This window comes from Scylla paramamosain, unplaced genomic scaffold (assembly GCF_035594125.1).
Source record: "Scylla paramamosain isolate STU-SP2022 unplaced genomic scaffold, ASM3559412v1 Contig19, whole genome shotgun sequence".
Taxonomy (NCBI): domain Eukaryota; kingdom Metazoa; phylum Arthropoda; class Malacostraca; order Decapoda; family Portunidae; genus Scylla; species Scylla paramamosain.
The window spans coordinates 600,801-672,889 of NW_026973684.1; the positions used below are offsets into that span (position 1 = coordinate 600,801).

Genomic DNA, 72,089 nt, shown 5'->3' on the forward strand with positions numbered 1-72,089 from the left:
GAGTGTTGTGCACCTGTGTGCTGCCTGGACACACACACACACACACACACACACACACACACACACACACACACACACACACACACACACACTACTTATATGTTTATTAATTTCTTTATTCACTGTTCCATAATAGTATTGATAAAGATAACTCCTCCTCCTCCTCCTCCTCCTCCTCCTCCTCTTACTCCTCCTCTTCCTGTTCTTCTTCGTCCCCCTCCTCCTCATCTTCCTCTTATTCCTCGTCTTTTTGTTCTTCTTCCTCCTCCTCTTCATCTTCCTCTTCCTCCTCCTTTTCTCGCCTTCCTTCTAGCTCTCCTTTTCCTCGTCTTTTTGTTCTTCTTCCTCCTCCTCTTCATCTTTCTCTTCCTCCTCCTTTTCTCGCCTTCCTTCTAGCTCTCCTTTTCCTCGTCTTTTTGTTCTTCTTCCTCCTCCTCTTCATCTTCCTCTTCCTCCTCCTTTTCTCGCCTTCCTTCTAGCTCTCCTTTTTCTCTTCGTTCTCTTATTCCTCCTCCTCCTCCTCCTCCTCCTCTTCTTCCTACTACATCCTTATCAGCCTTACATCTGTAGTATGTGAACTGATGAAAACAGTAAATTGCAACAATGTAGTGAACTATCTACATATAAATGATTTAATCAATGACTCACAGCATGGCTTCCGAAACAGACGTTCTTGTCTAACTAATCTTCTTGATTTCTTTAATGATATTTTTACCATTTACGACGAAACAAAGGCAGTAGATTTAGTGTATCTAGATTTTCAAGAAGCTTTTGACAAAGTTCCGGCTACTAGCTAAATTGAAGTCACATGGTATAAATGGAAAACTTCTCAATTGGCTGTCTCAGACTGGCTGTCTGAGAGAAAGCAGCGCGTTGTTTTAAATGGTACATTTTCAAACTGGCGAGAAGTTTTAAGTGGTGTACCACAGGGATCTGTGCTCGGCCCTGTTCTTTTCCTTATTTACGTTAATGATATCGATGAGGACCTCACCTGTAAAGTATCTAAGTTCGCTGATGATACAAAAAATAATGAATAAAGTAGTCACGTCAGAGGATAAGCAGCACTGAACTGTGGTTCAGTGCTGCTTTCTTTTGTTTGTTACTCATCCTGCCATAGTTGGCTGTCGAGCCTTGAGGGAGGTTGTCAAGGTAGTCAATGTGGGACTGGCCTGGCGGCGTGGCGGGGGCGTTCAGCGCGCCGCGCTTCAACACGAAGGTCAAGACGTCCTTGCCTGCGTTCTCCATCAGGAAGATGAGCTTCGCGCGACGGACGCAAACTTTCGGAGCGGCGGCCATGGTGGAGGGCTTGGGACACAGTTCTTCTCGCCAGCAGCCTGCAAAGAAATTTCCCAAGTGAGGAGCAGGGCAGGAGAGACGTGGTTTGCAAGGCTCAGTGCGGGAGGGAGGGAGTTGAGCCTTGAAGTGGCCGGCCTGAGCACCGGGATGTGGGGACAAGACAAAGAGGTGGATGGGAGTAAGAGACACTATGGCACACGGCATGGCACGTGTGTTGTGGCCAAACCATTTGACAAGACAACACGAGGCAAGACTTGACTGTGTGTGTGTGTGTGTGTGTGTGTGTGTGTGTGTGTGTGTGTGTGTGTGTGTGTGTGTGCAAGTAAGTAAGTAATTAAGTAAGTAATCAAGTAAGCAAACCTGTATAAAGTATTTCAAGGTGTACATACAATACACAGTCACGTGAGCCGAGGCTCTCTGACGGTGTATTGTACAGTAGAGCAGAGGGCAGGAGTGCAAACAAATTATAATGTACAACAACATAATGAACTGTACTGTACAGCGGCAGTACCGCGCTGCTACAGAGAAGATAAACACTAATACAAGTGTCTCACACTAACTTAATAATAATAAAATAATGATGATAATAACAATAACAACAAGAGTAGTGATAACAATAATACTAATAACTACACCAACAACAGCAGCAACAACAACAACAACAACAACAACAACAACAACAACAGCAACAATAATAATAATAATAATAATAATAATACCAATAAGAATATTAGTAACAAATAATAGTAACTAGCATTAATAAACATAATTATTAACTAATACTGGTAACTAGGGCAACAACAACAATAAATACCAACAACAACAACAACAACAACATCATCAACATAATAATAATAATAATAATAATAATAATAATAATAATAAAAGTAATAATGATAACAGCAACAAATGCGATGACTGCAATAAATAGCATCAAAATCACAGCTTTTGTTGATGAAGTGGTTACTTTTTAACCTGTTGTTTGTTTGAACATTTTATCAGTTGTAAGAAAAACTTTGTCTATCAAGAGGCAAACTGTTCACAACAATTTTGGTCCAACTTGTCACACTGTTTGTGAATAATATTGTTGTCAGTATCGCACAAATAAGGTTAACGTTGTTACTTCTCGTGTGAGAAACATTTTCTGCCAATTTGAATATTGCATTATGTCCAAGATTTTGATGTATTAATAACAATGTGAAGTACTTATGAATGAAGGGAAGCCTGCAAATACTGAAGGCTGAGGAAGCTTTGGATGCAGACTCTTTACGGAAAATGTACAGCGAAGAATTTTATTTTGCCGTCTTGTTGCTTTTGTTAAAAAGACGGCCATGTAGATGCCCATGTAGGAAGGCAGTGCATGAGATGTGGGCAGCGTGAAGTACACTGCGTGTCACCCACTGCTTCACTTGTTACATTACCCACAATTCTTTTTGAAATGCCAGCTGTTTGAGAGACATTTAAACATATGTGTGTGTGTGTGTGTGTGTGTGTGTGTGTGTGTGTGTGTGTGTGTGTGTGTGTGTTTGTGCGTGCGTGCGTGCGTGCGTGCGTGGACCGTATGCATTTTTGGCAATGATTTCTTTGGCGGAAAAGATGCCCACCAGTACACAGTGGAGTGGTCTCCCCTTGTTTCACAGGACGTGGACTCCAGCTTGAAAAGACTCCTCGATAAAGTTCATGACATGTTCAGTATTTGCCTCCCTATTAAGTATATAGATGTTTCACACAAAAGGCTCCAAAACCCACACATTTCTCAAACAGTAATCAACTCGACAAGACCCAAAAATCAGTTGTACAGAGAGCTTCCTAAACCGTAAGCTCCGCCCTCTGTTCCGGTGAGGATATAGACAGGCGGACAGATGTGGATGCAGACAGAGACAGATAGGTAGACAGGTAGATAGACAGATTGTGTCCAGTTTTTGTGGTATATAGTCTTGCCTCGTTAGTGCCTCATTTTCTACTTTCTGAGTGTGTGCAGTAGAAAACACAGTGAAAACAATTACAAGGAAAGAAAAGAGTAAGTGTACTCACCTCAAGAGTGCAGGTGTGTACACTCCGGGAGACGGGAGGAAGGAAGGCGCGAGGCGGGAGGTGCCTGTGGGGAGAGACACACTGTGCTTCATGCTCTTACATTTATACTCCACAAGCACAAGTCTGTATCTGTGTACATCTATCTATCTGTATCTATCTGTATAAACAGAGACAGAGAGAGAGAGAGAGAGAGAGAGAGAGAGAGAGAGAGAGAGAGAGAGAGAGAGAGAGAGAGAGAGAGAGTCATCCAAAAATGTACTCACTGTTTGACTCGCTATAATTCTTTTTTTTTTTTTTTCAGAAACAGTTGGCCAAAATAATAATGGCAGAAGTAAGACTAAGCTTTGAAGAAAGAACATGTCATAAAGTGTTACTGGAGGCACGAAAATGTCAAAGAAGTGCAAAGACAATTCACAAGACACTTTGACAGGGATCCACCAAGGTGACGCGCCATTGTTCGCATCACAGCTAAGTTTGTACCAGATGGAACTGTTCACGACCTTCATAAGCATGCGTGTGTAGTAGTAGTAGTAGTAGTAGTGGTGGTAGTGGTAGAGGTAGTATTCATGATTTCTCACTACTACTACTACTACTACTACAACTACTACTACTACTACTACTACTACTACTACTACTACTACTACTACTACTACTACTACTACTACTGTTGCTATTACTACTATGTGAATATTAATATTAATGCCTTAAGAATTGTTGCAAAAACAGTTGCAGTAGTAGCATTTATATTTGTAATAGTAGTAGTAATAGTAGTAATAATAGTAGTAGTAGTAATTGTTGTTATATGGTTATTATGATTGCTATCAATAATATCACACACACACAATAGTAGTAGTAGTAGCAGTAATAGTAGTAGTAAGAGTAGAAGCAATAGTAATTTTAATAATTTAGTATAATTTAATTATTTAATTAATTTTATTTATTTATTTATTTATTTTATTTTATTTATTTTATTTATTTTTTTGGTGGATATGAGTGTGTTCGTTGGTTGAACAAGTCCCTGTATATTAAATAGACTTTTGTGTGTCGCTCAAGTACCGAACGGCCTCGAAACACTGAGCCAAAGGGATGCCGCTCAGCCTGCAGCCAGTGTGGCGGCGTATCTTGTGTGGTGCGCGTGTGTATCGCATTGTGTTCCTCCTCATAGACTTAGTGGTGGTCAAGATAACCAGGATTGGCCAAGCCCTCCCTGAAGTGTGCTACCAGTAGTGTACCAGGTGTGTTGAGTAGCCGCCAGGTGTACAGCCACACGTGTGTTGTGTACAAGTGCATGTTGTGTACAGAAAGATCTCCCCCCTGTTTTATAAGACCCATAATGCCGCTGGCCGGGAAACTACACTTGCCACCATCTCAGACAGGACGCCATCTTGTTGTGTAAGTCCGAGACGCCTCCTATCACCCCAATCTCTCCCTCCCCACCACCCGCCAGCCACTCCTTCCCACTTCCGCCAGCAGCAGCTACTGGCCGCCCACCAGCCAGCAGCCCCTTCACGGCCACTACCTGCCAGCACGCCTTCCTGCCCTTACCCCCTCCCACTCCTTCCTCCCCTCCCTTCAACCCACTCCTTCCTAACCGGCATTCGCCACCCACTCCTGCCAGGCCCCTACCAGCAACCCACTCCTTCCAGCTCCCCGCCTGCCATCCTCCCCTTCCCGCCCCCCACCCACCATCCACTCCTTCTGGTCCCCACCCGCCTCACGCTCCTTTCCCCTTTCCGCCGCCCACACAGGAGCTGCTCTCCTCGCTCCCTCCCCCCACTCATGACGTCACGGACGGCGGTGACAGTGACTGGCTGGTGTGAACCGCACCTCACACTCGCTCTACCTAAATGCTACTACTACTACTACTACTACTACTACAATTACCAGTGCCACTACAATTACTTCTGTTACTACTGCTGCTACTACTACTAATACTACTAATACTAATACTCGTTCTACTTCTACTTCTACTACTAATACTAATATTAGTTCTACTACTACTACTACTACTACTACTACTACTACTACTATTTCGATAACTGTTACTACTACTACTTCTACTAGTACTACTACGACTATTATTATTATTGTTACGACTACTCATACTACTATTTTGACTTACTACTACTACTACTACTACTACTACTACTACTACTACTACTACTGCTACTACTACTACTACAACTACTACTTCCTTGCAAGCCTCCCTGTCCGCTTTACCGTCATTCCTTGATTCATATTTTTTAGTATTTTTATTTTTATTTATTATTATTATTATTATTATTATTATTATTATTATTATTATTATTATTATTATTATTATTATCATTATTATTATTAGTGTGTGTGTGTGTGTGTGTGTGTGTAGGATTACAGATAAAAATACTATTCATGGATACCGTAATTTATTCACAGAAATAAATAAAAAATCTTACAGTGCACTCTCTCTCTCTCTCTCTCTCTCTCTCTCTCTCTCTCTCTCTCTCTCTCTCTCTCTCTCTCTCTCTCTCTTGTGAGTCAGTCAGCTGTTTTCAAGGTCGCTGGGCCTCGCTGCCCTCCTGCCTGGCTTGTATGATGCCACGTTGCATTTTACAGGAGTACTTTTAATCACCGCAGTAATGTTGTCGTGCAATGCTTGTCAGTAAATTACGTGCTTTTTAATGCCACTTGTCTTGTTATAACACACACACACACACACACACACAGTTGTTTCCCTGCTCTCTCTCTCTCTCTCTCTCTCTCTCTCTCTCTCTCTCTCTCTCTCTCTCTCTCTCTCTCTCTCTCTCTCTCTCTCTCTCTCTCTCTCCATCCTCCACCCGTGTATCCTCCTCCTAATAGTAGTAAATCTATTATTATTATTTTTATTATTATTATTATTATTAGTAGTAGTAGTAGGAGGAGGAGGAGGAGGAGGAGGAGGAGGAGGAGGAGGAGGAGGAGGAGCAGCAGCAGCACCAGTAGCAGTAGCAGAAATAGTAGTAACTGTGGTAGAAATAATAGTAGTAGTAGTAGTAGCAGTAGTAATAGCAGTAGTAATAGTAGTTGTTGTCGTGACCTCCTCCTCCTCCTCCTCTACCTGCCCCTTGCTTCCTGTCATCTCCCTCTCCGCCACGCTCGCAGCAACGTCACGCCACCCGCTAAGGCTGCTTGCCGTCACCCACTGTTGTCTGTTTCCCTCCTTCAAAATTGTGTGTGTGTGGCTGCCGACATGAGTGTGCATTGTCACCAACACCATCACTGTTACTTACCGCAACACTCTTTCCTCTTTCACTACAAAGGAAAAACAAACTCACACAAAGGACACTCTTTTCTGCCGCCATGGCCTGCTACTACTACTACTAATACTGCTACTACTAATACTATTACGATTATTACTGCTACTTCTACTACTACTACGATTATCACTGCTACTACTACTACTAATACTATTACGAGTATTACTGCTACTTCTACTACTACTACGATTATCACTGCTACTACTACTACTACTACTAATACTATTACGAGTATTGCTGCTACTTCTACTACGATTATCACTGCTACTACTACTATTACTGCTATAACTACTACTACTACTACTACTACTACTACTACTACTAACTACTACTACTACGATTATGACTACTACTAATACTAGTAGTACTTCAACTGCTGTTACTGTTAATACTACTGCGACTACTGCTACTACTACTACTACTACTACTACTACTACTACTACGATTGTGACTGCTTCTACTACTACTACTACTAATACTAGTACTACTACTACTACTGCTGCTACTACTGTTAATACTACTGCGACTACTGCTACTACTACTACTACTATTTCTACTGCTACTACTACTACTACTACCACCACGACCACCACCACCACCACCACTACCACCACCACCACTACCACCACCACCACCACCACCACCACCACCACCACCACCACCATTACTGCTACTACTTCTATTACTACTACTCATAATAATAATAATAATAATAATAATAATAATAATAATAATAATAATAATAATAATACGAATACTTCTACTACTGCTACTACTGTCAATACTACTGCGACTATTGGGACTACTTCTGCTATTACTACTACTATTACTACTACTACCACTACTACTACTGCTGCTGCTACTAGTACTGCTACTACTAGCACCACTACCATTACTACTACTACTACTACTACTACTACTTTTTATGAAGGAAGGACGCTGGCCAAGGGCAACAAAAGTCGAATAAAAAAAAAGCCCATTGAAATGCCAGTCCCATAAAAGGGTCTAAAGTGGTAGCCAAAAATTGAAGGATAAGTGTCTTGAATCGTCCTTCTTGAAGGAATTCAAGTCATAGGAAGGTGGAAATACAGAAGCAGGCAGGGAGTTCCAGAGTTTACCAGAGAAAGGGATGAATGATTGAGAATACTGGTTAACTCTTGCATTAGAGAGGTGGACAGAATAGGGGTGAGAAAAAGAAGAAAGTCTTGTGCAGCGAGGCCGCGGGAGGAGAGGAGGCATGCAGTTAGCAAGATCAGAAGAGCAGTTAGCATGAAAATAGCGGTAGAAGACAGCTAGATATGCAACATTGCAGCGGTGAGAGAGAAACTGAAGACAGTCAGTTAGAGGAGAGGAGTTGATGAGACGAAAAGCTTTTGATTCCACCCTGTCTAGAAGAGACTAGTACTACTACCACCACCATTACTACAGCTGCTACTACTACTACTACTACTACTACTACTACTACTACTACTACTACTACCACCGTTGCTACTACTACTACTACTACTGCTACTACTACTAATACCACCACTAGAACTATCACTACTACCACCATTACTACTACTACTACTGCTATTATCACCACCATTGCTACTACTACTACTACTACTACTACTACTACTACTACCACCTCCATTATTACTTCTGGTACTACTACTACTACAACCACCACTACTACTACTACTACTACTACTACTACTACTACTACTACTACTACTACTACTAGTACTACTACTACTACAACTGCTACTACTACTCGTACCACCACCACTACTACCACTACCACTACTATCCCTAGCACCAGTGCCTGTATAATAGTCATCAGGTGTCACGGTGTGATGAGAGGAAGCCTTAAAAAGGAAAAACAAGTGTCTGTGTGGCAGCTTCGGCCTGACACACTGAGGCAGAGTCAGACACGTGCACAGTGTGAATACAGTGTGTGTAAGGCAACGCCAATAAACACTTCCTTGCCTCTTCACACACACACACACACACACACACACACACACACACACACACACACACATATTGTCATAAAATATATTTTTATAGAAATATTTTTTGTTCATGGATTTACTGGAAGAGTATTGCGATGAGAACGTGTAGGAGAACCAGATGTCCACACACGCAGAGAGAGAGAGAGAGAGAGAGAGAGAGAGAGAGAGAGAGAGAGAGAGAGAGAGAGAGAGAGAGAGAGAGAGAGAGAGAGAGAGAGAGAGAGAGAGAGAGAGAGAATGCAAACCATCACTAATATAGTATTTAGGTTAATTCAGTATCTCTTTAGTTAACGTTCAAATACCACATTATCTGTAATTCATTGATTTGCAAGATGGCCGCCACTCACTCCTTATCGAGCACCAATATTGTGAGTAGCGACAAGTGGGAAATGGGACGCCATTTTGTTCCCAGGCAAACGCCGCGCGCCCCCTCGCTGCCAGCCGTGCCTGCTCTCATGTCTCTCTCTCATGTTGAAGACACCTATTGTACAGTAAATACTGGCCCATACTTTCTCTCTCTCTCTCTCTCTCTCTCTCTCTCTCTCTCTCTCTCTCTCTCTCTCTCTCTCACACACACACACAAACATAAATGAGAAAGAGAGAGTGGGGAAGCAGAAAGAAGTGAGAGCGGAGGAGGAGTAAGACGAGAAGGATAAGGAAAAGGAGGAGGAAGAGGAGAAAGAGGAGGAGAAGGAAAAAGGGGAGGAGGAGGAGTAGGACGAGGAGAAGGAAAAGGAGGAAGAGGAGGAGGAGGAGGAAGAGGAAGAAGAAGAGGAAGAGTAAGACGAGGAGAAAGAAAAAGAGGAAGAGAAGTAGGACGAGGAGAAGGAAAAGGAAGATAAAGAGGAGGAGAAAGATGAGTATGAAGAGAGGCAAAGAAGGAAGAGGAGGAAGAGGAGGAGTAGAGGAAAAAAAATAGTAGGAAGAAGAAAGAGAGAGAGAGAGAGAGAGAGAGAGAGAGAGAGAGAGAGAGAGAGAGAGAGAGAGAGTGGAAAGTTGATAGATTCATGGTTCCTCTGGTCTCTCTCTCTCTCTCTCTCTCTCTCTCTCTCTCTCTCTCTGTTATTGCTTTAGCACTACTACTACTACTACTACTACTACTACTACTACTACTACTACTACTACTATTATTACTGTTACTACTACTACTACTACTACTACTATTATCGAATAAATAGATTAATGCATAATACATGCAATAGTAACAATCAAAACAAACAAAAGGGCCAAATGACATGAATAAATAAATAAATAAATAAATAAATAAACAATAAAACACAAAGAGAACAGACAACCGCCATCACCATCATCACCACCACAAGCACCACCACCATCACGACCCAAGCACCAATACCTGTCTCACTGCTCACCTTAATATAAGTATTTTCTCCCCCACACACACAACCAACTTGCCTCAAACCAATATTCTCAATCACTAAACACAACCACCACCACCACCACCACCACTGCCCTCGTTCGGAAGTATGTGCGTGTTCGGCTTCTTGACTTTGGCTTCGTCTTCGTCTGTTTATAAGAAGCGAGGCCGGAGTGTATGGAGAAGGATGAAGGAAGGGGAAGGATGGGGCAGGGAGGTTAGGAAGCGTGGGACACAAAAGGATACTGAGGATATTGGGGGGTGGGTAGGGGGATGAAGGATATTAGGAAGGCAATGTTATTTTGGCAAGGAGGAGAAGGAGGAGGAAGAGGAAGGAGGAGATAAAAATGTAAAAGGGATGAGGAGTAAACGGGTTAAAGGAGAGGAGATATGAAGGAAGAAGTGATGGAGGAATATGCTGAAGGAAAGGTTGAAAGAAGGAAGGAAGGAAGGAAGGAGGAAGCAAAGTTATTGATTTTTTTCTTTGTCCTCTTTGCTTGACATTCTTTTTTCTCTCTCAGCGATCTATTTTCTTTAAGAACTCTCTTAAATATTTACTACACACCGACACACTTGAGAGAGAGAGAGAGAGAGAGAGAGAGAGAGAGAGAGAGAGAGAGAGAGAGAGAGAGAGAGAGAGAGAAGGGCACTCCAACACCCATCATTACTTCTCTACTCGTACTTACTCTTCTTTCTTCTATAGCGCTTTCCTCCTTCTCCTCCTCATCTCCTTCTCTCGCGCCTTCTTCTATTTTTCTTTCTCCTCCTCTGGCTTTTCCTTTTACTTCTCTTCCTTTTCTTCCTCTTCGTATAACCTTACCACCACAACCGCCGTCGCCACCACTACCGCCGCCGCCCAGCTGATGGTCCTGTCCCGAGCTAAGGACGGTCACCAATGATTACTCGTTTCTGGGACAATCTTGAACCGCGTGTTTGCTCGCTTCATCAGGTTACTGTCCCCCTAACGAGACTGTCCCCCCAGACCAGACCAGCCTTTCGTCTTACCAGCTCCTCTCCTCTAACTGAATGTCTTCAGCCTCTCTCTCTTCCCCGCAATGTCGCATCTCCTGCTATCTTCTATCGCTATTTTCTCGTCAACTGTTCTTCTGATCTTGCTAACTGCATGCCTTCCATCCTCCCGCGCCCTCGTTGCACACGACTTTCTACTTTTGCTCACCCCTATTCTGTCCACCTCTCTAATGCAAAAGTTAACCAGTATTTTCAATCTTTCATCCCTTTTTCTGGTAAACTCTGGAACTCCCTGCCTGCTTCTGTATTTCCCCCTTCCTATAAATTGAATTCTTTCGAGAGCGAGGTCTCAAGACACTTCTCTCATTTGTGTTAAACTTTTTTGGCTCTTTCTTTTCATAGGTATATATTTTGTTGCCTTTGACCAGTGCCCCTCTTGCATAAAAAGTCCCCTTCTCTATTACCTCCCTGGAAACTGACTTCGATTCTCTCCATCTCCATCCCTTCCCCACGAGCCCCACCACCCCCACTCTCTCTCTCTCTCTCTCTCTCTCTCTCTCTCTCTCTCTCTCTCACCAGGACGGTCCCAGGAGAGCAGAGTAGGTCATGTTTTGTTACAATCAGTGGTATTTACTTCCTTCCTCTGATGCTGATGGGGAACAAAAGTGTCCCTCGATGTATTTTTCCCGTGGTGTCTAATTGGCGATGGGGAAACAAATCAGTAGGGAAGGGAAAAAAAAAACTAAGGAAAAGTTGAACTGATTAATTGACGGAGGGAAGAAAAGAGGGATGAAAAAGGTTTAGGAGGAAAGAAAATGGGTAAGGAAGGAATACTTAGGACAATGAGGGCAGATGATGGAGATGAGAGAAGCTTGTGTGAGGGATCAGAGAAGGAGGAAATGGGAGGGAATGGAGGAAAGAAGGATGGGACAGGGAAGAAAGGACGTAAGAAAAGAAGGGAATGAAGAAAAAAGGGGAAGATAGGAAGAAAAGGGTATAGAAAAGGAAAATAGTATAGACAGGAGGGAAAATACAAGAAAATAATAATGAAGAGAGGAAATGGAGAAAAGATGAATGGAAGAGGGAGAAAAGGTGCAGAGAAGAGAGAAAATGGAGAAAAGAAGGAAAAGACAGGAAAAAAGTGCAGAAGAAAGGAAGGGGACGGAGGAAAGAACTGGGACAAGGAGGAATGGGAAGGAAAAAAGGAAAGAGGAATGGGGCAAGGAGGAAAGAGTTTAGGAAGGGAAGGGAAGGAAAGAAAGAGAAGGAGAGAAGGATGGGATGGGAAAAAAGGTTTGAGAAGAGTTTCAAAGACAGATAAAAGAAAAATTTTAAAACTTATTAAACAATGCATATGTAAATTTAAGTTTCTCTCTCTCTCTCTCTCTCTCTCTCTCTCTCTCTCTCTCTCTCTCTCTCTCTCTCTCTCTCTCTCTCTCTCTCTCTCTCTCTCTCTCTTGGTGCAAATTAAATGCCGTTTAATGAAATCGCCAATGATTGCTTATCTTTAGACCATTACTCTCATTTTATGCTCGAGTAAAAAAAAAAAAAAAAAAAAGAAAAGAAAAGAAAAAAGCTTAATTAGAAAAGTTTGGTGCTCATAACAGACGCTTAAGGCTTGTTCATCTTTACACCAAGTTATCTTTGGCAAATCTGTTTTTCATGGCTTTAATTAAACTTTTTTATTTTATTTTATTTCCTGGGGGTGCGTGTGAATGACTTAAACACACACACACACACACACACACACACACACACACACACACACACACACACACACACACTTTATAGACAAAATGACGAATCACACACTGCAAAATACACGAGTAACAAAATTTATACAAATGAATAATAAAGAAAGTAACACATAGAACTGAAACACATATCTGTCTGTCAATTGTCTAAATAAAACTACAATGTCATTTTTTTTTTAGGTAGAGAAATAGGAGACCTGAAAGGAAGAAAAAAAGAAAAAAAAATAATAATAATTATAAGAAGAAGAAAACTCAATTCTTTCCTGTATGATTGAACTTTCCAAGAACGACAAACGGAAAACACTCATTTAACACTCAACGTGAACCTTAAGTGTCGGTCTGTGTGTCTATCTGTGCGTGCGTGTATGTGTGTGTGTGTGTGCGTGTGTCTGTGTGTGTGTGTGTGTGTGTGTGTGTGTGTGTGTGTGTGTGTGTGCGTGTGTGTCTGTTTGAAAGGCGACAATCATCCATCATTTCCACGCTTCAGACAAACGGATGACTTGACAAGCCTTTCTGATTGGGAGAGCGAGGGCCAGAGTCAGGGAGGCGAGGAAATATAATGACAGACGACCAAGAGGAGGAGGAGGAGGAAGAGGAGGAGGAGGAGGAGGAGGAGGAGGAACGGAAAAAAAAACTATCAGTTTTCTCAGATTTTTCAGTGACGTTTTACAACTTCAACTCCTCCTCCTCCTCGTGGTCCTCCTCCTCCTCCTCCTCCTCTTCCTCGTAACTACCCGCCATTTTAACCACTAAGAGAGAGAAAGAAAAAAATACTTCAACACAAAGCCTTTCACTGATCTATTCTCTTCCTCGTCCTCTTTCTCCTCCTCCCCCTCCTCCTTCTCCACCTCCTCCTCCTCTTTCTCCTCCTCCTCCTGTTCCTCGCGTTGTTTGAAGAGCCGTGCAGACGGACACTCAATAAGATAAGAAAAGGATGTCTTGGACTTTTTCTTCCCGAGTCTTTTTCTAAACCCTCCTCTGTGTGTCCTTCTCTCTGTCTCTCTTTCTCTCTCTCTGTCTATCTGTCCGGCTGGTTGGTTATATTGCTGGAGAAGGAGGAGGAGAAGGAGGAGGAAAAGGACGAATACAAAGGAATACAAAGAAAGTCCAAACAGCAACAGAGCTCCTTACTAAACTGTTTCGGTAACTATTCTACGCTATTAGTGGGAGAGACAGGATAATACAGACGCTCCTCCCCACCACTCTCATCACTCTAACCAATACTGCCCAGAAAAAAAAAATGTTGTATAGGAAAACCACATGAATTTGAGAGGAAAGTAATGAAGAATTAAGTCTAAGAGGAGGAGGAGGAAGAGGAGGTAGAAGAGGAAGAAGAGAGAGGGAGAGAGAGAGAGATAAAAAGCTACTCCAATTTCACTTGTTAATCGTTAAGACTGTAAAGATATGTAACAGGAGGAAATGAGAGGCAAGGGGGGAGGGAGGAAGGTAACAAGAGATAAATTAGAAGAAAGGAAGAGTAAAAAAAGAAAGACAGGTAGGAAAAGAGGATGAGAGGCAAAGAAGAGAAGGAAGAGTAAGTAAAGAGACAGGTTAGCAGAGAGAGAGGAGGATAATATGAGAGAGAAGTAGAGATAGGCAAGGAAAGGGAGTAAGAACAGAAAGGAAGAACGGAAAACAGAACAGGAGAGATAAGCAAGGAAAGGAAGATAAAGAAGAGGAAGGAAGATAATAAAGGCGAAATTAGAGGTAGGCAAAGAAAGGAAAGAAAGGAAAAGAAAGGAAGAAAGGAAAAGAGAACAGGAAAAATAAGCAATGGCAGGAAGAGTACGAAGAGAGAGGAAGATAAGAAAATATAGAAATTAGAGGTAAGCAAGGAAATGAAGAGTAACACAAGAAAGAAGAAAAGAAGAGAAATGAGAAGAGGTTAACCAAATAAAGAGATAGATAGAAATATATATATATATATATATATATATATATATATATATATATATATATATATATATATATATATATATATATATATATATATATATATATATATATACAGAGAGAGAGAGAGAGAGAGAGAGAGAGAGAGAGAGAGAGAGAGAGAGAGAGAGAGAGAGACAGCTAATCATGGAGAAAGAATAGGAAAGGGAGTAGCAAGATTTCCACAGCCTTTCGTTCAAAATCATCCTAATTAAACGCTGCCACTTTGCCACTTAAGCAGTCAAGAGGGGAAACTGACGGACGGAGCTTTTAAACCTCTCAAATCCCCGCCACTTCAAGTCACACGCGTCGCAGGTCAAACGTAGCAAATCAAGTGGAAGCGAGGCCCTTTGCACCAAATCACTTGACCTCCATCACACGGACGCAAATGAAGGAGTTAAACAGAAAAAAAAAAAAGACCAGAATCTATTAGTCGGAACTTGAAAGGCTGAAGGCTAAACATAGACGCACCCTTGACTGGGCCACTGCGACACTGCCTCTCCCAGTAATCAAGATGAGAACGGGAGGGAGAGAAGTGCAAGGAGACGATGAGGAAACCGACACGTGGATGGGAGGCTTGGGGGAGAGAGTAGGGTAGCATTGGTGTGTTGGGTATTAGTACGAGACAAAAAAATGAGGAAAGACAGGCGTGTGGAGTGAGTACGAGTGACTGAAAGACTTGGAGGGGTTGGGGAGTGTCTGGAGATGGTGGAGATGAACAAGGAGTGACAGGGTTTGACAGGGAGTGACTATAGGAGTGCTTTGGAGTGATGAGGAATGAAAATGGGAGTGATTTTGAGTGTTTTGGAGTGACGAGGTATGAAAATGAGAGTGATTTGGAGTGTTCTGGAGTGACGAGGTATGAAAATGAGTGGTTTGGAGTGTTTTGGAGTGACGAGATATGTATGAAAACGGGAGTGATTTGGAATGTTCTGGAGTGACGAGGTATGAAAATGAGAGTGGCTGGGAGGCTTCTGGAGTGAGGAGTATAAAAAAAAATATGAGTAATGCTCTACAAACGGTTTACAAATAATAATTAGTTTCTATAGAGGATTATTTGATTTTATAAAATAATTGAATATTTCAAACATAATATTGTTAAAGGAAAATAACATAATATAGAATTAACGCTTAAAAAATTCTAGCCAATAAAATTTAAAGTTATTACATACCAAAACTATGAAATAATAAAAGATAAAACTAACTAATAAAACTAACCTCATTAAAAAAGTTGCTTATTGTTAATCAACGACTTAAAAATACAAAAATATAAAATAAATAAAACTGCCTACATAGCTAAAAGTCATAAAAATGATAACACAACACTTGACTAAAATAATATCACACAAAACGATCGACATGCCGATGATTTTGCATACAAGTGTGTTAGCCACATTTGCCAAAAATAAGTTAGTGGTGGTATATACATATATATATATATATATATATATATATATATATATATATATATATAGAGAGAGAGAGAGAGAGAGAGAGAGAGAGAGAGAGAGAGAGAGAGAGAGAGAGAGAGAGAGAGAGAGAGAGAGAGAGAGAGAGAGAGAGAGACTAATAAAAGTATTTCTTAACCTGAAAAGAAAGAAAAAAGCAAACATTAGATGTGTGCAGTGTGTCATCCTTCGTGGCTTACCCAATGTTTCCTGACGGCGACGCGCGAGGCAGGCGAGGAGAGAACCAGAGATGAAGAGAAGGATGTCGTGTGAGGGGAGGGAATGTTTCTGTTGCTACTGCTGCTGTTGTTGTTATTGTTGTTGTTGTGTTGGTTATGTGTTGTACTGGCCTAACAGGACACCCGCGTAAGCTCAGTAACACAGTCAAGCCACACAGACGGCGGTGTGCCCTTTGCTGTAACACTTCGGAACCTACAAGGCGGTGGTTTGGATTCAGTTTTGCTTTTCCTGGGTTTTGTTTGTGCGTCTCCAAACAAAGGCCACGAGAAGCAGAGGTGTGAATCCAAACGACTGCTTTGTAGTGATGCGCTCCGTGTTAGAGCAGAGGTGACGCCCTCACTGTGACTGACCGCTGGCGTCCTACGAGGCCTGCACGCAACACACCACCTGCACAACAACAACAACAACAGCAACAACAACATCTACCACTACTAGCAGCAGCAGTAGCAGTAGCTGTAGCTAGGAGTTCAGGACTGGCGCGTGGCCGTAAGGGGAATCTTCCTTTGAGGGAGGAGCAACAGGTGACCTGAAGTCTCATGTCCTCATGGCCTGGGCTGTCTTGTTCATGCTCAGCCTGAGGGCCTGACCTGTCACAGACCTGCCCTCAATGGCTTGGCGGCGTGGTTGGCAGGGTGGTTGGCGCCACCCTCAACCCATATACCCACCATTGCAGAACATGGCGGCGAGGCACTGCTGCTTTCACTTCACCTTGCCTCCTGCAGGGCTGAAGTAAGGCACAGCCTGGTGTGATGTAGCGGTGCACGTCAGCACCTGCACGAGGGCGGCCAGCGCCACCTGCCTCCTGAAGACGGCCACCCCGTTCGCCACGCAGCGCATAGTGACGGGGGTCTGCCGTCCTCCCCAGCAGCCCAGGCCCATCTTGGCTACCTGGGCAGGACTGAGGGTTCCGCTCCCCCCAATGGAGAAGGTGAACGAAGCACTGCGGCGCAGCACCCGGCCTGGGAGGGGACAGCCGCACACTCGCTGAGTCACGGGGCAGCCTCAGCCGCGCGGGGACACGCAGACAGTTGTTCTGTTGTTTCGTTGTGACGTCTGTCCGAAAAAGAAAATCCTGTTGCGTTGTGGTTCTGCGCTGAACAAATTTCATGGATGGAGTGAATGAATGAGTGTGACATCATGGTGACTCCCTCACCTGCACACACACCTGAGGGCGCCACAGTGAGGCTGTGACGCACACGCCGCGCACAGAGAGAAACAGAAAGAGAGAGAGAGAGAGAGAGAGAGAGAGAGAGAGAGAGAGAGAGAGAGAGAGAGAGAGAGAGAGAGAGAGAGAAGGGACAGCGAAAAAACAGAAAAAAAGGAAAAAAACAGGAAAACGAAAAAGGAAATAAAAAAGGGAAAAGGGAAAAAAAGATGTAGGAAACGAAGCATTTTTCCACCACACGAGCGCAGAAAATGAAGACATAATATCCGTCCATTTTGTATCATTAACCTAACCACGCTGGCCTGCCCTAGATAGCGGCTAAATTTACCGTTAATGTACAGTACTACACATCCATTGTATTACCTCCTGCACTTTACTACTAACCTACACCCTCCCTGGTACCGCGGCTAGTGTAAACAAAGGCCACACACCGCCAAGGCCTCGTCCTCTAAATATTTAAAACGATCTCCCAAAACCTGCTTCTTTTTACGTGCAGTAGAAGAATGGTATAAAAAGATTGCGTAAGGGAAGCCATAAGGAAAATGTTTTGGCAGAATGCTATAGTGTTTTTGCTTGGTGTAATGGAGACTTATTTTCTTTCTCTGTCTTCCTTTAAATATTTAACACGATCTCCCAGAACCTGATATTTTTTTTTTTTTCAGTACAGCAGACGAATGTTGTAGAAAAAAATGACATAAGAGAAACTATAATGGAAGAATGGTATAGTTTTGTTGCTTGGTGTAGTGGAGACGAATTATTGGTAGTTTTTCTCCCTGTGGCTTCTGTTCGAACAAAGAAGATCTGGTATAGAAGAGTTGCATTAAGAGAAGCGAATAAAGAAAACGAAAAAGAAGATTAGACAAAAAAAGATTAGGCAGATTACACAAAAAATAGACAAATTAAACAAAAGACGATTAGACAGATTAGACAAAAGGAGATTAAACAGACTAAACAAAAAAATAAATTAAAGAGATTAAACAAAAGAGGATTAGACAATTAGACAAAATAATAGACAGATTAGAGAAAAGATTAGACGGAGTGGACAAAAGATTAGACAAATTAGACAAAATAAGATTAGACAAAAGTACACATACGGATGACGGGTGAAAATATGTAAAGTACCTCCATACAGACACTGCCACGTGAAGACCTAAGAACTTGAAGCAACTTCCCTAATTTTTTACGTTCTCATGTTCACCTAATCTCTCTCTCACATATCATCCCTCGACCTGATCTAATTTTAATCCAATCCAATCCTATTCAGCCCTATCCTATCGCATCCAGACCCCCAGTGAGGTCTTCCCAGTCCTTAACCCCCTCCCCCCACACGCGCACAGCCAGCCCTTGGGAAATCAGGGCTAAGGGACGACTGTAGGAGAGTCTTCTTATGGTACAGTAGGAGGCAGAAATCCTACTCTCTCTCTATCTCTTTCTCTCTCTCTCTCTCTACTCTTTCCCCCTGATTTCTCTCTCTCTCTCTCTCTCTCTCTCTCTCTCTCTCTCTCTCTCTCTCTCTCTCTCTCTCTCTCTCTCTCTCTCTCTCTCTCTCTCTCTCTCCTCTTCCTTCGTCCTAATCTTTCGCCATTCTTCCTATTTTTTTTCCTATTCTCACTTTCCTTGCTTCTCTCTCTTTTCCTACTCTTGTTTTTTGTGCATTCTCTCTCTCTCTCTCTCTCTCTCTCTCTCTCTCTCTCTCTCTCTCTCTCTCTCTCTCTCTCCTTACCTCTCATTTCCTCCCTTCACATATCTTTACAGCCTCTCCCCCCTCCTTTCCCCCTCCTCTCTCTTGTGTACACCTCTTTCCCTCTCTTTCACACACCTTCATATTCTGTCTTCCCTTCCTTCCCTCCTGTCCTTATCTCCCTCCCTCCCTCCGCCCATCCTTCATATGTTTATCTCCTTTCCTTCCCTCCTTCACACTTTCTTATCTTCCTCCCTCCTGCATGCTCTCCTCCTCTCCTTCTAACTTGACGCGTAAGGAAAAAGAAGGAATGTATTTTTATTATGCTGGGACGAACATTTTTAAAACTTCTTTCTTTTTCTTCAGTTCTTCCTGTTTTTTTTTTCTTTTTTGGTTCATGTTTTCATTTCATTCGTAATATTATCGTTATTGCTATTTTTGTTATTCATTATTGTTATTATTACATGTTGTCGTGATTATCAAAACGGCTTCACCATCACAAACGACAACAACAAAAGCAACAACAACAATAACATCAACAACAATAACTGGTACCCCTCCTATATAAAAACAAAAGCAACAACAATTACTACTACTCTTACTACTACTACTACTACTACTACTACTACTACTACTACTACTACTACTACTACTACTAGCACTCCTACTACTACTACTACTACTACTACTACTACTACTACTACTACTACTACTACTACTACTACTACTTTCACTACTACTACTACTTTTACTACTACTACTACCGCCACTACCACTACCACCACCACTACTACTACTACTACTACTACTACTACTACTACTACTACTACTACTACTACTACTGCTGCTGCTACTACAAATAGCATAAGAAAAATTAGCAGCAGAAAAGAAAAATTCGCATCAGAAAGAGAGAGAGAGAGAGAGAGAGAGAGAGAGAGAGAGAGAGAGAGAGAGAGAGAGAGAGAGAGAGATTGCTGTTTTCCATCTTATTATGATTTCTTGCACGCCATCAAGCTTCCTTACACCTACTTTTCTCCCTCCTCCTCCTCCTCCTCCTCCTCCTCCTCCTCCTCCTCCTCCTCCTCTTCCTCTCTTCCCTCTCCTCCTCCTCCTCCTCTTCCTCCTCTTCGACACAACACGGCTGCTTCATCATTCAGGGAGCGGCGCCCCCACCTTAGGAAACCCTAGATATAAGAACATAAGAACATAAGAAATAAGGGAAGCTGCAAGAAGAGACCAGGCTTACACGTGGCAGTCCCTGTTACACGTGGCAGTCCCTGTAGATATGACCACGAGAGTACTGATACGGGTGGGAGGAGAGGGGAAAGATGGGGGGGGTGTGAGAGAGAGAGGGATGTGCTTAAGGGAGCGAGGAGGGAGAAGAGGAGAGGTAGGAGTAAAAAATATGTTTGTTATTCTCTTCCACTGCTGAAGGAAGGAGGAGGAAGGGAAGATGGAGGACGAAGAAGGAGAGGAAGAGAGAGAGATGGAGGAGCAAGGAGAGAAAGGGTGATGTGGGAGGAAGGAGGGAAGAGAACCGTAAGTAGGTGGAGGAAAAGATTGGTAGATTTTTCTTTATCTTTTTCTCGTTCTCTTTCGTTTGTCTGCTTCCCTGTTGATTAACTTAGTGCTCTCTCTCTCTCTCTCTCTCTCTCTCTCTCTCTCTCTCTCTCTCTCTCTCTCTCTCTCTCTCTCTCTCTCTCTCTCTCTCTCTCTCTCTCTCTTATATATACCACTGACTCACCTTTCGTTTTCTGATCTTTTGTCTCACATTCTACAATTCTCATTCACTTTCTTTCTATCTCCTTCACTGCTTTTGCTCTACATTTTCTCTCTCCTTCAGTCCTCCTTTCCTTTATTTTTTTCTCTCTTTCAATCCCTCTTTATCATATTTCTTTAATTTTCATATTTTTCATTCTTTCTTTTTTCTTTTGCACATGTCTGGTATCTCTTTGTAGATTACCTCCTTTTCTTTCCTCCTTCCTTCTCTTCTCTCCGTCTCACCATCTTCCCTCCCTCCTATCCCTGAATCTTCCTGTACGTTCTCCCTTCTCTCCCTTCCTTCCCTCTCTTTCTTCCCTCTCTCCTCTTCTCTCCCTGCTTCCTGTCCTTCCTTCCCCTTCCTTCCGTCCCTCCTTCATCATTCTCTTTCTTCCTTCCTTCTTCCCTTCTTTCCTTTACGTCCCTCCCTCCCCCTTTTCTTCCCTTCCTTCTCTCTATCCTATCCTTACATCTTTCCTTTTCGTCCTCCCTCCCGCCGTTCCCTCCTTGGATTTGCGACTCCCAGACCACAACAGGCGCTGCAAATGTCTCACTACGAGCCGAGAAAACCTAATGATACCAACTTCTGAAGGAGTTTTCGGTCCGTTCTGTTCGCTGGAAACTTCGTGGAATCTGTTCTTGCTTACAAAACACATCACTCTTCCACTGTTCGTCCTTTCTTCTTCCCCGAACTTCCAACTACAAAGTCGTAACTCGTAACTCTTTCTCACGACCACTTTATGTTACTAATCACTCGCTAATTCATCGTAAACTTGTGTGTTTCTTCCTATTTTGTACTTTGTGGTTTTCTTTATTTAATCTTTTTCTCTCTTTCGTTCTTTTTTTCTTTTTTTTTGCTTTTTCCCGTTCTTTGTCCATAGTTTTCTGTCTCTCTTTCCTTCTTTTCTTTGTTGTCAGTTTTTTTGTTTTTCACACTCACCCCTCACCTTAAAAGCGGCAGCCTGAGGGGTCACACACACACACACACACACACACACACACACACACACACACACACACACACACACACACACACACACACACACACACACACACACACACACACACACACACACACACGGCCACAAAGCGACAGGACGCCAATAACTGTGAGCCCTTCCCCTCTTTTTCCCCTCCTCGTACACACTGTTCCCCTCACTTGCCTCTTATTCCTCTCTTCATCACCTATTTTCCTATCTCCCTTTTCTGTTTTCCCCTTTGTGTTAAATGTTTTGTCTTGTGTCCCTCTTCTTTTTTTACATCCTTTTGAGTTTTTTTTTCCAGAAGATACGAGTATATATAAGAAGTAACCCTGAGAAGAAGAGGAGGAGGAGGAGGAGGAGGAGGAGAAGGAAAAAGAGAGGAGGGAATCCCAATCAACATGAACACTTTAAAACTCTCACTCGACTTGGTGATAATAAAACAATAAAAACTCAAGTCTCAATTTTCTGCGAATGAGGAGGAGGAGAAGGAGGAGAAGTAGGAGGTGGAAGAGGAGGAGGAGGAAGAGGAGAAGGGAGGAGGAGGAGGAGGAGGAGGAGGAGGAGGAGGAGGAGGAGGAGGATGAGAGCGAGAACAGTGATAGCTAGGAATAAACAGTGAATACTAAAACAACAAGATAGACGATGAGAAAGACAATGAAGAAAAGGAAGAAGAGGAGGAGGGAGAAGAAGAAAAGATTGAAACATCCTCAAACATTTTATCATACTTGCAGATTATTTACATTGTGACTATTTAAAGTACATGAAGAAAATAAGGTGCCAATAGTCCATATAAAGCATTTTTTTTTTTTTTTATTTGGCCAAAACAACAACAACAAAAAAAAAAAAAAGAGAAAATAAGAGGAGAAAGAGGAGGGGAGGAAAATGAAAACGACGAAGATGGCAAGGATGAGGAGTGAACAGAACAAGGAGGAGAAGAGAGACGATGAGAGAAACAAGGAAGATGAGGAGGAGGAGGAATAAGAAGAAAAAAAAAGGAGGCTGAAAACGATAATAGCAACGAACAGTACAATGACAGAAAAGACAAGAAGAGACGATGAAACAGACAAAGAAGAGGAAGAGGAGGAAGAAGAAGAAGAGAACGAGGATGAAAACGATGATAAAGATGAACAATAAACAGAAACAATGAAAAAAAAGACAAGGAGACGATGAAAGAGACAAGGAAGAAGAAAAGGAGGAGGAGGAGGAGGAGGAGGAGGAGGAGGAAGACAGGAAGAAAGAGGAATCGCTGCTCTCTCACAGGTCGTTTGGCAAATTGATTGAGGCTGGAAATCGTGATATGATCTTTCTCCCTATCCTCTGTCTTCCTCCTCTCCCTCTCCTTCCTCTCCTTCCTTCCTTTCTCCCTCCATTTCTTCTTCTCCATGGAACAGAGACCACCACCATCACCATCTTTACCTCATTCCCATCTTCCTCTATCTCCCTTTTCTCGTTACCTGCCCTCTTTTCTCCCCTCTCTCTCTCTCTCTCTCTCTCTCTCTCTCTCTCTCTCTCTCTCTCTCTCTCTCTCTCTCTCTCTCTCTCTCTCTCTCTCTCTCTTCGTCTCCCTTTCTCGCCTTACCGCGTTGATACGTCTCTTTGAGCGTATATGTCCCTTCTCGACGTTCCTTTTTGCTTGGGTCAAAATAGGAGGAGAAGGAGGAGGAGGAGGAGGAGGAGGAGGAGGGATGCATTTAGTCCTGTTTCTGAGGGTATGTCTGCGGAAAGTCTTCTCCAGTAGTAGTAGTAGTAATAGTGGTAGTAGTAGTAGTAGTAGTAGTAGTAGTAGTAGTAGTAGTAGTAATAGTAGTAGTAGTGGTGGTGGTGGTGGTGGCAGTGGTGGCTGTGATAGTGGTGGTGGCGGTGATGGTGGTGGTGGTGGTGGTGGTGGTGGTGGTGGTGGCGGTGGTAGTGGTAGCGGTGGTGGCGGTGGGTGTTGGTGGTGATGGTGGTTTAAGGTTTCTATAAGGTTTTATAAGGTTCAGTACAAATATGAAAATGCATAAGGCATATTCTGCCGAGCCGAAGCTCCCTGGCAGAAAGACGATGAAGTTCGGGTGATTCACTCAGCACTGACTGGCAACACACAAATAATATAGGTGATTATAATTATAGAAGTAATAATCAGTAAATTTGACAATATTTTTATAATAAAAGAGCAAACTAGTAACAAAGAAAATACATAAACATAAATACCTTGAACTTTCTTTTGCTATTATATGCTAAAGAACCATTTTTAAATTATAGTTGTAGAAAGTAATGGCAGGTAGAATCAAATCATTATTTGGTGGCGGTGGTGATGGCAGTAGTAGTCCTAGTGGTGGTGGTGGTGGTGGTGGTGGTGGTAGTGGAGGGTGGTGGCAATAATGATGTGTGTTGCAGAAGGGCTGTGTTTCCTTGAGAGAGTGAGTACGAGTCTCTTGCAGTACCAGTAGTAGTAGTAGTAGTAGTAGTAGTAGTAGTAGTAGTGGTAGTAGTAGTAGTAGTAGTAGTAGTAGGAGTCGTAGTAGTAACAGTAGAAGTAGTAATAGTGGTAGCAGTGATGGTGGCGGTGGAGGGTGGTGGCAATAATGATAATGTGTGGTGAAGAAGGGTTGTGTTTCCTTGAGGGAGTGAGTACGAGTGTCCTGCAGTACCAGTAGTAGTAGTAGTAGTAGTAGTAGTAGTAGTAGCAGCAGCAGCAGCAGCAGCAGCAGCAGCAGCAGCAGCAGCAGTAGTAGTAGTAGTAGTAGTAGTAGTAGTAGTAGTAGTAGTAGTAGTAGTAGGTGGTGGTGGTGGTGACAATAACGATAATGCGTGGTGTAGTAGGAGTGTTTCTCTGAGAGAGCATGAAGAATGGAACAATTGGACGGAAGAGAAGAGAAGAGAAGAGAAGAGAAGAAGAGAGAAAAGAAGAGAAGAGAAATAACGAAAGAAAATGACTAAACATACATAACATACACACGTACATACGGACAATGCGCGCTGGTCTATTGTTACGTCATCGTCAGCAATATCATCGTCATCATCATCATTATCATCATCATCACGATCATTGTTGTCACCATCACTATCATCATCACCATCATCATTATCTTCTTTCACACACACACCACACACACACACACACACACCGAGAGGCTCTGGAGAAGTTTGGAAGGGGACTACTGCATCATCCACGTCTCAGACACATGCTGCCGCCTGACGCGCCTCGCCCGATCCGTGCCACCAGACACCACAACAAGATAACGCCCCTAAAGGCGCCGCGCACGGACCGATACAGACTCAATGCGATTCCCACCATGGTGCGAGCCATCAATCAATAGTCCCTTCTAGATTAGACTTACCTGTAGCATTAATGTTAAGTATTTCCCCATCCCCTATGTACATTTTCACTTTGTTAACTGCCTAAATAATAAACCGCTTATTATTATTATTATTACACACACACACACACACACACACACACACACACACACACACACACACACACACACACACACACACACACACACACACACAGTTGTTTGCTCTCTCTCTCTCTCTCTCTCTCTCTCTCTCTCTCTCTCTCTCTCTCTCTCTCTCTCTCTCTCTCTCTCTCTCTCTCTCTCTCAGACGCTGTCTTGTGATATATTATTCTTTTCATTGAATTATTTTTTGTTCATGTATTTCCAGAAAGAGTAATGTAGATAGATAATGACAACAAGAGAGAGAGAGAGAGAGAGAGAGAGAGAGAGAGAGAGAGAGAGAGAGAGAGAGAGAGAGAGAGAGAGAGAGAGTCTACTTAATACAGGAGTTGGTGAAGGCAGGAACAGACTCATATCCACGAAAAAGAACTCTGAGCTCTTTCCATAGGGGACGGCCGGCTGTCTCCAGAGACCAGCAGCAGACTGCACAGTACACACACACACACACACACACACACACACACACACACACACACACACACACACACACACACACACACACACACACACAAGTATTTCCCCATCCCCAATGTACATTTTCAGTTTGTTGACTGCCTAAAGAATAAACCGTTTATTATTATTATTATTATTATTATTACACACACACACACACACACAAACACTCGCTGTACAAGTGTGTTTTCTAAGCGTCGCTTTCTTGAATTTGAGTGAGGCACGCCTCTTCCTGTGGCACTTACAGAGAGCCTAACTACTAAAAGAGTGGCCAGTGGCGGTGCGTGTGTGTGTTTGTGCAGGAGGAGTACTCACCTGGAGACGCAACACTCCTTTCCTGACGCGGCAACACACGCACAGGGCGGTCACTGAAGGATTACAGGTACAGCGTACAAAAAATTTACAACACCACTTTCGGGCACAACACAGGCAACACTAAACAAAGGAAAACATGTCTTATTTTTTATTCTGGAAGCAGAGAGAGAGAGAGAGAGAGAGAGAGAGAGAGAGAGAGAGAGAGAGAGAGAGAGACAGAGAGAGAGAAAGAGAGAGAGATAAAAGATAAAGCGAGAGGAAGGGGTGGAAGAGAGAGAGAGAGAGAGAGAAAGAGAGAGCTAGATGAAGCGAGAGGAAGGGGAGAGAGAGAGAGAGAGAGAGAGAGAGAGAGAGAGAGAGAGAGAGAGAGAGAGAGAGAGAGAGCGGAAAAAGATAATCACTTGTTTGTCTGCCTCTCTCTCTCTCTCTCTCTCTCTCTCTCTCTCTCTCTCTCTCTCTCTCTCTCCTCCTCCACACCTAACTACTACTACTACTACTTTTTTTTTTTTTTTTTATGTAGGAGGGACACTGGCTAAGGGCAACAAAAATCCAATAAAAAAAATGCCCACTGAAATGCCAGTCCCATAAAAGGGTCAAAGCAGTAGTCAAAAATTGATGAATAAGTGTCTTGAAACTACTACTACTACTACTAACGCTGCTGCTACTACTACTACTACTACTACTACTACTACTACTGCTACTATTACCTACTATTATCTTTATTCTCCATCAGATTTGCATCAACAACCACCACCACCACCACCACCAGCATGGCAGTAGTAGCAGGAGTAGTGAATGGTCACACGTATGTGGTGACTTCTTGGACTATCAGGCTGCCCTTGTAGTGTGTTGGACTATCGGTCAACAAGGAGACCTGAAAGTTACGTGGTACAACTATTTTGGTGATAGTAGTGGCTGTAAGTAGTAGTAGTAGTTGTAGTAATAGTATTAGTAATAGTAGTTATGCGTGTAATGTCAATATGGTCCATTTTGTAACTGTAATTGCAAAGATTCTCGACTTTGTTTCTTAAAGGCGTGACGTAATTAGAGAAAACGTATATATTTTAAGGGACACTAGACTGTACTTCGTTATTCCTGTTTATTGCTATTATACGAGTTTTTTATAGTTTCACTTGTATATACTATTTAAATCTACTGTTCTGTGATGTTTAATACTACTAATTATTATGTTTAAGTGAGAGAAGTCAGAGAAAGAGCTATATTTATAATTTTTACGTGTAAGTAAATTTGTAGGATGCTCGACCTTATGTTTCTTAAATAAGTGACGTAATTAGAGAAAACGTATGTCTTTTAAGGGAGGTTTTAGTATGTCTTCTATATATGTGTGTCTTCATTATCACCATCATCTTATTCTTGTTCTTGTTCTTTTTGTTCTTGTTCTTATTCTTGTTCTTGTTGTTCTTCTTAATATTATTATTATTATCATTATTATTATTATTGTTATTATTATTATTATTATTATTATTATTATTACACACACACACACACACACACACACACACACACACACACACACACACACACACACACACACACACACACACACACACACACACACACACACACACACACACATTAGTAGTAATTATAATAGGAAGAAGAGAAACATGATGATGAGGAGGAGGAGGAGGGAGAAAAAATTGTTTAACTTTTCTGTAATATTTCTCTAAATATGTAAATAACTATCAGTCAAAAAGCAGAACTAATAGTGCACCATGGTAGTCCGTTAAATTGTTCATCTCTGACTATCGTCATCACCAATTACAAATTAGTTAATAAGGATAAAAGTTGAAAAATATATAGCAATTCTAATTTTGAGACACCTAAATAGTTTCAACATTTTTCACAATATCTAAATAACTGACAGACGAAAACAAAATGTAGTAGTACACCATGATAGTCCATTAAATTCCTCATCTCTGACTATCACCATCACCAATTACAAGTTAGTTAATAAAGAGAAAAACAAAAACAAAAACAATATATATATATATATATATATATATATATATATATATATATATATATATATATATATATATATATATATATATATATATATATATATATATATATATATATATATATATATATATATATATCAAATTCTAAGACACCCAAATACTTTCAACATTTTTCTGAATATCTAAATAACTACCGGCAAAATAAAAAAAAACAATAGTACACCATGATAGCCCATTAAATTCCCCACAATTTACTTTCAACACTATTCGAAAAGTATATTAAAAACATAAAAAAAAAAGCTTCAAAAAACTCCCAAAAGATGCCAGACAAAGATCAAGATTCAAGATTGTAAACTAGAGAGAGCATTTAGATACAAGATTAGGCTTGAGAAAATGGATGACTCAAGAATAGCAAGGAAGGTGTACCTGTGGATTGAAAGTGGAAGCAAATGGTGGAAGAGGTGCATGAGAATGACAGACAGGATTGGCTTATAAGTTGTGTAGGCGATGAGAATGGCTGGGAGGAATCAAAATGAGCGTGAATGGGTGGTAACAAGAGGAGGCAGAGTGGGAGCTGACTGGGATGTGAGAAAATGGAAGAATGAGATAGACAAAGAAGTGAAATGTATGGGACTGAATGAATGGAAGAATGAGACGGAAAGAAAGAAGACCCTGGAATGGTACAAGGAGAAAGGGGCCCCGAGGTATGAAAGGTAGTATGATGGAAGCCTGGGCCGTGATCTCTTCCGAGCGAGGGCACAGTGTATGGATGTGAATGCAAGGAGTTACAGGTGGTCTGAGTCCCGCAGCAAAGTGTGCCAGATGTGTGACATGGGAGAGGATGAAACGGTGGAACATGTGGTGCTGGAGTGTGTGCAGTATGCCAGAGACAGGAATAAGATGATGCAAGTGATACTGACTGAGTTAGGGCATGATAGGAATGAAAGAGTGGAGAAGACAGGAAAGGAGTGGATGGTGTTGCTGGGACTGTGTAGAGAGGCCAATGAAAGGATGACTGAGGCGGTGAAAGAGTTTCTGGAGAGAATGTGGCGTGCCAGATGTACGAACAGTTACTGTAGATGATGCTGTTTGTTATTTTTTTTTCCCCTTCTACAGGAGTTGCCGATCCAAAGGCCTGGCTTAAGAATAATCCCGAGCTACCTGTACCATCAAGATCAAGATCGAGCGTCCATATCAGATGGTGAGTAAGTAGACAGCCACAACAGTGAGATAGGAAAGGACAAGCAGTGTGGCGGTGTGTACAAGTGGCTTTGCCTTGCTCTCTGAGTTTTCTCTGAGTTTTGTGGTTTATTTTTCTTGCCTGTGTGCTGAAATACCCTGAAAATGGTGATGAGCGCGTGTGGTTCATGCGAAGAGAGTGTGGCGAACAGGCAAAGGGCTGTGGCATGCGAGAGATGCATGGCCTGGTTCCATGTAGCCTGTGTGGGCATGAGGGAGGCCAACATGAAGGCGCTGGGGTTCGAGCTTCTGGTGTTCCTCTGCAGGGAATGCCTGAGCAAGAGCCTCAATGAATGGAGGAACCAGGATGAGGAAAAAGAAGAGAGAGTGGAGCAGAGCACCCAGACAGAAAACCTGATGAAAGAGGCAGAAGCACAGACGACGAAGACTGAAGAGAGAAAAGACCAGCAAGAAGTGGTGGAAGTGGCCAGAACAGACAGACGCCCAAGGAAGAAGAGAATGGTAATCAAGAAAGCCCCAGTACGTGTCATTGGAGACAGCATGGTAAGGAAGACTCCCGACTTTGTGGGAAGGGAAATTGAGTGCACCAGCATGGGAGGTGCTAAGATCCAAGACGTCAAGAGGAAAGTCAAGGAAGAAGTGCAAGAAATGGAAGAGAGAAGCCTGCTAGTTGTCCAAGGAGGAGGCAACAACTTAGTAGAGGCAGGTGCTGAAGACACGGTAAAGGAAGTGATAGAAGCAGTGAGGGCAGCAGAAGAGAAGAAGATGTGTGTGGCTGTGGTGGGGGTCCTGCGGCGCCCACGGGAAGGAGTGCAGTATGAGAAGGTTAGAAGAGAAACGAACCGCAAGATATGCATGGAACTCATGAAGGTCAAGATGGAATGGATGACAGAGAAGAAGGGCAACGTGAGCTTCCTGGACATGGATGGGATCCTTGACCAGGACAAATTCTTCGGGAGAGACGGGGTCCACCTCAACCACAACGGGAATGAGAGGCTAGGACGTCGACTGGCCGAGTGGATGAGGGCGAGGCAGGTGTGTTGTGTGGACGACGCATGACGAGGAGGACCCACTGATGTCAGCAAACATGGAAGAAAAGAGACTAACCAGGCAAGTAAATGTGTGAAGATTGGCTGTATGAATGTGAGAGGATGGGGTGTGGGCAAGTTTGAGGATGTATGCAAGGAGCTCAGGGAGTGGAGGTTCGACTTACTCGGGCTCACTGAGACTCACCTGAGAGATGATGTACGAATGGAGGGATGCGAGTACGTTATGATTGGAAAGGGGCGTAAGGCACAGGAAACACTGGGAGGAGGCGTAGCCCTACTTTACAAGAAAGAAAGAGGACTGAAAGTAGAGGAGATTGATGTGGGGGAGTGTACAAGTAGTGAGGATGTGCTTGCAGTAAGAGTGGAATGCATGGATGGTCGTGGCAGACCAGAGAAGGTGGTACTGGTGGTAGCGTACATGACTGTCATGGGTGAAAGAGCAGAGAGGGAAAATAGGAGGAAGTATGACATACTTAAGAAAGTTGTGAGAGAGCATGGAGAGGAGAGAGTGCTAATTATGGGTGACATGAATGCACATGTGGGAATACTGGGAGAACAGGTGAACAGGAATGGTGAAATGCTTGGAGAGTTTGTTGATGAACTGGAGCTGGAAAATCTGAATGTTACTTTGGCAGAGGGGCGTGTGACTTGGAGTGCAAGAGAACAGGAATCGGCAATTGACTACATGTTGGTGAATGGAAGAATGCGTGAAATTGTGTCGCACATGTGGATAGATGAGGATGGTTTGGTTGATATTGTGTCCGATCACAACATGCTGGTTGTGGAGTGCTTGATGCAGGGTGGGAATGAAGTGAAAGTGGCAAGTAAGAGAAAGAAGTGGAGACTGAGAGATGTAGGGTGGGAGAAATTTCAGGTTGAACTGAGTGAGAGAAGCTGGGACGACGAAAGTGTGCATGACGTGGAGCATCTGAATGAGAAACTGGTTGAGGACGTGAGGGGTGCTGCTGAGAACCAGATAGGGTTTGTGAGAGTAGGTAGAAGAAAGAATGTATGTAAACCATGGTGGAATGATAAAATCAGAGCAGCTAGGAAGGAGCGAAAGAGAATGAGTAGACAGTGTAGATGGCTGAGGAAAAAGAGGCATGAAAGCGATGAGGCAGAGAATGAGTATCAGAATGCATGGGCAGCGTATGTGAAGCAGCAGCGGTTCACAAGACGAATGATAATGAATGCTAAAGTGAAGAGTGAAAGGAGCGTGATTCAATCTTTAAGGGAGAAAGGTATGGAAGGTGGCCGTGAATGGTACAAGTTCATGAGAGGTGAGAATATGTCAGGCAGTGTTGGTGTGGAGAGTCTAAAAGTGGAGGGTGTAGTTATAACAGAGAAGGATGGAATCAGGGAGGCAATCAAAGGGTTCTGGGAAGAAGTAGGTGGGGTAGGTGAGATGTTTAGTGTGAGAGAAGAATGTGTAACACTGGAAAGGAAGAATGCAGATGAACTGGATGAAAGAATCAGTAGGGATGAAGTGGAGAGGTGTGTGAGAAGGCAGAAGAATGGCAAGGCAGCAGGTCCAGATGATATACCCTATGAGTTCTACAAGAATGGTGGGGAGGTAGTGATAGACAGAATGACTGAGTTATTCAACCGAGTGTGGGATGAAGAGAGAGTGCCAAGAAAGTGGAATGAGAGCCGAGTGTGTCTGTTGCATAAGGGAGGATTTAAGAGTAAGAATGAGCTGAAGAACTACAGGCCAATTGCATTAGTGAATACAATAGGTAAAGTTTTCAGTGCAGTGTTGAATGAGAGACTGTGTAAATGGATTGAGAGAGCTGGAGTGCTGGGTGAAGAACAGAATGGTTTTCGTAGGGACAGGAGAGCTGAGGACAATATGTTTGTGGTGAATGAAATGATTGAGAAGAAAAAGAAGGATGGGGGTAAATTGTACCTAGGTTTTTTGGATATAGAGAAAGCTTATGATAGAGTGAACAGAGAAATGTTAGGTAGAGTCTTAGAAAAGATTGGATTGAGTGCAAAGATAGTTAACATAGTGCAAAGTATGTATGTGGACACAAGAGCTAGATACAGGCTAGGAGACATAGAAACAGACTGGGTGAAGAGTGAGAGAGGAGTTAGGCAGGGCTGTATATTGTCACCAACCCTTTTTAGCCTGTATACAGAGGAGCTAGCAGCCAGGATGAGAAGAATGAATGTAGGGGTAAGTGTGGGGAATGATAAAGTATGTGTGCTCCTTTATGCAGATGATGTAGTTGTTATGAGTGAATCAGCAGATGAGCTTCAAAGTTTGTTGGATGTAGTGGATGGCTATGGTAAAGACTTTGGAGTAAGGTTTAGCAGTGAGAAAAGCAAAGTAATGATTGTGAATAGGTCAGAGGATGAAAGTAATGTGGTATGGAGACTTGGAGAGAATGAGTTGAGACAGGTGCAAGAATACAAGTACTTAGGGATGTGGATGAGTCCTAGTGGGTGTGCAAAGGCAAAGAATGAAAAGATAAGTATGGTAAACCAGTGGGTAGGTCGACTGGGAAGCGCGGCAAGGATGAGAGCAAGTAAGTATGATGTGTTGAGAGAAGTGTGGAAGAGTGTGGCTGTGCCATGTATAATGTATGGTATGGATGTGATTGCATGGAATGAAAGTGAAATTGATAAGTTAGAAGTGGGCCAGAATAGAGTAGCAAGGATGGCACTGAGTGCACCGAGGTGCACAGCAGTTGAAGCCTTGAGAGGTGACATGGGATGGAGCACCTTCAGAGAAAGACTGACAAAAGCCACACTTAGGTACAAGATTAGGCTTGAGAGAATGGATGATGCAAGAATAGCAAGGAAGGTGTACCTGTGGAATGAAAGTGGAAGCAAATGGAGGAAGAGATGCATGAGAATGACAGACAGGAATGGATTGCAAGTTGTGTGGGCGATAAGAATGGCTGGTAGGAATCAAAATGAGCGTGAATGGGTGGTAACAAGAGGAGGCAGAGTGGGAGCCGAATGGGATGTGAGAAAATGGAAGAATGAGATAGACAAAGAAGTGAAATGTGTGGGACTGAATGAATGGAAGAATGAAATGGAAAGAAAGAAGACCCTGGAATGGTACAAGGAGAAAGAGGCCCCGAGGTATGAAAGGTGGTATGATGGAAGCCTGGGCGGTGATCTTCTCTTCCGAGCGAGGGCACAGTGTATGGATGTGAATGCAAGGAGTTACAGGTGGTCTGAGTCCCGCAGCAAAGTGTGCCAGATGTGTGACATGGGAGAGGATGAGACGGTGGAACATGTGGTGCTGGAGTGTGTGAAATATGCCAGAGACAGGAATGAGATGATGCAAGTGATACTGACTGAGTTAGGGCATGATAGGAATGAAAGAGTGGAGAAGACAGGAAAGGAATGGACTGTGTAGAGAGGCGAATGAAAGGATGATTGAGGCGGTGAAAGAGTTTCTGGAGAGAATGTGGCGTGCCAGGTGTATGAACAATTAGGATAGAGGATGCTGTTCGTTTCTCTTTTTTTTTTTTTCCCTTTGTACAGGGGTTGCCGATCCAAAGGCCTGGCTCAAGAGTGATCCTGTGCCGCCTGTACCATCAAGATCAAGATCAAGATCAGATGGTGAGTCTGCTTACAAAATTGCATCGTAGGGATTGATAGGGGCAGCCACAATTATCCATCATCATCAGCGACACCATGGCTCTTGAGAAGGTAACATGGCTACCATTCTACACTCACATCATCTGGCTATCAACACACACGAGAATGGCGGCGGTGGGGAGGTGTAAAATAGGGAAAATAGGCGTATATGTGAGGGCGGGTGGCGGGGATCTTATGGCGGAAAATCGAGGGATGATCGAGGGTGATGCCCCACCATTATTAATTACTCCTTTATTCAGCAATGTACAACACACACACCTGCCCGCCAGTAAGAAGCAGGTGTGGGCGGCCATCTTGAGCCCTAAGGGACGAGGGGACAAGGGGAAATAAGGGAAATATGGCTCAAAATGCCTCCTTATTTTATTGTATTTTCGATTTTTTTTTTTTATGGAATTGTTTGCGCGCGCGCGCGCGCACGCGTGTGTGTGTGTGTGTGTGTGTGTGTGTGTGTGTGTGTGTGTGAGGGAAGGGAGGGCGGGGGTGGGGGAGTTCTTGTGTTCGTTAAGGATAAACAAAAAAAAAGTTTTAACGTAAATATTTTCCTTATTTTTTCTTCATTTTCTTGTGTTTGTTTGTTTTGTTGGTTCGTTATGTGTGTGTGTGTGTGTGTGTGTGTCTGAATATATCGTTTTTATTTTTCATTTTTTTCAGTTTTTCTTGTCTTAACTTAATATTTGTTTGTTTGTTTGTATATGCATGTATGTTTGTCCTCTTCTTCCTCTTCCTCCTCTTTCTTTCATCTAGACTTCCTCTTCTCTCTTCCCATCTCTTCCTCCTAGCCCAACCAAGCCTAATTCTCTCTCTCTCTCTCTCTCTCTCTCTCTCTCTCTCTCTCTCTCTCTCTCTCTCTCTCTCTCTCTCTCTCTCTCTCTCTCTCTCTCTCTCTCTCAGACAGACAGACCCTGATGACAGCGTGGTGAGCGAGGAGGGGGAGTCAACCAGCAGAGTAGGGGAGCATGACCCCTACTTTGAACCAGTGGTGACCTTGCTGGAGGTCTTCGTGGTTAGTGATGATGACCAGGAGGAGGAAATGATAAGACTGAGTTTCGAGGTCAGGTCAGGTTGGTAATGGTGTTTTTATTATTATTATTATTATTATTATTATTATTATTATTATTATTATTATTATTATTATTATTTTTGTGAGCTTTTTATTGGTTTATTATTTTATTGAGAAATGTTGTTGGTAGTTTTGCTGTTTCTTGTTGTTAGGTGAGGTGAGGTCAGGTCAAGTACTGATGGTAATTTTGCTGTTTTATCATTGTTAGGTCAGGTCAGGTTTTCTTATTGCAGGTAAATAGTTCTTCTTCTTCTTCTTCTTCTTCTTCTTCTTCTTCTTCTTCTTCTTCTTCTTCTTCTTCTTCTTCTTATTATTATTATTATTATTATTATTATTATTATTATTATTATTATTATTTTCTCTCAATCTATGTTTTCTTTCTTACCCCCTCCTCCTCCTCCTCCTCCTCTTCCTCCTCTCCTTGTTCTTCACATAACCTCTCTTCATTTTATTAACCTAACCTAACATGCAGACAGTGCCAGCCTAACCTAACCTCCCCCCCCTGCAGGCAGTACAAGCTGTTTCATTATCACACCTCTGAGTCGCCCCCACAGTGGAAGGAACGGGGCATGGGGGCCATTAACATTCTGAGGAACAAGCAGAAGAAGGCTGTAAGTGGTTGGGTTAGGTGTGTGTGTGTGTGTGTGTGTGTGTGTGTGTGTGTGTGTGTGTGTGTGTGTGTGTGTGTGTGTGTGTGTTGACTGGGCTGCCTCATATGGGATTACCAGCCTAATATTGTGACAGACAGACAAGCAGACAGACAGACAGATAGATTATTATCACTATATTATTACCAGTCATTAATTCAAATACGAGTAGATAGATTATTATTATTGTTATTATTATTTTATCACCAGCCATTAATTCTCTCCTTATTTTTCAGGTGGAGTTTGTTCAGCGGCAGAATTAATGCCAGTGGCTGAGTTCAGATCCTCCAAGACACACACACACACACACACACACACACACACACACACACACACACACACACACACACACACACACACACACACACACACACACACACACACACACACACACACACACACAGCAGCCCCTCCACCTCCCCACAGCCCTCCACAGCCCCTGACACAGCATCTAACACAGCCCCTTCACAGAACACCACATACCTCACACATACATAAGAACATAAGAACATAAGAAATAAGGGAAGCTGCAAGAAGCGACCAGGCTTACACGTGGCAGTCCCTGTATGAAACACACCTACCTATTTCCATCTGCTATCCCCATCCATAAACTTGTCTAATCTTCTCTTAAAGCTCTCTAGTGTCCTAGCACTAACAACATGATTACTGAGTCCGTTCCACTCATCTACCACTCTTTTTGAGAACAAATTTTTTCCTATCTCCATCCTAAACCCAAATTTTTCAAGCTTGTACCCATTATTTCTTGTTCTACCCTGGTTGCTGATCCTAAGAATTTTGCCTACATCCCCCTTGTTATAACCCTTATACCACTCAAAGACTTCTATCAGGTCCCCTCTTAACCTACGTATCTCTAAAGAATGTAAATTTAACAGCTTCAACCTCGCCTCGTAAGGAATACTCCTCATCCCCTGTATCCTTTTAGTCATTCTCCTCTGTACTGATTCTAATAGACCTATATCTTTCCTGTAATGTGGGGACCAGAACTGCACAGCGTAGTCTAGATGAGGTCTGACCAGCGCCAAGTATAACTTTAATACTACTTCCGGCCTTCTACTTTTAACACTCCTAAAAATCCCACACACCACAGGAGCCTCACAAACAGTCTGACAGCCTTCACAAGCAGCCCCACACTCCACCACAGACACGCCAGACCCACAGCCCTTCACCTCACCCACTTCCCAGCCCCCCACAGCCCCCCAGCCACCACAAATGAAGTCAAAGGAAGGGACTGTGGCTTCACCCAGCCAGCCAGGACAGCCTACAGAGAGGGGGTAGTCCCAGTCAAGTCACAAAATATAGGCTTGGTTCTTCCTACAGTTTGAAGTCAATGATTGGACAGGTTCTCTTTGTTTACTTGTTATTGTTTCTCTCTCTCTCTCTCTCTCTCTCTCTCTCTCTCTCTCTCTCTCTCTCTCTCTCTCTCTCTCTCTCTCTCTCTCTCTCTCTCTCTCTCTCTCTCTCTCTCTCTCTCTCTCTCTCTCTCTCTCTCTCTCTCTCTCTCTCTCTGCCCTTCACTATTGTTAGGTAATAATTGCAGTAGTCACAGCCTGCCCTCTAAAGACAACTCTCTTCCTCCACACAAAACTACAAGCACCTAATAACACACACACCCTTCACTCAAAAAATTTCAAAATCATGGCGACTCCTACACCAGCCTCGGAGTCCCCATCTGGGGAGGGGACCATAAATGTCCCCAGGTCGGACTGCCTTTCCGTCGACGACCCTAAGTGTCTTGACACCCCCCTCAACTTTTTCTTCATTAACTTCTGCAACATTCGCGGTCTAAGATCTAATTTTCAATCTGTAGAACACCACCTCTCCTCTTCTAAACCTCATCTTCTTTTCCTCACTGAAACTCAGGTGTCTGAGGCAACTGACAGTAGCCCCTTTTCTGTTCCCTCCTACTTTCTCTATCCTCATTTTCGATCCAAAGCTGGATGCTGCGTTTATGTGCGCAATGACTTAACCTGCTCTCGTGCCCACGCTCTTGAATCTTCCGAGTTTTCCACCATCTGGCTACGACTACAGAGTCATTCTCATACTAAATTTATCTGTGCTGTATACCTCTCTCCTAACTCCTCTGACTATAAGAAATTCTTTGACTACTTAACTTCCAAAGTGGAGCACATTCTGACCCTTTTCCCTTTTGCAGAGATCTCCATTCTTGGAGACTTCAATGTTCACCACCAGCTTTGGCTTTCCTCTCCCTTCACTGACCATCCTGGTGAACTAGCCTACAACTTTGCTATCCTCCATGACCTAGAGCAATTGGTGCAACACCCTACTCGTATTCCTGACCGTCTTGGAGATACGCCCAACATTCTTGACCTTTTCCTGACCTCTAATCCTTCTGCTTATGCTGTCACCCTTTCTTCTCCGTTGGGCTCCTCCGATCACAATCTCATATCTTTATCTTGTCCTATCACTCCAATCCCTCCTCAGGATCCCCCTAAGCGAAGGTGCCTCTGGCGTTTTGCCTCTGCTAGTTGGGGGGACCTGAGGCGGTATTTTTCTGATTTTCCTTGGAATGACTACTGCTTCCGTGTCAGAGACCCGTCTTTGTGTGCTGAGCGCATAACAGAGGTGATAGTGTCTGGCATGGAGGCGTACATTCCTCACTCTTTTTCTCGTCCTAAACCTTCTAAACCTTGGTTTAACACAGCTTGTTCTCGTGCTATACATGATAGAGAGATGGCCCACAAAAGGTACTTAAGCCTTCCTTCACCAGAATCTCATGCACTTTATATTTCTGCCCGGAACCATGCCAAGTCTGTTCTCCAACTAGCCAAAAACTCCTTCATTAACAGAAAATGTCAAAACCTTTCAAGATCTAACTCCCCTCGTGATTTCTGGCATCTAGCCAAAAATATCTCCAATAACTTTGCTTCTTCTTCTTTCCCTCCTCTACTTCAACCAGATGGCACCACTGCTATCACATCTATTTCTAAAGCTGAACTCTTTGCTCAAACCTTTGCTAAAAACTCTACCTTGGACGATTCTGGGCTTGTTCCTCCCTCTCCTCCACCCTCTGACTACTTCATGCCTCGTATTAAAATTCTTCGTAATGATGTTTTCCATGCCCTCGCTGGCCTAAACCCTCAGAAGGCTTATGGACCTGATGGGGTCCCTCCTATTGTTCTCCGAAACTGTGCCTCCGTGCTTGCACCTTGCCTAGTCAAACTCTTTCAGCTCTGTCTGTCAACATCTACCTTTCCTTCTTGCTGGAAGTTTGCCTACATTCAACCTGTTCCTAAAAAGGGTGACCGCTCTAATCCCTCAAACTACCGTCCTATTGCTTTAATTTCCTGCTTATCTAAAGTTTTTGAATCTATCCTCAACAGGAAGATTCTTAAACATCTATCACTTCACAACCTTCTATCTGATCGCCAGTATGGGTTCCGTCAAGGCCGCTCTACTGGTGATCTTCTGGCTTTCCTTACTGAGTCTTGGTCATCCTCTTTTAGAGACTTTGGTGAAACTTTTGCTGTTGCCTTGGACATATCAAAAGCCTTTGATAGAGTCTGGCACAAAGCTTTGATTTCCAAACTACCCTCCTACGGTTTCTATCCTTCTCTCTGTAACTTCATCTCAAGTTTCCTTTCTGACCGTTCTATTGCTGCTGTGGTAGACGGTCACTGTTCTTCTCCTAAATCTATTAACAGTGGTGTTCCTCAGGGTTCTGTCCTGTCACCCACTCTCTTCTTATTATTCATTAATGATCTTCTAAACCAAACTTCTTGTCCTATCCACTCTTATGCTGATGATACCACCCTGCACTTTTCCACGTCTTTTCATAGACGTCCAACCCTTCAGGAGGTAAACATATCACGCAGGGAAGCCACAGAACGCCTGACTTCTGATCTTTCTAAAATTTCTGATTGGGGCAGAGCAAACTTGGTATTGTTCAATGCCTCAAAAACTCAATTCCTCCATCTATCAACTCGACACAATCTTCCAGACAACTATCCCCTCTTCTTCAATGACACTCAACTGTCCCCCTCTTCTACACTGAACATCCTCGGTCTGTCCTTTACTTATAATCTGAACTGGAAACTTCACATCTCATCTCTAGCTTAAACAGCTTCTATGAAGTTGGGTGTTCTGAGACGTCTCCGCCAGTTTTTCTCACCCCCCCAGCTGCTAACTCTGTACAAGGGCCTTATCCGTCCATGTATGGAGTATGCTTCACATGTCTGGGGGGGTTCCACTCATACTGCTGTTCTAGACAGGGTGGAATCAAAAGCTTTTCGTCTCATCAACTCCTCTCCTCTAACTGACTGTCTTCAGCCTCTCTCTCACCGCCGCAATGTTGCATCTCTAGCTGTCTTCTACCGCTATTTTCATGCTAACTGCTCTTCTGATCTTGCTAACTGCATGCCTCCCCTCCTTCCGCGGCCTCGCTGCACAAGACTTTCTTCTTTCTCTCACTCCTATTCTGTCCACCTCTCTAACGCAAGAGTTAACCAGTATTCTCAATCATTCATCCCTTTCTCTGGTAAACTCTGGAACTCCTTGACTGCTTCTGTATTTCCACCTTCCTATGACTTGAATTTCTTCAAGAGGGAGGTTTCAAGACACTTATCCACCAATTTTTGACCACTGCTTTGAACCTTTTAGGGACTGGCATTTCAGTGGGCATTTTTTTTTATTAGATTTTTGTTGCCCTTGGCCAGTATCCTTCCTACATAAAAAAAAAAAAAAAAAAGTAACAGCAGTAGTCATAGTTATTATTGTATATTTTTTTAGCACTCCAGAACAGTGTAGCAGTAGTAGTAGTTGGCAGGAATTAAGTACAGTATTAAATATATTCTGATCTTGATTTGTGTTGCAGGCCAGACAGCTTAGTGGCAGAGCTGCAGGTGGCCCTTGTAAGCTTCCTGGTGGCACAGGTGTAGGACGGCTGGGAGCAGTGGAGGTGCCTGATGGGGCAGCTGTGCCGGGCAGAGGGGCTGCTACTGCTGCTGCTGCTGCTGGGGAGAGCCACACTTGTATGGTAAGCTTCTCTCAGTCCTTCTCTAACAGGTTAATGAGGTTGTTGTTGTCATTATTGTTGATGTATTTTTTTTTATGTTTTTCTCTCAATATAAAATTGCTCTCTCTCTCTCTCTCTCTCTCTCTCTCTCTCTCTCTCTCTCTCTCTCTCTCTCTCTCTCTCTCTCTCTCTCTCTCTCTCTCTCTCTCTCTCTCTCTCTCTCTCTCTCTCTCTCTCTCTCTCTCTCTCTCTCTCTCTCTCTTCTCTCTCTCTCTCTCTCTCTCTCTCTCTCTCTCTCTCTCTCTCTCTCTCTCTCTCTCTCTCTCTCAAGTTAGCTTAGTGGTAGTGGTAGTAATAACAGTAGGAGTAGTAGCAGGAACACCACACACTTAACACTCCCAACTCTCCCTTCCAGACCCTAGTAGTAGCAGCAGTAGTAGTAGTATTAACACTAACCACTCATTATTTCTCTACTGGTGATCTTCTGGCTTTCCTTACTGAGTCTTGGTCATCCTCTTTTAGAGATTTTGGTGAAACTTTTGCTGTTGCCTTGGACATATCAAAAGCTTTTGATAGAGTCTGGCACAAAGCTTTGATTTCCAAACTACCCTCCTACGGCTTCTATCCTTCTCTCTGTAACTTCATCTCAAGTTTCCTTTCTGACCATTCTATTGATGCTGTGGTAGACGGTCACTATTCTTCTCCTAAATCTATTAACAGTGGTGTTCCTCAGGGTTCTGTCCTGTCACCCACTTTTCCTATTATTCATCAGTGACTTTCTAAAACCAAACTTGTTGTCCTATCCACTCCTATACTGATGATACCACCCCGCACTTATCCATGTCTTTTCATAGACATCCAACCCTTCAGGAAGTAAACAGTTCACGCAGGGAAGCCATAGAACACCTCACTTCTGATCTCTCAAAAATTTCTGACTGGGGCAGACCAAACTATTTATTGTTTGCTGTCTAAAAAAATCAATTCTTCCATCTATCAACTCGACACAACCTTCCAGACAACTATCCCCTCTTCTTCAATGACACTCAGCTGTCCCCCTCTTCTACACTGCCACACTCCCCAGCCTGTTTTCCCTTGGTACAAGCTTCTCATGTGATGGCTCACCCATAATTTTCCTCACATAATGAGTCCTGGCAAGCTTGACAGTGAAGAAAAGTGTTGTGATGGTATTTGTTCAAGAAGGGATCAGTAATTGTGAGACAGGAAGGAAGATGGCAAATTCAGAAGCAGCCGTCACCTGGGTGGTGGACAGAGGCCGCTCACCCCCAGTCATCCTGCAGCTCACAGGTCTCTTCTGACCAGGAGAAAGATGGCGTGGCAATTAAGTGTTCACCGTGCATGTGTTCCATCAACTTATTATTCCTGTATCTGTCTTCCTTTTTTTCCCTTAGCCTTTCTCTCAGGAGTGGCAGCTGTGGCCAGCACTAGTGTAGCCCTGGCCAACTGTGTCACGGCTGTCTTTGATCTCCCTGTCTTCCTTCCAGCCCCACAGTTACTGACCTCGACTCAAACACCATCACGGCACTCTCTTCCCTGTTAAACTTGCCGGGATCCATTGTAATGTAAGGGGTATTGAATGTGAGCGATGAAACGAGAAGGTAGTGGCAAAGGGGAAAAAAGTACAGGGGAGCGTAGGAGAGACACCTCTCTCCACTGTGCCTGACAGCGCAGGAGAGACACCTCTCTCCACTGTGCCTGACAGTCTTTCAGTGATTGAAAGACTGAGCATAACATCTTCAGGGCACGTGAGTTGCCATGTATGACAATTTGGCACTTTTTCCATGTCTTCTTATTTGAGTAGACATATCATATCTTGTCATAATGAAAAGTCTAGTTTATCATGTGTGTGGAGACCTTCAAGTTACAATACACCCCACTGCTTTAAGAGTTAAATGTACATGTCAATGTTTTCTGTCGTGCCTTCTTTGCTGTGTAATGTTGTGGTGAAACGGTTAAATTCTGGACCGAGTTGTGAGTCATGCAGCTGGAGTATAGATGTGTGTCTTCCCCACAGGTGGTAACACGGAGAGGAAGTGGAAGAAACCTTGGGACGCTCCCATAACTCAGGAGCAAGAAATACACCTTACTGGAAACCTTGTGACTGACAGGTGGCGGTGACTGCAGGAACCAATTCAGGTGAACACTGTGTTTTGTTGCTACACTTGAGAATCCTCTATCCTAAATTTAAAAATCTAAGTTTTTAATTGTCATGTCTTGTCATGTTTTTGTCCCACCAAAAAATTGATTACTAGAGCTTGATTTACTGCCATGGGAGGTATCAGAAATTGGCAAGTTGTCATTAAAAAAAAACTGGGGAAATCTAAAATATGCACCACTTTCATTCACTCCCAACAATTTTGGATAAGGAATCCTCAACTGTATGTAATCAGAGTATTGTTGAGAGTCATGGTGTGTGTATGAATCCTTATGTATGTATGTGCAGGATAAGAGGGAGGTGGTTAATAAGATTAGTAAATGCATGGAGGAGAGGCGTGCTCTTACCAAGATTAGAAGAGCAGTAAGTGTGAAAATAGTGGTACAGGATTGCAAGAGAGGCAGTGTGTGGGCTGGGTAAGTGCACATGTGGTGCTTTTGTTAAGAGTGACCGGGATGGATGAGTGTTACCGGTGTGGTGTGTTGTGGAGAGTTACTGAAGAGGGTTAGAAGGAATGGTCTGCAGTGATCAGTGTGAAATAAGAGGAGAGGATGCGTTGCTTGAGTTTTTGTTGCGAGATGTGCACGTGAAAGGTGTTTAGTGAAAAATAAGGTTTTTTGGGGAATTTATGGATATAGAAAGATAAATAGATATGAATTGTGGGGTGTTTCAGGATTGTTTGGGCCAGGTGATGGGCTGTAGGGAGTGAAAAGTTTGTGAAAAGTAAAATGCCGGCATTTGAGTTATAGAATTAGTGTGTATGTGTGATATAAGTTCATGTCTTAGTAACTTTCCGTCTTCCCCAAGTTGCATTACTCTTTTGCAGATGTCTGTCTTGTGTTGGCGAACGTCCGTCCTGTCTGCAGTCAGGCCAGTAGTGCCATGTCGCAGGGTGTGACATCAGGTGAAGAGCCAAATGGAGAGTGTCTGCAGCCAGTACTGGGTGTGCTGATGCTGTACAAGTGTCGAGCCAGGTGCCACAGCACATGACTCCACCAGTGTAGTGTCTCTAGTCCAGGATGCACTGCTGTGTACGACTTGTATGTCTTTATAAATTTGTGACTATTCTTATTATATATGTGAAATAAATATATAGTTTGCTAACAGTGTGGTATAATAGTGTAAAAATAAATATTTGATAACAATTCATGCATGCCCCAAAGGTAGAAAAAAAAAAACAGGATTGTGCCCTCTAAACTTTTAAGATACCACTTGCACATAGAAGCCCCATCGCAGCGACTCCAGTGTCGGCTGGGATGGGGCTTCTATGTGCAAATGGTATCTTAAACTTAGTTTAGTAGCCAATCCTGGCTTTTTTTTTTTTTTTTTTACCTTGGGGGCATGACCTGTACTCCCAGAAAGACTTTGCCAAAGATATTATTGACATGGCATAAATAACTATCATTGTTTTTTTTTACCTTGAGGGCATGACCTGTACTCCCAGAAAGACTATTTGCCAAAGATATTATTGACATGGCATAAATAACTATCATTATGTTCAAGATGGTATACTGAATGTTTATTGTTTTAATGTGAATGTTAAGTGAATAAATACACAACAATAATATAAACATGGCACTTTTTTTCCTTATTACTGAAGTGCTGGAATGTACAAAACTTATCCCAAGCCTGAATGAAGGTGGTGGTGGTGGTTGTTGAGTACAGAAGAGAGGGACTTGCTATATTCTTCCTTCCCAGACTGGAGTGGACTGGAGAACTCTTGCAGCAGGGCCTGGGAGCAACAACACTTGCCAATTCTTGTGTCCTTGCGTCAACTTGAGTGAGGAGCAACCTCTTCTTTGTGAAACTGCCTGCAGCTCTCGTGCCTCCACAAGTGTTGAAGGTTGCCTGTCGGTCCCGCCATGACTTGAAGGGAATTTTACGTGTTCTTCCTGCTTGAAATTCTTGACACACTCTTCTTACTGCAACTTGACTCTTCCCTGATTGCTTTGTCCCAACGATACTTAATACCTCTTGTGGGGCTTGAAGGTGGTGACGCTCTGCCTCTTTTCCTGGTGAAGCTTGACTCCCTGATTGCAATGGAGTACATTGGGCCTGGCGTGACAACACTGTTTAATAACCAGGTGCTGGTAGAGATTCCTGTGGGCTGTTCATGGGATGATGAAGTGGAAGCTGCACACTTCACACCTACAAGGAAAACAGACCATTAGTTCCTAGATACATGAAGCTTGTTGTATGTGTTGTGATTCCTTGTAATGTGTTTGATAACTGATTCCCTACAAAACTAAGACTACACAAGATATATGATGGGAAAATGGAGGAAGCCTGACAAGCACTGCATGGTATGGGAACTGTGCTGAGATTTAATATGAAATATGGCTAAATTCCATACTGTCATATTCAAGAAACAAAAATTGAAAGAAAGGAAAGCACCGGGTAGAGAAAATCTGAAAAGTATGGCAGTATAACGTTTGAAGCTGAGAAATGCGCGTTTGATAATACGTCCCTATTATAATTTAAAGGCAAAAATTTGAAGGATGATGCAGAGTAGAAGAAAACACCAGATAGAAGAAATTTGCATGGCATCACATATATTTCAATGGCATGACAGTTAATACACAAGTTTGAAAGATGAACCTGATTAAATATTTCTGTATCTCTGCGCTCATGAAGAACACAAATAAAAAACTTACAATTTGAAAAGAAGAGTCATTTTAAACTTTGATCCGTACCTTTTAAGTTTATTAATTTTATTCATAGTCAGTTTATGGTTCCAGAGAAACAACAATTTCAAATCTAGCCTATCTTTTTGAAACCCACTGTATAATGAACACGTCATATAAGGGAAAGAATTTTGTAGCCAAATACATGAGGAAATATTATACAAGAAAATATTTATCAGATGAATAACAAATTAGGAAAAGAACTATTTGAAATAGGCCAACTTTCAGGTGAACTGGATAAAAAAAAAAAAATAAATAAATAAAAAAAATAAATAAATAAGTAGTTTAATAGAACAAAGCAGTATTAGAAAAGTCTAATGCAAATTTAGAATGGAAATGTGTGTGTGTGTGTGTGTTTGAGAAGGGGTTATGTCTTTTTGAGTGCATGACCATTGTTTTGGCTGCCTGACTAGGTTTTTGAGTGTCACCAGATTTTTGAGTGCATCACCAGTTTTTTGAGTGCATCACCAATTTTTTTGAGTGCATCACCAGTATTTTTGAGTTCACCAGTATTTTGAGTGCCACCAGTTTTCTTGTGCCACCAGTTTTTTTTTTTTTTTTTTTTTGAGTGTCATCAGTATTTTCTGCATGAGAGTGCGTGGGTGTGCATACAGCGTTATTAAAGGTAGGTAAGTAGGTAGGTGTGTGTGTGTGTGTGTGTGTGTGTGTGTGTGTGTGTGTGTGTGTGTGATAATGAATAAAGGAAAATAATGACCAATCGTAGTTAAGAAGCCAACTGCTACTCAGCACAGCGAATAAGCAGAGGGACCACAAAATAGCAGCCACGGACACACCAATCCAACATGATTTTACGTGCTTATATAATATAATCTCAAATTCACTTCCTTAATTATCACCTCAGTAAGCTTAATCAGACGTCAATCACCTGGACAAACAAGCAACCAACTTACCATCTGGTCAGCATACTTCTCTCACCTGACAAGTTAAATCACTTTACCTGCAGTCTAATCACCCTTGCAGCTTATTCCCTCGCAAAATGCTAAACTTCTATAACTTCCCATCTGATCAGCATATTCATCTCTCCCCTGATAAGCTTAACTACTTAAGTGTTGTAATCACCATCTGTTCAACCTAATCACACCTACCAACCTCACCTGGTCAACCTATATCAGCTCAAGCTAATCACATTACCTAACGTGGCTTACCTAATCCCCATACCTGGACAAACCTAACCCAATCACACCTATCCATTCTAATCCTCACGTATTCAACCTAATCATTCGCAATCTCAAGGGTTACACATTAATTCCATGCACTGAGTAATAATCTAATATTCTTATCATTACCATACTCTTACCTTCACTCCTTCACCGCCTCCTTCAGCCTTCCGCCACGAGACCACCGCACTTCGACCTTTCTCCCTCGTTGCGAGTCGTGAAAAGAGCCGAGCGGGGACACCAGGCTGGAGGAATACGAGACAATGATCCCTATTCTGAAACACTTCTGCGCCGCACCTCCACTAAACTGATAAGACTCTAAATGAAGTTGCACAGGTTTTCAAAGATGTTTTAATGGTTCTAGTGACATTAACACGATTTTTGTATTATTAACAGAAGAAACGCATTTGAGAACCCGGCTAATCATCTCTGTGGCATTCGAAAAAAGAAAAAAATGGTGAGACAACAAATGAAGCGTTTCAGAATACGTAGCTCTACTCGTAATATAAGTTCTTTTTCTATCGCTGGTATTAATTTGTGTGCGTTCGTATGATTGCTGGCTTGTATAAGTAAAGTTATGAATTGTTTGAGAGTTTTGTTAAAAATATCGATGTTTTTTTAAGTTTGTAATTAACGAGTGTTTGAATGATTGTAAGTCTCTCTCTCTCTCTCTCTCTCTCTCTCTCTCTCTCTCTCTCTCTCTCTCTCTCTCTCTCACTAAATATTATTCGCATGTAAGATGAACTCCCAAAATATAAGAGTACGATAAGTAAATTGATTCGGAAATAAAAGAAGTTTCTGAGAGATTATGAATGAGTGCCAGACCCGTGAACGAGACGACACAATGATTACTGGATTAATATACGTACTACACAGTTTCCTTAATAGATCAAAAGACGAAAGAAAAAAAAAAACGTTATTAAGAAAGGTCATTTGATCTTAGAAAACTTATTATACTGATCAACTGATGATGATAATAACAGTGAAGGAAGGAAAATAGGAGGAGGAGGAGGAGGAGGAGGAAGAGGAGGAGGAAGTGTAGGTTATAATAATATAGTAGGAAAAACGAGACAGTAAATAGTCATAGGAAGTGAAGGTGGTAGTAGTAGTAGTAGTATTAGCGGTGGTAGTGGTGGTGATTATGGTGGTGGTGGTGATGGTGGTGGTGGTGGTGGTTGTATTAGTAGTAGTAGTAATAGTAGTAGTAGTAGTAGTAGGAGGAGGAGGAGGAAAGGAAAATGAGTCTGGTTTTAATAGTTGCGGTACTTCTCCTCTTTCTTCTCTTCCTGAAATCCACAAACTTTAGACATAAAAATGGCGGCAAGACACTTGGATTTTGCTTCCCCCGCCCTCTCTCTCTCTCTCTCTCTCTCTCTCGTTATATATATATATATATATATATATATATATATATATATATATATATATATATATATATATATATATATATATATATATATATATATATATATATATATATATATATATATATATATATATATATATATATATATATATACTATAAGGAATATCGGTCCTTCCGTCTGAACAAATGAAGAAAAAAATTAAGATACTGACGAGAAAGAAATAATTGACAGAATAATGGAGGGTGAATGAAATGTTAACATAAACACAGTTTCGTTCAGGAAATCAGTGAACGCCTCAGGACCAAAATTCGCCGCACTTCCTGTCTGCGGCCGACGCGTCAAGACGAGCATGACTGGATGGCTGCCTCGCTATTTTTGGCGCTAAGTGGATGATGCGTCGGTGTGAGCCACTCTCCCATCTCCCTCCCCGCCTCCTGGTCGTGGTATTCTGGGCTGGTCCGCGGAGGGCGCGGGGCCATCCAGGTTTCCATTAAGGGGAGGCATTAACACGGTGCCCAAATTAGCCTCGCTATTCTGTGGAGGAGAAAATAAGCGGCATCGAGTCTTCATTAACATTATTTTTCACGAGATTTGGAGTGCAAATAAAATTAAGCTTGTATTTCAAGTTTTGCCCGAGTTTTGCGTTGTGTCTGGGGAAGGTGATACCACGCCACGTTGTCCCTCCGCCCCGCGCCGCGTGTCACGCAGCGCGGCTCGCCACCCAGCACGACGCTCTTGTGTGCTGCGGGGAAGTGCCTCAGGGTATCAAACATATTAAAAAAGAGATGCCATTGTTTTCCTCCATCATTCTGTACCCTCCTTTTGTTTTCCGTGTTGAATACCTGCATGTGTTGCACCAAAAAATATCTCATAGAAAAAAAAAGTCTTGCCTGGAAAATCACTGCGCTGGTTCGTGACTCGCTGTATTTCTGAGCGAGTGTGTGAGTCACTCGGCGTTCTCACGCGACGAACAGCGGCCGACTTCCTGTCTACGGCCGACGCGTCAAGACGAGCATGACTGTTTGGCTGCCTCGTTATTTTTGGCGCTAAGTGGATGATGCATCGGTGTGAGCCACTCTCCCCTCTCCCTCTCCCCTCTCCCTTCGTAAATACCTGATTATTAAGGCGGAGGAGGAGATGTTTAAGAATCGAGTGAGAAATTAACACTATTTGTAAGCGACTGAGGAAAACCATTAGAAGAAACATTACAACAAATTATTCATGGCAGATTCCTCCTCTTCCCCATCAATATTTTACGGCGGCGTAATTGCCTCCCAAACAGTAGACTTGCCGGTAAGGAGTGAAGCAGCGCCACCAAGGAACAGGGAAGAGAACCACGAGGCTGCCGTCACCTGCCATCATCTGCTGTCTGCCGCATCCCTCCTGCCTCTTCCTGTGATTGGGGTTGAAGGATCTTGTTTCTTCCACAACAAAAAAAGTAGTCAAGATTAAAATAAAAACCGAATAAAGTTATTTGGCGAGGAGTTAAGGCAGCGAGAGGAGGAGGAGGAGGAGGAGGAAAGGAAGAAGAAGGTTTGCCAGTTGAAATTAAGCAGGATAGTTGAAATTAAGCAGGATAGAAGAGTGTAAGATAAGGGACCCCTTTGACTCCTATATGTTCCTAAATCACAGCAAAACTCCCTTAACACACACACACACACACACACACACACACACACACACACACAGCCTTCCCCAGCTCTCCCATGCCCACACAGGTCTGTGCATGCCTTGGACACAGAGAAGGGCACCATCAATGTGGACACCATCTCTACCATCCTGAGAATGACAGGTGGCAGGGTGAGATAAGGAGATAGATAGATATATATACATACTTTCGTTCATTCATTCATTTCATTTTCATTCACTCCTCCTCCTCTTCCTCCTCCTCCTCCTCCTCCTCCTCCTCCTCCTCCTCCTCCTCCTCCTCCTTCTCCTTGTGCAGGCTCTGGTGCACTCTAGTTTGAGGAGTTCTTTGGCCGCCAAGTTCCTTATTGAAGGCGATGAGGAGTCGCTGGAGGAGGTGAAGGAAATTTTCTGTATCTATGACAAGCAAGGTAAGGATTCGCCGTTCATCTTTGACCCGTGTTTGGAAACCCTTCACTCTCTCACCACTGTTTTCCAAGGCTACAGAGGTGATCAGCTGGGTTGTCATGACTTTCTGCTGCTGCATCATTTCACACCCACACACACCACCCCTCACCCCTCACCCATATTTAAACCTTAGAAAACAACTGTAAATTGAGGGAGTTAGTGGAAACAGAAGAGAGAGGGAGGAAGAGAGGAAGAGGAAGAGAAGATACTGTTACTCCTTGCATAATGGAGACTAAGAGGAGAGGGAGGAGATAGGTGGAGGAAAAAAAAAAGAGGAATGGGGGAGGGGTGTACCAGGCACCTCACATCATGTAACAATAGTGAAAATAAAAGGGAGGAGGTAGAGGGCGGTGCACCTCACACAAGTCCAGAGAAGCAAGGGGACGCCATCACACAATCCGTCACCACCACCACACCACAGCAAAGGGTGGTGAGTGTATTACTATAACAACAATGAAAGTTGAGAGGTTAGTGTCAATATTCATCCTGTGCTAACACCACCACTAGTCTGTCATCACAAAATCCCCATCACTCACCACAAACACACCACCATTCACCACAAACACACCATCACTCACCACAAACACACCATCACTCACCACAAACACACCACAATTCACCACAATCACTCAGGGCTGGAAAAACACACATTTAAAAAAACCCAACTTTTTTTTTAATTATTTTGGGAGGTTTATTGATTTTTGTTTATTCTTCATATTTTTATGTAAATCAGTTTAAATAAGGAATTAAAAAGTAATCTAAAATAAAACAAAAGGTATGGTGTTTTTTTTTATGTAGGAGGGGGACTGGCCAACAGCAAAAAATAAATAAATAAATAGATAAATAAATAAATAAGTAAATAAATAAATAAATAAAAAAAAAAAAAATATATATATATATATATATATATATATATATATATATATATATATATATATATATATATATATATATATATATATATATATATATATATATATATATATATATATATATATATATATAATAAAAAAAACTTCCAGCAAGAAGGAAAGGTAGATGTTGACAGACAGAGCTGAAAGAGTTTGACTAGGCAAGGTGCAAGCACGGAGGCACAGTTTCAGAGAACAATAGGAGGGACCCCATCAGGTCTATAAGCCTTCCGAGGGTTTAGGCCAGCGAGGGCATGGAAAACATCATTGCGAAGAATTTTAATACGTGGTATGAAGTAGTCAGAGGGTGGAGGAGAGGGAGGAACAAGCCCAGAATCATCCAAGGTAGAGTTTTTAGCAAAGGTTTGAGCAAAGAGTTCAGCTTTAGAAATAGATGTGATAGCAGTGGTGCCATCTGGTTGAAATAAAGGAGGGAAAGAAGAAGAAGCAAAGTTATTGGAGATATTTTTGGCTAGATGCCAGAAGTCACGAGGGAAGTTAGATCTTGAAAGGTTTTGACATTTTCTGTTAATGAAGGAGTTTTTGGCTAGTTGGAGAACAGACTTGGCATGGTTCCGGGCAGAAATATAAAGTGCATGAGATTCTGGTGATGGAAGGCTTAAGTACCTTTTGTGGGCCACCTCTCTATCATGTATAGCACGAGAACAAGCTGTGTTGAACCAAGGTTTAGAAGGTTTAGGTCGAGAAAAAAGAGTGAGGAATGTATGCCTCCATGCCAGACACTATCACCTCTGTTATGCGCTCAGCACACAAAGACGGGTCTCTGACACGGAAGCAGTAGTCATTCCAAGGAAAATCAGCAAAATACCTCCTCAGGTCCCCCCAACTAGCAGAGGCAAAACGCCAGAGGCACCTTCGCTTAGGGGGATCCTGAAGAGGGATTGGAGCGATAGGACAAGATACAGAGATGAGATTGTGATCGGAGGAGCCCAACGGAGACGAAAGGGTGACAGTATAAGCAGAAGGATTAGAGGTCAGGAAAATGTCAAGAATGTTGGGCGTATCTCCAAGACGGTCAGGAATATGAGTAGGGTGTTGCACCAATTGCTCTAGGTCGTGGAGGATAGCAAAGTTGAAGGCTAGTTCACCAGGATGGTCAGTGAAGGGAGAGGAAAGCCAAAGCTGGTGGTGAACACTGAAGTCTCCAAGAATGGAGATCTCTGCATAAGGGATAAGAGTCAGAATGTGCTCCACTTTGGAAGTTAAGTAGTCAAAGAATTTCTTATAGTCAAAGAAGTTAAGTGAGAGGTATACAGCTCAGATAAATTTAGTTTGAGAGTGACTCTGTAGTTGTAGCCAGATGGTGGAAAACTCACTCAAGAGCATGGGCACGAGAGCACATCAAATCATTGCGCACATAAATGCAGCATCCAGCTTTGGATAAAAAATGAGGATAAAGAAAGTAGGAGGGAACAGAAAAGGGGCTACTGTCAGTTGCCTCAGACACCTGAGTTTCAGTGAGGAAAAAAAGATGAGGTTTAGAAGAGGAGAGGTGGTGTTCTACAGATTGAAAACTAGATCTTAGACCACGAATGTTGCAGAAGTTAATGAAGAAAAAGATGAGGGGGATGTCAAGACACTTAGGGTTGTTGTCAGAAGAGCACTCTGACATGGGGACATTTGTGGTCCCCTCCCCAGATGGGGACTCTGAGGCTGGTGTAGGAGTCACCATGAATTTTGAAATTATGAGTGAAAGGCGTGTGTGTGTGTGTGTGTGTGTGTGTGTGTGTGTGTGTGTGTGTGTGTGTGTGTGTGTGTGTGTGTGTGTGTGTGTGTGTGTGTGTGTGTGTGTGTGTGTGTGTGTGTGTGTGTGTGTGTGTGTGTGTGTGTGTGTGTGTGCGCGTGTGTTATTAGGTGCTTGTAGTTTTGTGTGGAGGAAGAGAGTTGTCTTTAGAGGGCAGGCTGTGACTGCCCCCTTGTGTTGTGAGACACAAAGGGAAACGTTCAGTGAGGTCACAGCTGGGTTTAATGATAAGTTCACAGCACCCCCTGAACAGTGCTTTAGACCTCACTGGGAATAATTATCATTTTGGCAGGTGCCTACTGCCTCCTCCAGTAAGTATGGTACTCTATTTCCTGACATCAAAGGCACCCTCCCTCTCTCTCTATACCATACTGACAATTACACATAGGGTGGCCTGGACAAAGCCCCCCCCACACAAACATACACACACATACACACACACACACACACATACATACATACACGTACATCATTCAAACTTTTAGCAATAATAATAATAATAATAATAATAATAATAATAATAATAATAATAATAATAATAATAATAGTAATAATAATAATCTATTTATCTACATATGTACCATGCCAGCAATCTCACACAGACTAACTCACACACACACACTAAATAACAGACCAAAACTATGTCAAAAGATAATAAAAAGACAAATGGGCCAATTTTTTGGAAGATAATTAAATTCTTACAAACTGTCAAATTGATTTTATAAAGGGGAGAAGTTGTCTCACCAATGCGTTGTGCTATTATTGAAGAGTGATTCATATAATACAGGAGAGAGAGAGAGAGAGAGAGAGAGAGAGAGAGAGAGAGAGAGAGAGAGAGAGAGAGAGAGAGAGAGAGAGAGAGAGAGAGAGAGAGAGAGAGAGAATGGTTGAGCAGACTGCATTTACCTCCACATTTAAGCAAGTTGGTGCTATTTAATGGTCAAGCTTTGGTTGGCATTCCCTCCAGAGACTAAAGATGTACTGAGTGAAAACTTTGTCATTAGGTTTTCTTAGTGTGGTTTAAACAAAGGCAGGACTAATGCATGGGTAAATGAACCATTATTTATGTAGGATCTTGAGGTGCACCACGGCAACATTGAAGCCCCAACAGGCCGAGGTTTGTAGCTGATATCAGAGTCCTCAGTTGACTGTTTACAGGAAGAGTGTGGCAACAACCTCAGACTGACAGACAGGTGAGATGCTGATGGTCAAGTAAATCAGCTGCCTCATTTTTAGCAATGCCTGCATGAGTGGAGCCTAACTGTGTATCTTTTCCATGCTAACAAGGCAAAATTACCACTTATGACCTGGAGTAACAAGGGGATAGACTAATAAAGATGCTGGAGGTGACTCAGAATGTGAGCTAATGAGAGAGAGAGAGAGAGAGAGAGAGAGAGAGAGAAGAGAGAGAGAGAGAGAGAGAGAGAGAGAGAGAGAGAGAGAGAGAGAGAGAGAGAGAGAGAGAGAGAGAGAGAGAGAGATTTAATAAACATCTCAGATCTTTGGGTACCATAAACATACCCAGATCTTTGGGTAGGTCTCATTCCTACCCAAAGATCTGAGCTCTTTCCGTAGGTGGAAGAAAGAAAACACACACACACACACACACACACACACACACACACACACACACACACACACACACACACACACACACACACACACACACACACACACACAGTTCATAATATCCCTCCAGATCCACCCAACATTGCTGGATAAAAACATCCCTGACCAGGATTTCTACCTTCTCTTACAATTCCACGTTTGAAATGTTGGCACATGACGTGGCATTTGATACGAAGGTAGGCAAGAACTAACCTATCTAAAGCACTCCTAGTACTGTAGTGCACATGACCTCTGAGTGCCTCCCAAGTTGTTCCATGACTGGCTAGCATTTTGAGCACAGGGAGGGAGACACAAGCAAGTCTTGTGTAGCCACAATATACTGTATATGGTGAGACACTATCATTTTTTCCCTAATTGTACTTTTAGTTTGCAGCTTTACAATAACATCTTCATTTAAATATATTCTGTCATCAGATCTTATAATTCAATACACTGTACTTATTAAAATAAATATTCGTTCAAAGAGGATGCTATGATTTATCTTCGACCCGCTCGGTCCGGCAATGATGGTGCTCTACGGATCGTCGCGCATCAAGACGCTCGGCGTTGTCGGAGTGACAGAGAAAGCAGGTGAAAACAAAAGGCAACTGAATGTCAGCTTATGCACATGTCTGAATGGCTGGTGAGTGCTACTGCTCTGCTGGTCAGCCCCCAGCTCTGCCTTGCCTTCCCTACCCAACAATATCCTTCCCAGCTGTAGCATTAACACTCAAAGGCAAGACAACATAGGACTGCAGTGACTGCCTGCATTGTGGTTCATTTACCTACACTACAACATCAAAAGCTACACTCAAATTATCTTTTACATAGATTTATACTAACTCCTTCCCTACATGGTGGTGCATCCTGATATTTAAAATGGACTGTGAAGCAGCACAGTTAAATCAGAATGTAGTTCAAACTTTTAAAATGTGTAAGTTGTTCTCAGACATCACCTTGCCTCTTCATTAAAGAAAGAAGAAAAAAAGTATGGAGGAGGAAGACAAATTCATAATAAGTAGGTACAAGAATTAACTTAACTAGCAAATATGAATTATTAGTTCAACCTCTAACAAACCTTTACAAAAACAGCACAACTCCAGTTCCCAGCCACAACTGGTTGGCTGACATAAGAAATTTATAACTTATTGTAAACATTTACAAGAAAGCAACAAAGCAAAGACACGTTTACTTGACGTTAGCCAAAAGCCGAATGTTGTCCAAACACGATTCACGTCATAACGTCAGCAAACGTCACCCTTCCATCCACCGCAAGAGAACAACAAGTTACGAGCGGCTCTGACAACAAGAGATGCAGCAAGTGCACGTGCACGTGTACTCGCAGAGTACATGTGTCACATTTTCAGTCCCATACCAAAATTTGTAATTAATGTGTAACATTTGGAAGGCAACCGTGCAGAATGAATCGGACAGGTGCAACAAACGACAGCGTGGTGAAAGGGTGACCAGAGCCTTCCAGCAGCCTCCCTGAGCCTCACCTTGCAGTCTGCTGTGAGGCAAGAGAATGCCCCACTGTCCTCCTCAAAGCGGATCATCGTGTGTTCACGTTCCGGGCCTGCCGGGAAGTAACATTAAGTGCACGTCAGATTTGCAATGGGGGGCTCAAATTGACTTACTTATACTAATACTTCTATTGCTATTACTATTATCATTGTTTATATTGCTTCTTGTCACATCCGTGCTCTTAATAACTTAATTCCATGCTTTCAGATTCTGCTTCCAGACCAACCTTCATTCCTACTTTCCGGCAGATCTGTAGTGAAAATGTTCAAAATCTGATGAAAAAAAAAAAAAGTGAAGACAATTGTAAAAGCCTATAGATAAGCTAAATATTAATAGATTTTAAAAAAGGGGAGTAAATGCTTATGTGGTGAGGTGTGTGGTGAGGTGGAGTGTGTGGGTGGAGTTTGGTGTGCTCTTCACGGAATGAAGACAGGCAGCAACACACCTTCATTGTGTTGTGGTGCCACGTCTTGATGTGGTCACCACTGCCAGCTTCCATCCTCATTATCCTACTGAAGGCCACACCCAGCAACTCCTTACGCTGTAACAACGTGTAATGTAAATAATGAAGGCCACTTGCAACGAGGGAGCTACAGTGCTACCACAACACACTTCATGACAGGCAGAACAAGGAGAACAGGTGGACATCCTACATCTTTAGCTTAGAATACGGTTGCATCTCTCTCTCTCTCTCTCTCTCTCTCTCTCTCTCTCTCTCTCTCTCTCTCTCTCTCTCTCTCTCTCTCTCTCTCTCTCTCTCTCTCTCTCCGCACCGGCACTGGCCTGAAGGGTACGCTGCACACCTTACACGAGGAAGAGACACAATTTCAGGTCTGCTTCTTTCATTAATCACACACACACAGACATAACTCTTTTTTATTATTACTTTGTGAAAACTGAGAATATGTTTAATTAAACATATGGACTCCAAATTGCATCAATGTTTGTTTCTTAGGTCAACTTAAAAAACTGATTGCAAATATAAAATTTTCTTTTTCAATTATCAAAAACAAACAGTCAAAGAGCACTGATAATTTAATAGTGCACTATGAGCTTAAAGTGATGCAAGATCACTAAGATTCAGCCAAGCAATGGATTACAGGTTATATTACAACTGCAGTGTGATAAGATTTATCTTTACACATCAAACTCTTTATGATTTTCACAAAAAAATCAACAAAGTGCAATGGAGGGATCTGAATGATTTCAACACTTGATATCACATTACTCAGCGTGGTGTCCTGAACCAGAACATTTCAAACAAAATGACATTTGTGCAAAATGACGACAATCATATCAACAGTAAATATGCATTTTCTTCACAAAAACAGTGCTTAATGTGCTACCGACAATTAAATACAGCAAACGCGACGAGAGCAGTGCCGTGCGGAAGGCTTCGGAACACCAAGAATTAGTGAATGCACAACATCCTGCTTGTCGGCATAAGGCGCGTCTTTCCGTGTCAAGATGAGTACGAACAATTACTGTTCAAAATTTCAAATCGGAATAAGGTCATTTCAAATAAAAGGAATATATAAAACAATATATGAATACATCTTTTAAGTTGTATCATCTCAATACCTGGGATAAACAGCAAGGAACACAAAGGAAGGTTGCTTTTCACATCAAGTGAAGTGAGTCTAAGTGAGCCTGAAAAGGCCAACACTCAAATCTACAATCACAGCTCTTGCCAATGTTAAAAACAAGAAGAAGAAGAAGAAAAAGGAGAGAGAGAGAGAGAGAGAGAGAGAGAGAGAGAGAGAGAGAGAGAGAGAGAGAGAGAGAGAGAGAGGGAGATCTTTCCCCTGGCCTTCGAAGTGCTAAGGTCAAGCCACCTCTCACCCAAGAATCTTCACTTCCTCTTCCTCATCTTTCTCCTCGACTCAAGATGGAGGGAGATGTACGGCCGCCGATTGACTAAGGCAAAGACATACAGTGGCCATTGATATCACTAGTGTGTATGTGTGTGTGTGTGTGTGTGTGTGTGTGTGTTAAGGAATGGGACACCTGTACACACACACACACACACACACACACACACACACACACAACATGACTATCACCAGATCCTAAAAAAAAAAAAAAAAAAACATACAAAAGCGAGCTTTTCAAAATTTGTTAACCCCAAATTTATATGCAGATTTCGGCGTTAAATCGTTAACCAATTGCGATATTTTATAGTGCAGCGAAGTTTCATCGGCCGGGGAGAGGGTGGGAGAGGGGAGGCTGGGAGAGAGGATAAATCGGAAGGGCGAGAGGGAGAGGGGAGAGGGAAGGGCAAAGAGGAATGGTCTGCAGGTGGAGGGAGGGAGGGAGGGAGGGCGAGAAAAACAGTGTGTGGGCAGCGTATGAAAGGCGGAGAGAGAGAGAGAGAGAGAGAGAGAGAGAGAGAGAGGATCGGGAGTACAAGAGAGGTATAGAGAGGCATGGAGGTGAGAAGGATATGGACTATGGGGGAGGGAGAGCAAGGAGAGGAGAGGAGAGTGGAGGTTGGGGAGGAGGGAGGCCTGGGAAAGAGGAGAGGAGGTTGGGGGTTGTTGAGGAGGGAAGGGAGTGAGGAGCTGCCCGGACGACTGGTCAAAAATTATCACAACCAAAAATTAGTAGATTGTGTAATGCTGTGTGTGTGTGTGTGTGTGTGTGTGTGTGTGTGTGTGTGTGTGTGTGTGTGTGTGTGTGTGTGTGTGCGTGCGTGCGTGCGTGCGTGCGTGCGCGCGCTCATACCAAATACAAACGAGATCACTCACCTGATGTGTTTTATCATCCGCCCCCATCACCCGGTCACCCGCACCCTGCCCTCCCTCCCCACATCCCGGCCCCACACATCCCGCCCACGCACCCCGCCTGACCCACCACACCACCAACACCACCACCACCACCAATACTGGTTACACATTGTCAAAATTATAGGCATTCACTAATACTTGCATCTGACGGGCCGCTCACCTCATTCTCCTCATCACGTTCTCTTGTGTCGATGAGACCGCGCCTCAGCCTCAGGTCCAGCCGCGGGACAAGCGCTCCTCGCCTCGGAAGTTGTGCCACACGCCCATACGTCCACGGCACGCCACTGTGCTTACTGATTCCGGCCCTTTAATTCTGCCACCTGGTAACTGTCAGTAGGGATGCTCTCGCTCCCTGATTGGTTCATGTATTCCCGTTTTTTTTTTAATTTGGGCAGCAAATTGGCTCTTACCAAAATCTATATTTAGTAATAAGACACTAGGTTATTCTGACCTTCATAACCTGATGTCTTATATATAAGATTTTGACGGAAGGATATAATTTATCTGCATCACATTTTAAAGAAAACGGAAACACTGAGGCCAATCAGGGAGCTCTAGCATCGGTCAGTGGCAGTGTTACCATGCTCGCGTGTCCTCAGCTGGCAAAACTGAGGAGCGTTCATATCGAAATTGAGTGGCGAAGCTTCATTTGCTCTGAATCGTGACTGTATGAATATGTATCTGAGATTTGTGGTCGTAATAAGAAACGGGTGTGAGAATGACAATGCAAAGATTTCATGGCCGCTGCAATTTGAAAAAGGGATACAGTCAGGTATACGGGATACAGTCAGGTGCGGGTTTAGTTGAAGTGGAGTGAAGGTGGGTGATGCATTCATTGCCTCATTGCCTCACCGCCTCCCTGCCTTGCGTCACTGCCACGGCCAAAAAAAAACATTGTTGCTCTGCTAGAATGATCGACAAGTGGCACCGGTAACTGTGTTAGAGGCCTCGCTGAGAGATTCCTCACTGACAGAGGCACGCCCCTGGCCTGACGGGTCACTGGCAGGGTAACAGCGTTGGTCTCTGCTCTGCCAAGGACATGGGGCAGTCTCATTCTCCCAGGGGGCGAGGGGCAGCTCTGACTTTATTCCAGAGGCAGGTGTGGCCCTCTTGTTTCCCTTTTATCTCCTTGGCACTGAGGTCCGATGGTTAAACGGTTTGGTATTTCAATTATCTTTAACAGTAACAGTGGAAGTCATTACTATTTTAAAAAGTGTTTTCAAGATTCTAGTGATAATTTAACAAAGATCGTCATTGAGAGAGCCACCCATGAGAATCTGACTAATCATCTCTGTAGCCTTTGGAAAAATAACCCTTATGAGAAAACTCAGGGTTTAGAAATACGTGGCTATAACATCGAGATAAAGTGGCCTCCTTTGTTTTTCCTTCCCTCCCATCCTTCCACCAAGTCTAAGGGAGGCTCAGCAAGGCACCTCCTCCTCTCCTCCGTGGCTCTAAATTAATAGTGTTATTCCCACACACACACTCCCGCCTCCCCTCTTTACAGGCTGGTTGCAATTTACAGGCTTTTTGTAACATTCCTTCCCTGCCTCCAGAATGTAAGCAGACCTGCTCGATGGCTCTAATTTGCGTGCCCTTGCTGAGGTCACAACGGTGAGCAGGGAACGGCGTGTGTCTGTGTGTGTGCCCTGTATGTTGGCTGTCCTGTCTTTGTCAGATGTACCGCGCTCCGGGACAAGAGAAAACAAGGAAATGAGAAGACGGAAAGACGAGAAGACAAGGAGAAGAGAAGACGAGGAGACGAGGAGATGGAGAGACGAGAAGACGAGAAGACGAGGAGACGAGAAGATGAGAAGACACAGGTGAAAGAAAAAAGAAAAAACTGTGGTGTAATGTATGAGATCTGGAAGGTGTGTATGTGTGTGTGTGTAACGAGGACCACAGGAGTAGATGAGAAGCGGTTCATATGAGGGAATGAAGCATCGCTTCCTACATCGATCACACACACACACACACACACACCATGGGGATCTGATGCTTGAATAGTCCTCGTGATCAAGGCTCGTGAGAAGGTGTGTGTGTGTGAGTGTGTGTGGGTGGGTGGGTGGGTGCGTAGGTGCGTGAAGGGAGTGCAGGAGGGTGGGACAGAGAGAGAGAGGGAGAGAGAGAGGCACCACCACGTTCGGCTCCTTCCGCTGCGGGCCCGATCGAGTAATTAGCCAGCAGGGGTTAATAACGACCGCTGAATAGGATGCGCCCTTCCTCACCCTGGGCCGGAATATTGGCTCCACCGCGCCCCTCGAGCTACGCCAGGCGGGGGAGGGCAGGAGGAGGGTGAGGGCGGCGCGGGAAGTGTCACCTCTTTGGAATTATTAGTAACTGTCTTGTTCTCGTATTTACTTGGATCTAATTGTTTATCTGTGTCTGTATTCGTATATTTGGATCAGCTTCTTTGTTTCTATTCGTCTGTTTGTTTGTTTTTTATCTCCTATTGATCTATCTGTGATTTTCATAATTGTATTTATCTGCTGTTTCGAGCTACATGTCTGTCTATTCGTCTGTTTGCAGTTCATATATCTGTATGCATCTCTGTATTTCAGTCTACCTGTTTATTCATCTACCTATCTATCTATCTATTTATCTATCTATCTACATATGAAATCATCTTATCTTTCTTCTTTCGTCTCAAAACACACACACACACACACACACACACCTGCAGCAGGGAGGGAAGGAGAGAGGGGGACAGGGAGGTGGCGCCGCTACCTGGGCCCATAAATCACCTTATTTTATTCGCTGCGTCAACTCGCCTCTCCTCGTTTATAATATACTTTTACTTCAAATGCAAAAATATGTGATAACCACAGCGCGCCGACACACACACACACGGCGGCAATAATATGACCTGCTCCATTACATTCTTCCTTCCTCCACTGAAGACATTCTCGTGAAATCAAAAGTCACAGCAGCAAAATGCCTAAATATATGTCCAGGAGAGAGAGAGAGAGAGAGAGAGAGAGAGAGAGAGAGAGAGAGAGAGAGAGAGAGAGAGAGAGAGAGAGAGAGAGAGAGCGGGGGGGTGAGGAAGGGGAAAGAAACTAAGAGAAACTAATAACTAGAAGATCGAGTTCCTTTTTTTTAATAATATACAAATTTATGGATGGGAATGATAGATGGATATAGGTAAGCATGTTTGGGACAGGGACTACAACGTGTAGGCCTAATGGCTTCTTGCAGTTTCCTTCATTTTCTTATGTCCTTATGAAACCTACACATAACGCAGCCGTGGTGGGCGTCAGGAGGCCTCGTGACTATACATAAGCTGCTTCGCTAATTAACCACTGTAAGCTCGAAAGTCGCACAGCACACTGGTTCCACTAATAGCGTAATGCACAATAATGATAGGAGGGAATGGAGAGATGCTTTAAATCGTCACAATCAGGCGAGGAGCTGCAAGGGAAAGGAGTCTGATGTGTCGAGAGTAGCATCTTATTTCAGTGTAGCATTTCACCACCAGATGAAAGAGACCTTAACCCATTCGTTGCTAGACACAGTGCTTCCTACAATGCTACAATGCTCACCTACAGCTTTTTTACGCACTTGATTCTCGTACTACCTTCTTTTAAATATTTATTTACCCTAGAAAGAACAAAATTTATTTTCTCCTTTTTTTTTCAGTGTCTCTGCAAACATATCTTTTACAGTCCCCTGAAGGGTTAAGGACAACCAAAGCAGTGAAAATGTTGTAAGATATTCTATATACTACTCAACCACGGGAGGAGGAATAGAAGCGGAAAACAAGAATGAGCGAGAGGTTGTTGCAAGTGTACACTGCAGAAGGAAATAGAAGGGAAAAGAACAAGGAGAGAGAGAGAGAAGAGAGAGAGAGAAGGGGGAAGGGGGAAGGGGGGAAGGGTGGAGCATGGCAGGAGGAGTAGGAAGAGAGAGAGAGAGAGACGTGAGATAGGCCGGGAGGAGAAGATACACTTACAACAGATAGAAAACAGATGAAGGAAATAACGAGAAGAATTAACGAGGGAGAGAAGAGGAGGATGGACGAGGGTGGGAGGGCGTGAGGCAGGGCGGGAAGAGATGGAAGTAATGCAGAGAGGAATGAGAAAGCTCAGGGAAGGGTGGTAATGGCCTCGAGAGATCAGCTACAATGGTTCCTTTCCCTGACCTGAGGGAGAGAGCGGCCCGCGGCACTCAGGCATTGCAGGTTACGTGGGCGTGAGGCAATCTAGGCATACCTGGAGCTAATCTCTTGACGGAGGCGCTGAAGGAGTTTCCTATATTGATGATAAACTAAGCATTTATTTCTACAAGAAGGCAGGTATATATGTAAATTATTGTTTTTGTATTACGAAACAGCTGTGTGAAAAGAATTAAGTCGAAAATCTGCGGATACCAGGAGCTAATCTCTTGACGGAGGCGCTGAAGGAGTTCCTTATGTTGTTGATAAATATGGTACCGCTAAATTAACCATTGTTTTCGAGAAGGCAGGTTTAGATGTAAATTACTGTAAATTATTCTTTCTTTCTGTCCATCTTTCTCCCACAATGACATACTCTGTTCCACTCTGTTTCAATCTGTTCCACCCTGTCCCACTCTGCTCCTCTCTGTCCTTCTCTGCTCCACTCCACTCTGTCCCTCATCAAAACAAGCCTCACATCCCCCAGTTCATCACCTAAATAACCCACTTATTTCGGGCTTCCCTTAATGAGCGCCCGCCGCGTGCACTACCCCTTGTGGCAGAGAAGCGACGGCTGGCGACAGGACATCTGCACTGCACCTCCTGACGAAGAGGCAGAAGGCATGATAGCACGAGTGAGAGGGAAGGAAGCGTGAGGACAGGCGAAGCAGCAGGGAATACTCTAACAACATGCCAGCTAAGGTACTTTTTCCTTTTAACAGCGGGTGCGTTGCAAAGGACTGAAGGAGCGCTAATAAGATGAAGGATGCTTGTGAAGTGTGTAGTCAGTGCAAAGTGGTAGAGGACAGAGAGAGAGAGAGAGAGAGAGAGAGAGAGAGAGAGAGAGAGAGAGAGAGAGAGAGAGAGAGAGAGAGAGAGAGAGAGAGAGAGAGAGAGAGAGAGAGAGAGACAAAGGGACGACAGTGACAAAGACCAGTAGACACATCCACCCACCCACACCCACCCACCCACACACACACACACACACACACACACACACACACACCACACCACACACACACACACACAAACACACACACACACACAGACGGACTGAAAGACAGACAGACAGACACAGAGGAGGCTGCCACTTAGTCCGCAGCCGTATCCCTGCCCCGCCTTTGTCACCCTCTCCACGATTGCTCTTAAAATTTAAACTCCTTATTGTTACACATTCTTCTCCCGAGGAGGTGTTGTGAATAGCCATTGTTTCCAGGCACAAGGGGATGCTTTTATCACATTCCACACCGGGGGTAGCGCGTGGCCCGGGCCTCCTCCCGGCCCTTACTGATACGCATTTACTGTACATGGGTCTTAGCCCAGTGTCACGAAATAGTTTGAGCTCTCCTTCTTGTTAATCCATCGCTAGAATCATAAAAAGCTTACTTAAAAACTCTCATTACGGCTAATTGCAAAGGCCACAAGCATTGTTATGGTTCTCACTAGTCTTTCCCCTATCAATGATGCAGTATCCTTGTTAATCTGCCACTAGAATCATAAAAGCTGCCTTGAAAACTCCCGTTACGACTGATTTCAAAGGCTATAATCGTAATTGGGTTCTCATGGGTCTCTTTTTATCAATGAAAACAGCAATAACGCTGGTAATTTTTTAAGAAGCTATTACCGAATGGCCGAAGAACACTCACATGCTTCCTATCAATCTAATCTCCGACGGCGACTGCATCGGGAGCTCTGGAAGGCGGCATGAGCCTTTACAAAGGTGTCACTTGAAAAATCTGCCTGCACCATTGCGGGAGGGAACCGATTAACTAAGACTCCACAAATTCAACCCTTTGACTACCATGGGCATTCTTCACTAACCTCTAAAACTGTGTAAAAATAGTTTGCGTGAAGGAAGTTAATCTTAGCTTTTTTCAGACTACAAAAATATTTAAGAGAGCTTAGTACGTAAATAAGTTTCTAAAGATCTGTTCGCGAAAGGATAGTTTTACCACGACTGCCTTCCGTCACTTCAGGCTAAGAACGTTAAAAAAAGTGCACGGGTGATGTGGTGCAGAGGACGAAAGCTAAATATAGAAAGCAATACACACATACCCGCCCCCCCGAGTCAGGCGGATCAGGGTAGGCGTAAGGGTGTGTGGGCGGGTCCCTCGGGTCACTTGGGCGACGGTGGCATGAATACACGATACACTCGATAATTATTCATGTAGCGGGAACGGTAGATCACTGAGTCCTGTATTCCCACACGTTTCGCCGCCTCATAGCGACTACTGGTAACTTCATAGCGATAGAAAAGATACTGTGGTTTTCAATGGTGTTTTTATGATTCTACTTATAGTTTAGCAAGAATTTCGTATGATTAAAAGGAAAAACATCCATGAAGACCTAAACAATAATAATAATAACTACTACTACTACTACTACTACTACTACTACGTACTACTACTACTACTACTACTACTACTACTACTGTCATCACATAAGCCACCACTGTAAGAATCACTTCACGAGGAAATCAAGACTCGAACAAAAGATCTGTATGAAATAGAAATGTTTCATAGAGGGACTGCCACGTGTAGGCCTGATGGCTTCTTGCAGCTTCCCTTATTTTCTTATGCTCTTATGTTCTTATCTATCAGCTGAGGTCCCGGTGCTCCAGTCAAGGGCAAAGGTTATCTACGGAGTTCGCAGAGGAAAAAATAGTTCAGTGTATGGGAAAAAAAAAAAAATCATTTCTATTCACCAGTCTTATAATGATGTTCAGTGACTAGAAAAAAAAGGCCGTTTCCCATCCTCCTCCTCCTCCTCCTCCTCCTCCTCCTCCTCTTCCTACTCGTCATGCTTCTCCCACTCATCCTTCTCCTTCACTCGCTACTCCTTCCTTTCTCCTTCTCCTCCTCCTCTTCCTCCTCCTTGTCATGCTTTTCCTTCCTTTCTCTTCCTCCTCCTTCTCCTCCTCCTCCTCCTCCTCCTCCTCCTTCTCCTCCTCCTCTTTCTCCTTCTCCTCCTCCTCTTCCCCCTCTTCCTCTTTCCCCTCTTCCTTCTTCTCTTGTTATTCCACATCTCCCTCTTCTTGCTTCTCCTCCTTCTCTTCCTCTTCCTCCTTCTCCTCCTCCTCCTCTTCCTCTTTCTTCTCTTCCTTCTCCTCTTGTAACTCCACCTCTCCCTCCTCCTCCTCTTCCTCCTCCTCTCCCTCCTCCTCCTCCTCGTTCTCTTCCTCTTCCTCCTCCTTCTTACTTCTTTTCTATAGCGGTAACACTAATGGGGCGGGACAAAAGGACAAAATACATGCACTATACATTATAAACCTCAAGAAAACCCCTAAAAGTCGTGGCCTCGCGTCCCATAAAGGAGAGTCACGTAGCGAACACTGGAGTTGGATGGGAGATGGCAGTAGGAGTTTTTGATATTATTTTTTACGTGAGTGTTAAGAAGTCTAGATAGGTGTGAAAAATATGACGAGAAGTAGGGATTTTTTTTTTATCAGTTAGTCTGGTGAAGAGCACAAAATATATAAGTAAATAGATAAATGAATAAATAAGTAAATAAATAAGTTAGTAAACAAATATATAAGAATGTGAGGGTAAGAGTTTAAAATCAGGTTACATTAGATTAGATTAGGTATTATCAAGCAGATTTCCCTCCTTCCACTCTGAACCAGTTTAGAAAAAGTCATCCTTATGAGAAAGTGCTTCAAGTGTTCCTGCTTATAACACGTCAAACGCCTTCACGAGGTGAGAAGTTCAATCATTCGCATCTGAGTACTTCGAAACAAGACTCCAAGAGGCAACGGAACGGAAGGAAATGAGAAAATAAACTCAAATAACCGAAACAGTGAGCTGAACGAAGATTACTGGGAGGGCGACAGGAGGTGAAGGACAGTTTGACGCTCTGGAGTTTCACATACCAGGCCGAGGCAAGGAAGAAGGAAGGAGGGCAGGGACGCACTTGTAATTAATCTTATCGTCTCGTCCCTCCTTCGTTGGCGGCGGGGTCCCTTGGCTGGATTATACACTGAGAGATTGATGCGATGCGATGGGTACCTAGGTAGATAGATGGTGAGAGAGAGAGAGAGAGAGAGAGAGAGAGAGAGAGAGAGAGAGAGAGAGAGAGAGAGAGAGAGAGAGAGAGAGAGAGAGAGAGAGAGAGAGAGAGAGAGAGGCAGATAAACACACAGACCAAAGAAGAACAAAGAAAGAGATGAAGACAGACGAAATTACCTAGAATCACACACACACACACACACACACACACACACACACACACATTCATATATCTACGTACACACGAAACACACACACACAAACACACACACATATACAAACAAACATACATACATACATTAACATTCACCCACGCATGGAATTTCAGTGTTAAGCTAAATAAAACCATCGCGGAGGTGAACGGCCTGAAAAGTTCCATTTATATCACCACGGGGAAAACTCCCTTCGCCTCAAAGTGGTTTGCAGATACAGCACTCGGCACTTCGGGAGAGAAACGCGGCTTTGTCAATGAGCTGCTGGTACTTATTGTTTGTGGAGGAGGAGGAGGAGGAGGAGGAGGAGGAGGAGGATGAGAAGGAGGAGGAGGAGGAGGAGGAGGTTAGATGTTGATGGTTACTGTGGTTATTTCATATTTTCTCTCTCTCTCTCTCTCTCTCTCTCTCTGTCTCTCTCTCTCTCTCTCTCTCTCTCTCTCTCTCTCTCTCTCTCTCTCTCTGTCTCTCTCTCTCTCTCTCTCTCTCTCTCTCTTCTCTGGAGTGGGACACGCGGCTTATTTTTGTGTTACTGATGTGTTTCCTTAACCCAAGTGACATTATGGCCAATTGTGGTGCGTGTGCATGAAAATATACCGAAACACACACACACACACACACACAGATAGATAGACAGATAGATACAATGTTTGATTGCTTGATCGCATGAGTTGAGTGACCGACTCATTGACTGACAGACACTCACAAATAGATCCAGATAGATAGATAGACAGATAGATAAGTAGGTAGGTAGGTAGGTAGGTGGGTAGGTAGGTAAATAAATACTTAGCTATACAATGGAAAGAAAATTTGAGAGCAGAGAGAGAGAGAGAGAGAGAGAGAGAGAGAGAGAGAGAGAGAGAGAGAGAGAGAGAGAGAGAGAGACTCGCTCCGGTCTGTGTATGGAATCCGTGTTTATTCCTCGCATTACTAGGGCCACCATTCTGTAAGGGGAGGAAGACTGGGCAGTCAGCCAGCCAGATATAAATATTCTAATGCGGGACTTGCATGACCGCCCCTAATACTTGTCACTCTATTTTTCAGATGTTTGTAAATTACGACGTATTATCTAAATATACAAAACTCTCCGGAGGGAAGAAGATTTCCTCAAGACCCCCCCCCCTAGGGATATTACGCAGGGCAAGGGGGAAGTAAGGGTTATATGGGATACGTGGGTGGCAGGGATTGACGTCATGTGGCCCAGGATGCACTGCGGTGTTACTCTTACTTGATGGGGAAAGCGAAGCGGGACAGGCAGACGAATGGTGAGCTTAATGATGTATACAGTGACGGTCAGAAGTAGTGATTTATTGAAGAAGTCATGGTCAGAAGTAATAAAAGCAGACAGATGAGGAACATATTTTTGTAACCGGTGTACAGTCACGGTCAGAAGTAGTGGTAAAGGCAGACAGACAAGTGGTGAGTTTATCAATGTGCGCTCACGGCCGGAAGTAGTGATTTATTGATGTACAGTCACGGTTGGAAATAAAATGTTTTTGCAGTTACCTTCCATATGATTTGCTGACAGTCTATCAGATTTCAAGTTTCGTAGTGGAGCCCTCAGCAGAGAGAGAGAGAGAGAGAGAGGTCCCTTTTCCTAGATGGACAATCAGGATTACTGCACATAACGTAACGCTAAAGAATTACAGCTGGAAACAATAGCCAACGCAGCACTGCAGTCAAGCCTATTGTTCCTTGAAATCGAGTATCTATGTGCCAATATCACATTCTTCATCACTGTTACCATTGCATTATTTCATTGCCTCCTTGTCTGTATACATTCTTAGCCACCGCATCCTACGCAGCTTAGCCAGAGTGAAGGGGTCTCTCAGGCTATAAGGATCCTATTTTGATACGTTCTCTCTCATAAGAGCTATTTTCAAGGGGAACATAATTAGTCGACATCTGACCAACAGTAATGATTTTACAGTGGGGCGATGGGACCAACAGTGTGAATGGTGTATGTATGAGTGTGTGGTGTCTTGTCTGGGCCACCCCGTGTGGGATTGCCAGCCTGGTATATAGACAGATAGAAAACTGAATAGTGCTGAATGAGTTACACAAGCAAACACATAAAGCGTAAAAACTTGCGCAGGGACACGAACAGTCTCTGAGTCGTTAAATGTTTCATAATGGTGTAGTTATGTTGCACCATACGTGAGATTTGGCTTGTCAGATAAATACATGGAGTGTGACGCCTCGCTGTGACACTATTCTGGGCCGCATCGGAACAAGCAGCGGGGCAGAGGAGAGGCGGGGCGGGGCGGTGGGACGGGGCGGAGAGGTTCCATGATACTCTAACCAGACCCCCGTGAAGCAGAGCAGTAATATGCGACCCGGTGACAGACAGCCCGCCCCCACCGCTCGTTTGTTATCTCCCTAACACACACACACGCACACACAAGAGTAATATGCGTGTATTACCTCATAACAAAACCGCATTACAAAGTTATACAAGCGTGGCAGGGGACTTCCTTGCATGTATTGCCTCATAACAAAACCACATTACAAAGTTATACAAGTGTGGCAGCAGAGTCCCTTCAGTGCAATATCAAGCGAGCGGTGGCCGGAGCTGGCGGAGTGGTCAGCGGCCCGTCAGTGTGTGACCAGCGGTGTCGCGTTTTTGTAACATTTTGTAACTCCAAACACTCACTTCTTTCACTATCCTGGATGGCAGGGGATGTAATGATGAGGGAAGAGAGTGCATGAAGTCAAAAAAACCTTGCATAGAATATTTTGTCAGGGTGAAATTGTGGGAAGATTGTTATTTGGCTTTGAAAACAATGAAGCTGAGGAAACAAGAGATCTAATATACAGACTTTAGCGAAAGGGAAAGAATCTGGAAAAGGAGATACATAACTATAAGGAAATCTCTAAAGAGCAGACACACACTAAATGCTACACATACCGCTAATGCAATTTTTAAGCCACCAACACCCAGAACTCTTTCATAGTAATTAGAATGCATTCCCGCACATTCCAAGACGAATTACTTTGCGATAGCAACAAACAGCGGAAATAAATGAGCTTGCGTATGCCACCTCGATTAAATGCATTTCAGCTTGCTTAATGAGCCCAGCGCGAATATTTGAACAACACGGCTGTGCAATATTCGCTAATGGAGTTATCACGTAATTATTAAAGGAAAACAATTGCTTTCCGTGACACTTCCTCGGCAATTGATATTAGTGATTATCAAACAAGCCAAACAAGCAGATGATACCTTATCTGTTACGATAAGAGAACCAGTGATACAAACATTCGCCATACTTTTCCTTGAAGCTTCGTCTAATCAATCTAATCTCATAACTCTTAATTAATGAAAGTTCGGGTTACTTTTTTGGAGTCCTATATATATATATATATATATATATATATATATATATATATATATATATATATATATATATATATATATATATATATATATATGGTACGTGCTCTCTACTTTTTCACTCCCTCTTTTTCTACTCAGAAAGTAAGTAAGAAGATCAAGTTAGGTAGCTCAGGAAGCCTCGGGGGTAAGCTTGTTATGCAGCTGTTCCTTATTGTTTGAAATTAAATGTCCTTCCCCCGACTATTTGAATGTAGCCTATAGGGAGAAATACTTAGTTACGGAAGGTAGGGCCTGGCACCTCAGTGGGGTTGTTGTCTTTCTTTTGTCTCCCTTTGCCAGAGCCCCTCTTACATCCAAAAGAGTATAAAGTGAGTTACATAGCGCGCTATTAGTAAAAGTGACAGAATAACGGGTGATTGTAACAGAAAACTAAGTGAGGATAAAGATTAAGATGACTCATGAATATGCACCATTCATAAATTTGCATGTTTCTCTACATAGATTAATCCGAAAAGCAAGAGATGAAAAATGGAATCTAACTTTCTTTTTTCAAAGTATTGGATTATGCATCAATTAAAGTGTGTCACGACCTACACTGGTTTTATTCAATATCTCTCTCTCTCTCTCTCTCTCTCTCTCTTAGCGACATATGACATCACTGTTGCATCACATTAAGCCAGTCGGAAAATCAGTCTTTGTTAGGCCAAGTCGAAGGAATGGCGGAGAACGATCACTAGTTGAAGTCATCAGTCACTCAAAGAAAAGAAGTAAAATCGGTGATCTTTCTCTATCCATCATTGCCTCCGTCTTCCTCCTGCCTTTTGCCCGACGACTGGGTGGCAGCATTCAAGAATAGCACGCTGGAGTACCGCGGTGAAGCTCGCCATGCTCAGTGATACATGACAAGACAAGACCAAAGGCAAGTGGTTTTTGATAAAAACGAGGCTGCAACGAAGACAGCGAGACTGATGACCGTGTGTGTGTGTGTGTGTGTGTGTGTGTGTGAAGACTAACTTAAATCAGTGTGCTCTCTGTGAAGGGGAGGACTGTGTGTATGTATGTGCGTATGTCAAGACTACTTATAACTGACGTGCTGTCTCTAAAGGGAAGTAGTGTCGCTACTATGTTGGTGAAACCTCCACTCACCGCCTGGCAGCTTACCTCTACACAGTCATCAGTCCTCAGGTGTAATAATACTTTAAGTCCCCCCATTCCAGTTACCCATAAATCCACAAACCCACCAGTCCTTCAGTCCACCAACCTACCAATACCCAGTCTAACACAAAAGTTCACTAATCCAGCCCAGCCCCAGTGATCCACCATCCCACAGACACATCAGCCCACTGCCCACCAAGACACCACGCCGCCAGCAAACCACAACCCTGCCCACTAGACTCTCAAGCTAAGCCACACCCCAGTCCGTCATCCCTGCCAGTCTCGTCTACCATCCACTGAGCCGCCAGCACAGATCATCCCCGCCCGCTAGACCCACGAGCTACGCCACACCCCTGGCCGTTATCCCTGCCCTGTCAGAGCCTCGAGGATCTGACGCAGTAGGACGTCAGGGAAGCAGCTTGTCATCTTTGTGCCTTGAATACATTGTATAAAAATGTTGCTAAACGC

At 43.2% G+C, this 72,089-nt stretch overlaps 2 long non-coding RNA genes across 15 annotated transcripts in view; both read right to left on the reverse strand.

The window, feature by feature from the left end:
• Positions 1-812: 812 nt before the first annotated feature.
• Positions 813-26,264, reverse strand: LOC135097419 (uncharacterized). Of its 2 annotated transcripts, none has more exons than XR_010265688.1 (3): positions 26,122-26,264; positions 3,331-3,394; positions 813-1,334 (listed from the first exon to the last, which is right to left on the reverse strand). It is a non-coding gene; the product is annotated as an uncharacterized LOC135097419 (long non-coding RNA). The 2 variants fall into 2 exon arrangements; XR_010265687.1 differs by lacking the exon at positions 26,122-26,264 and adding an exon at positions 10,664-11,693.
• An 18,071-nt stretch (positions 26,265-44,335) lies between these two features.
• Positions 44,336-72,089, reverse strand: part of LOC135097418 (uncharacterized) — a 28,923-nt gene continuing 1,169 nt past the window's right edge. Inside the window, exons 1-6 of one of the 13 annotated variants that reach the window (XR_010265674.1) lie at positions 58,921-58,935; positions 56,420-56,515; positions 55,950-56,026; positions 49,364-49,465; positions 46,846-46,950; positions 44,336-44,991 (exon numbers count right to left, since the gene is read on the reverse strand). This is a non-coding gene — a long non-coding RNA (uncharacterized LOC135097418). Of the gene's footprint in view, positions 44,992-46,845; positions 46,951-49,363; positions 49,494-55,949; positions 56,027-56,419; positions 56,516-58,920; positions 58,940-72,089 lie in introns of those variants that run through there. The other 12 variants (XR_010265672.1, XR_010265676.1, XR_010265673.1 and 9 more) reach the window with 12 other exon arrangements.